This window comes from Equus przewalskii, chromosome 32 (genome assembly GCF_037783145.1).
Source record: "Equus przewalskii isolate Varuska chromosome 32, EquPr2, whole genome shotgun sequence".
NCBI lineage: Eukaryota > Metazoa > Chordata > Mammalia > Perissodactyla > Equidae > Equus > Equus przewalskii.
In genome coordinates, this window is record NC_091862.1 from 1,340,801 (window position 1) to 1,412,401 (window position 71,601).

The following is a 71,601-nucleotide window of genomic DNA, read 5'->3' on the forward strand; positions in this document are numbered from 1 at the left end:
CCCCACAGGATAAGGTCACACAGACAGAACAAGCCTGGAGGCAGGGAGCTGATCTCAGGTGTGCAAGTGCCATGGCGCAGCAGATGGAAGGAGTCCAGCATCTTCCAGGGGCCACCTGACCACAAGCAGTGGATTCTCCCCCATCCCTTGGGACACCCCACTGCTGGCTCAAGGCCTCCACAATCCCAATGGTCACCAACTAAATCAGAGAGCCAGCAACCCCTGATGAGCGAGGCTGTCTTTTTGCAGCATCTCAGAGGGTTTAAAAAGAAGCAAACACACAGAGGGTGCAGGAAGGGGTCTTGTGCCCCTGCGTTTCCTAACCCGGCACAGCCCATCTGGAGGAAGGACGTGACGCCAGGCGACCAGGGTTTTTGTAGGCCTCTGCGGGCTGTTCTGCTCTCGGGCCTGAAGCCATAAAGTCCTGTCACCCGCTTCCTGAGCACGCCCAAGATGTGCTGGGGATGCTTGAGAGGTTGGTAGTGTCGAGAACTTCAGCCCAGGGCTTCCAACCACAGTGTGTCTACACCACCCTGGGGCTGGATCCGAAGCAGCTGAGTAGACACAGGTTTTATCATTATGCCCATTTTACAAGGGAAAAAGCGAAGCCCCAGAGAGGGGCTTGTCCGCATCACACAGCCGGTTAGAGCTAGAATCTTGGTCCTCTGCTCATCCCACCACATTACACCTCCTCCCAGGAAAAGGGGTCTCCTCACTCCGCCCCCCTCACCCTGTCCGCATGGCCCTGGCCGTCCGCACTCCCCAGGGCCAGCTCCAGCATCGTTGTGTGAGCGCTCAGTTCACACCGAGGACAGAAATAACCCATGACCTCATCTCGCTGGGCCTCCGTCCTCATGAGCTTTCTTTCAGGAATTTTGTGCTGCTGCTACCAGGCCCCGGCACATTCACGCAGGAATCACACTGTTGTTCCTCCTCTGTTGTTGGTTATGGCTGAGCGGTTCCCGGAACCCTCCCGCCCAGAGGAGGGGTGAGAGGGCCCTGCTTACTCACGGCTGAGGGGAGACTAAGAGGAAACAGATGCGGGCAGCTGTGATCGCGCAGCCCAGCAGCAACCTCGCTGCTCCCTGCTCCTGGCTCTGGTCACAGAGACCTGGCTGGTGTGTCATGGAGATCGAGGCTGCCCGGTGCCCTTGGAGGCTCCTCCCCTGGCCCCACCGAGGCACAGCACAAGCTAGATGGTCCCTGAGCCTGGCCTTCCCCTCCAGAACCCCCAGTTCCCACAGGGACCCAGGATCCTTCCGGGGGGCTGCCTGGAAGTCCCCAGTGGGGCCAGCGCTGGACTGACCTTCTCTCTTCCTTCCATTCCATCCACACTTCACCCACTGAGTTTTCTCAGGGAGAGAAACAGAGTCAATTTTTTATCCATCTATGAATCTGCTCGTTTATTCTCTAACTCAACAGATGGTTCTGGAGTCTCTGCCACCCCTAAGACGTACTGGACATTGTTCTGAGACTGACAGCTGTGAGTGCTCCCTCCCTGCCTTTCAGATGCTCGCCTTTCGCCCCACCCTGCCTGCCGCGGGAATCTCCTGCCCGTCTCTGACGGGCAGTGGGTGGGCATCGGTTGATGTCCAAGTGTTTCTTGTGACTGGAAGCTTCTGCCCAGCAGGCAGCTGCCAGGAGTGAGCAGGAATCCTAACCTCATTTCCTCTGTGTGTACGTTCTGAATTTGCTCCAGAAGCCACAGACTCCTGTTCCTAACGGTTCTTCAAGCATTTGAAGTCAGCGGCCATGGCTAAGCACTTCCATGTCTACTCCAGTCCCCTCTTTATCCTGACATCCTTCCTCCTGCTGCACCAGGGTCCCATCCGTCCAGTCCTGGAAGCAGCACAGACCTAGGGTGGCCAGGGCACTTCTGCAGGAGTACAGCCCCATCCCATGTACCTGGGGCGGGATCCGTACCTGTCAGCCCTCCTTCTCCATAGGATGTCCTAAAAGAGTTGATGTTTGAGCCTGAGTAGAGAGTTTTCATTTTATCACATTGTAAAATGCTACCTGGATGCCCTGTCCATCCTTCCCATTGTGAGACCTTGTGGTTCCCAATCTTCAGACTCATGGGAGTCTCCAGGCTGACCCGGTCTCCAGTCATGGGTGTTAATCAGCCATCAGAAGTTCAGAAACCCTACTCCTTGGCAATCTTGAGGCTGGCTGACTCCGCCCTGGGTCCCTAACTGGGGGCCCAGCTCCCTAACTGGACTCCATGCTGTTCCAGGTCTGTCCCTAGCTCCCTTTCTTTCCACTTCTCCTCTCCTCTTCTCGTCATCACTCTCAGTGTGAATTCCTCCATCCTATGACCTGAGGACCATCAGCAATCGGGTGGTTCCTGAGTCAGAGACACTCACGGTTTGGTGGCAAATATTCTGACTCTCTGCAGATACAGCAGCTTCTGGTCACAAGAAATGATTAGGCATCGACCAGAGGACCACCAGTCAGAGGTCTGGCGGGGGAATCCCCACCACTCCTGGGCATGGCTACTGCCCGCCGCCTGCCTGGCCCCTTACTCCCTCCCTCAGCCCCCAGCCCTCGCATCCTTGGGTTTCTAGCTCCTTCATCTGGGCTCTGCCTACGTTTTCCTTCTACCCGGGATGTGGTGTCATCCTGGCTCCTGACTCACTTGCGGGGTGGATGTGGGCCTGTCCACTGCACCAAGTGGGGACCAGGCTCTGGGGTCCCCCCGCAAGGTGCCCCCTTGCTGGTCTGTGAGCCCCTGAGGTGGAACCAGCACTGTACCCCATCGTGCATGTCCTCAGGTCCTAGCAGGCCCTCCCGTGTGTGAGCTCAGTCCCCAGTTATGAACTGAAGCCAGCTACTTACCAGGTGATGCCACTTCCCTGGGGCCTCTCCCCTTGATGCCTTTCTGTGCCCTCAGCTCTGAGGACCTGCCTTGGACCCTTGTCCAGGTGCTCAGCCCTCCCCTGCTCCTCTCAGCTCCTTCCACACGACCTGCTTCTCCGGGCCATGCTCTGCCTGGCCCTGAACTATCCCCAGGCAGGTCCCTGTGGTCCCGGATACTGAGCCTGTCTCCTTTCATGTCCCCTGTGTCACTGCTTCATACATCTCAATTTCCCCACCACGTTCGGGTGTTGGAGTTCCAGGGTCTAGAAACTTGGGCCTGGCCCAGGCTGTATCTGTAGAGAGCAAGCCAAGCCAGCCTCTTATTCTGACAATGATCCTGATTCCAATGATTAGATCAGGCCCAGTTTTAGCCTGTTGAGATCTTTGGCTCCAGTCTCGGATGTGTTTACTGTCCCTCCCAGCTGCACCTCAGTTGGAGTCGGCTCGCTGTCCTCTCTGGGTGTGTGTTGGTCGCTGATGGAAACGCTCTTGGGCCCGGGCCAGGTGGAAAGCCCTGCACAGTCCCCATGTGCTATCCTCAGGTCATCTCCTTGCTGCGTCCTTGACAGCAAACACTAGCCTGCTCGCCGCCTCAGAGCTCGTCTGTGATCACACAGGTCAGAGGTGTCATCTCTTATGGGAATGTCCACTGCACCAGGACCCACAGGACGACACTGAGCACTTCAAAAATAACGACTGTGATAACAGAGGTTTCTGGAACCTGGCATTAGTTTCTGCACTAGTTTTTAGGGCCACTTTAACAAACCACAAAGGGAGGCACTGCTCAATCAAACAGAAATGCACCATCTCATAGTCTGGAGGCCAAAACACCAGACCTGAGACCCAGGTGTTCTGGGCTGTGCCCCCCCAACCCAGAGGCTCTAGGGGAGAACTTCCCGCCTCTTCCAGACCCCGATGTTCTGGCAAATCCTTTTCTTCCTTGGCCCGTGGCCACGTCACCCCCATCTCTACCTCCGTTGTCACATGGTGTCCTCCTGTGTCCCAATGTCCTCGTGTTGTAAGGACACCAGTCATTAGATTGGAGCCCACCTCCTCCAGGGCAACCCCATCCTAGCTTGACCGCATCTGCAAAGACCCTACTTCCAAATCAGGTCACACACACAGGTTCCAGGAGGATGCGAATTTATGGGGATGGGGTTCAGCCTGCAGCACCTCGGCCTCGTGTGGCTGTGCTCCATCCTTCTTCCCCCTCTTCCTTTAGACGCACACTTTCCCCATCCCCACAAACTGATGATTTGCTCAGGTCTCTATGGGTTCCTAAGAATTTCTGGACTGTCCGCCATTCCCCCGATTTTTCTTTCCGGTTTTATCATCACCTGTCCCCTTTGTCCCGTGGGAGCTGGCCAGGATCCTCCCCTCCATGCCGCCTCCCTCAGTCCCTCTGCACGATGGGGCCGTGGAGTTCTTCCCGCTGGAGCATCTCTCTGACTTCCATCACCTATGGAACACATTCCCCGCCTCCCCGCGCAGCCTCCGCTCCAGCTCCGCCCAGTCATTTGTCTCTTCACACCATCAGCCCTCATGCTGCTGTCCTTTCTGTGACATCTCCTCCACCGACGATGCTCTCCCCACATGTCGTGATCCAGTCAGCTCTGTACCATCTCCTCGAGAAGCCCTCCCTGATTCTCTCCTTTGGAAGAAATCTCTTCTCCTGAACCTCGTGGTCAAGGGCTCCTCAGAACACGTGTCGTGACTTGTGGTTCTTTTCTCCTAAGCAACCAGGAAGGTGGAATCACTGTCTTCTTCACTCGTGTATTCCTGAAATGCTAAGCAGAGCAGGACTCGTGTCATAAAGGTTTGACAGTAGATGGATGATAAACTGCTGAACAGATGAAGAAATGCATTCAAAGCAGCTTTACTGACACGTAGGATGAGAGGTCAAAACCTCCACTTTCTGGCCACAGGAACGAGCAAACTGTAAACAAAGAAAATGAACTGGGAAACTGATGACTGACTATTCCTTAAGAAGTCTTTAAGGGAAACTGGGTTATAAATTTTCCTTTGGAATTTGAGATAAGATCAATTTAGTTCCTAGAGCCCCGATTTTTTTGTGCAACTTTTTTTTATTCGAATGATGACTTTTACACCAATTAGCTGAGCAAAAGCAAGACATCTTACCTTAAACAAGACACGTGCATCCTTTGAGTCAAGTTTGTTTTCTCTCTGTACATCAGAAATTGATACTGTCTACGAGGTGATAAATGGACAGTTGTCATAAAACAGGCTTTCAGAAGTGTAAACAGCGATCAAAGATCATTGCCCATCCTGGTGACAGTTCCCTCCCCCGCCCTGTCCTTGCAGACCCCTGCAGAAGGCCCCGGAACCGGACAGCAGCATGGTTTGCTCTCTGTGGGGCCTGATGTTCGTCTGCCCCTCAATGGCCCCCAACCTGACGGGGACCAGGTATAGAATGCCAGTCCCTCAGCGATGCTCCCCCGCCAGACTCCAAGGTGGCTTAGCGCTAACTCCACGCAGCCTTCTTAACATTCTTTAGTGAACAAGGACCTTTCTACTGCTGCACACATCAATGTCCAGGTGCCCCAGTGCCATCTGCTCAGAACCAGCCTGTGCAGCTGACCCCACATCTCCTCTTCTGTCCACCATCCACCCTGGCCTCGGGCGATGTCTCACCTCCTCCTCCCTCTGTCCACTTTCTCCTCCACCCTCTGTCCACCTCCCCAGATGTGTGAGTTCTGGGGAGAGGCAGGGAGGCTGACTGTTGCCGCTATTTTTACTTCTCGAGTCTTTATTCTGCACAACCTATGCATCAGACTGCCCCACTAATTGAGCCTATGGAAGCTGATTATAGGTTGTTCATGCCATTGGGAAAATGAGTGCCAAATGGACTTGGCCTTGTGCTGGGTGTCCGCAGGGAGAGGCCATCCTAGGGAGCCCAGACCGAGCACATGAACTGGGATTTGGATGAAAATAATTCTCTCCATCCTATTTCTCCATCATCTAATGGCATAAATGAAATGTATTGACTTCCTTTACATTAAATATCATTTATTTTGTACATGGTAAATTAATTCATCCATATAATAACTCCATTACTATACAGACTCATTATTTCCACCCCGTTATTCTTTTGTGTCTCATTGATTGTTACTTATTTGGTTTAGAAAGACCACTCTCACTTTGGATAATGTGAAACATATTTAAAGCATAGAACTCACATTCTTTCTCTTAAGCAAAAAGGGGAGTTCCAGCCAATCTTGCTGGTTTTATTTATAGCATTTTCTTTTCTAAGAGAGGACAGGAAAAGTGAGTGCCTGCCTCCATCTCCTCTGGCTCCTCCTCTGTGGTCCCCCCGCTGGAGAGGCTGGAGCCAGCAGGGGCGGCGTCAGCGCGAGGGGCTGGATGTGGACCCCTGTGCCAGGTGCTCAGAGCAAATGCGCGATCAGAGGAGGAATTGTGTCATTGCTTCGAGGGAATGAATTAAACGTGCTTCCTCCTGTGTCTGATTGACAGCCCCACACAGTGAGGAGCGGTATAAAGGAGCGGCTGCTGCCTGGAGGCCAGTGCTCGCCTGCAGAGCCGGCAGAGTCTCCCCAGAGCCAGAGACCTCGTCCTCCCTGGTCGCGATTCCCAGCTTGAAATCAGCCATCGTGACAGCTTTTTCACCTACCAGGCAAGAACTTTCTTTTCTTTAATTTACTAAATCATTTCATTGTACTTTAAAGTTCAGAAAAGACTGTTTAGATTTCTAACAGGGGAGAAGGATAATGCAAAACAGATCTATAATTTAAGGTGGGGGGTATGTCTCTGACTGCCCAAAACAGCATCGTGTCTTCACATTGCACTCGTCCTACTTAATTGAAGAATGGCTGAGGCAGCAGCGAGGAAATCCGTTTCAGCATGTTAATTGCAGGGCTATGCTAGGACCTCCCTCGGTGTTTGCGCCAGTCAGGGTTCTTGTTATTTTTATGAATGTACCTGCCTGGGAACTGGGGCAAAGGCTTACGTTTTCAGCCACTGAATAACAAGTTTCCACATTAAAGTTTGGTTTTGAGCAGGGACCATGAGGAAGGAATTAGAAAAAAAATTTTCCCGAGAATGTGAAAAAATCATCTGAGAAATTATAGAGACTCCAATTCTAAACATGGTTTATAGCTAAAAAGTACTTTTGAACATTATTTATGAATAATATATAATAAACCTATGAAAAATGCTGTGACTGCCATAGAATATAACTGTTCTTAAAAGTTTGGGGATAATTTGCATATGAAAAGAAAGCTGATGATTAGCATGACTTCTCCTAAAAGGAAGTCAGGTTTGTTGCCAGGGGATGGGGAGGCTGAGGGCAGTCTGAGGAGGACAGAAACTAATCAAGTCACTCTTGATGGAGGTAAGGAGATAGCCCTCAGCAAAGTTATTTTCTGCTTTGATTGCAGAAATAAAAAGAGTTCTACAAGACCTTTATAAGTTCTAATGACATTCTGTTGCAGAAAGTCTTTGGAAAAGAATATAACCATAAACATACACTATAAATATGTGAAAGTAGACTACATGTTAATGGGAGGGCGTGTGTCCGTGTATCTGTAGAATGTATTATATGATATGATACGTAGTAAGTACTACAGTCTAATAACATTATATCCGTTGTATGTATTATATGAATCACACGCAACAAGTATTGCAGTCTAGCAACATTGTATCCCTAATGTGTATTGCACGATGTGATATGTAATAGGTATTGCAGCCTAATGATATCGATGATGTAAGGCTGTAGCAACCATGCCAGCGATTCCCGATCCTGCTGTTTTCTTTTTTGTTGTCCCGATCCTATGAGATAAGGTGGGACCCTCACGTTCAGGTGACAAGTGGCAGAGCACTGATACTCTGTGACATTCTACTGTTGCAGAAATCAGAGGATTTGATTTTGTTAGAGACAGAGTTCAATTTACTCTGTTTAAGCTCATACTCAGGAGGCTGAGCATCTAGAACTTTGATATTAATATTTTGGACAGAGGTCACCTTTGCCAGAGGCAGCCATCACCCGCTGTCTGTAGGGGACAGACGGGACACATCTGGTGGATGGTGAAAAGACACAGGGAAAGCACTCCAGATGTGCTCACCCACCGTTTATTTTAAGGCCACTTATGGAGTGCTTACTGAGTGCCAAGTGCTATTCTGTCACAAGCGTTTCCTCCTGGAATGTAATCTTCTTAGGAATCCTATTAACAGCATCCTTACTATCAGTCCTGCACTGGAAGGTCATGGAGCAACGATTCTCGATGCACGGCCATATGTAGTGTGTTAACAAATACCTGTGTGGTCGCAGTGCTAAGTGAGGCCTTAGGAATATTCACTTGCTTAATTTATTTCTCATAATAACACTATGAGGTGGATATTTTAAACAACTATTTTTCATTCTACAGATGAGGACACTGAGACATGGAGAGGTTAGCTAAGCTGCCCTAGGTTGCACAGCTGGTGCCTGAGGGAGCGCAGCTTTGAGTCTGGCTGGTCTGGGGCTTGTCTGCTGTGCCCAGCTGCCTCTGCAACGTACTACTTGACAACAACCAAGCTCCTGGGCATGTCTGTGGGTCGATCGTGTAGGGCAGGAGTCTGGACTCCAGAGGGAGCCTGAGGGTCCTGCGAGGCACTCCCTTCCTCTGGGGAATGTGTCTGCTGCCTCCTAGGAAGATTCAAGTCCCAGTGACCAAATATTTCTGCAGACGGAGACTTCACGGATTTCTTCAACTCTGAGAAGTCAGCCACCGTTGGCATCCTAAAGAGGGGGAGAATGAGGGTCTCAGTTTTGGCTTTGACTCACAGCAGCATGCGGCCTGTTGCTGGGTGGGGCCTCGGTGCCCCACATGCTCATTCAGGAGATGAGGAAGCTGAGACCAAGGGGACGCACCAAGGTGGAGCAGGGGTTAAAAGTGGAGCGGGCTTCTAGCCAGGTCTCCTGACTTCTGGTCCAGCGTCTGCTGAACCGTGCCAATTGAAAATCCCCAAGAATGGAAAAACAGGCCTGCAGGAAAATAGAAAAGCAGAGCAAAAATGATTACTAAGTAAAATGCTATGATTTTCTGGTTATAGACACCAAATCAAGTTTATTTCTAAGCCATTTATACAGTTATTACTTATTCTATTTAAGTTACAGCACAGCTTTTTTTTTCTTGGCTATTTACACAAAATGCCTCCATGGATTATTTTCACTATGCTAATATTTTTCTAAACTCAGACTTCCTGGGTTTAAGTCCTGGCTACCCCTCTCCTCAGCAGCATTGGTCTGAGTGAGCACTTAACTTTTCCCATCCTCTATTTGTCCATCTGTAAAATGGGGGTGATAATAATAGCATTTATCTCCTGGGTCATTATAAGGATTAAGTGATATGAATATGTAAACTGTGATTAGCACAGTGCTTGTCAACAAATACTACTCCAATAAATACTAACTATACTTAAAAGATTCCCATTTGAGAAGCAAATTTCATATCTAGATTTTACTTCCTATAAATCCATTTGTTTCTGATTTTTATACACAAACTGTTTGTAATGGGTCATGTGAGTAAAAATTTCAGTCTACACTAAGAGTTGCAGCTGTGTGTTCATAACTGACAAGAGTCTGATTTACCCACAGGGCATCAGCGGCAGAGGGGCGGGATGCTGTGGACGCTGCTCCTGCTGGCTCTGTGGGCCTCGTCCAGCACTCAAGGTGAGTATGGGCCACACCTCCCGTTATCTGCACTTCTAGGATGTGGCTAAAGGATGAGGGGCAGACAAAACAAAGTTTGTGGTTGGCATGTCTAACCTGTTAGAACTTTCTTAACCTCATTTTAAATAAATATTTATTTACTTTTGAGTCCATAGAATATGAAATGATTTATTTTTGGAAAATCCAGGTATTAGATAAAAACATCTTTCCACCTAGAGATCCGACATTTTGCTGAGCACATTTTAGGCTTTTTTCCATATGCTATATCTACAACACCAGGAGGATTTGGTGTTTTATAACTTATTTTCTTCCCATCTTTTTCCTACTTAAAAACATATCATAAATATTTTCCCATGTGCTTATTTTCTTACAACATGATTTTTAATGACTGTATAATATTTCATCAGGAGACAAACCTTAATTTTTTTAGACCAATTCTCATTTACATTATTACTTTATTTCCACTGGTACAAAGGATCTCACAAAGAATACTGCTGTGAATAAATCTTTATCAGCATTCGTGATCACATCTTTAGGATAAATTCCAAATGTAAAATTGTGAGTCAAAGGTTTTAGTTATTTGAAGGAATTTTGATATTTCAAAATAGTTCTACTGAAGGTGGAACGATTCAGACTTCAATCAGAACACAGTATTCTAATGTTTTAATTTGCCAATATTAGATGAAAAGTTACACTTTGCTTAAAACTTCTGTTCACCAAAGTTTCAAATTATTTAAAATGTTACAATTTTGGTGAGGTGCGATAACTGTTTTTAGCAGTAGTTTAAACGGTGACTCAAAACCTTTCAATTATAGGCTTGAGACCCATCGTTGAATCAGATCCTTGCCTGTAGCGTGAATTACAAGTGGAAGAATGAATTTCTACCAAAAAAAAAGACGGATATGATCATCGTTTATTTAAACCCGATGATCTCAATTAAAAAGAGCAAATAATTCAATTGCATCCTGAAAATGCATCAATAGCAAGGCTAAAGACCAGTTTCTTTTGTAGGATATTTTTCTGGGCAGTTGAATGGTAGAGAGAGGGTTGCACTTAAGCCTTGATATGGCGTGGGAGAACAGGATAGAGCAGGCAGCCTCAGAGTCCTGGTCTGGGACAAAATGTGGAGCAGGTGCTGGTGTGTAACTCTGGGCATGCTTCCTTCCTTGAGAAAGTCTTGCTGTGGAAAGTGTCAGCTGCTCTAAACAAAGTGCTCAGTGACGTGGTTGGTTTACCTTCTGCCGCACGCTCCCTGACCAGTCAAGGATGGACGCTAGCCCTGTGGACCAGCAGCTGCTTCAGGGACCACACTTTGAGTAACAGCACAGGGAGCGAGGAGAGCAGTTTCACATAAAATACAGCATTAGCGCCCCCCCCCCCCCGCCCCCACCGCCCCGTGAAAGAGAAAGGAAATAATGGAACATTGAGTGGCCCCATTAATTTGCTCGCACATAAAGTCACGGGTGGCCACTCTGAGTATGAGATCGCCTCTCCCAGCTGCTGTTTGCCCTGCTTGCTGGTAACGTCCCTGCTCTGTTCCCTTGGGCAGCTGGTGACCAGGACGAGGACTCTACCTTCGACCTTTTCAGCGTCAGCAACATAAACCGGAAGACCATCGGGGCCAAGCAGTTCCGGGGGCCTGACCCCAGCGTGCCAGCCTATCGTTTCGTCCGGTTTGACTATATTCCACCGGTGAGTGCAGATTATCTCAGCAAGATGGCCAAGATCATGCGGCAAAAAGAGGGCTTCTTCCTCATGGCCACCCTGAAGCAGGACCGCAAGTCCAGGGGTACGCTCCTGGCTCTGGAGGGCCCCGGCCCCTCCCAGAGGCAGTTTGAGATCGTCTCCAACGGCCCAGCGGACACCCTGGACCTCACCTACTGGATAGATGGCGCCCAGCACGTCATCTCCCTGGAGGACGTGGGCCTTGCTGACTCCCAGTGGAAGAACATCACCGTGCAGGTGACAGGCGAGACCTACAGCTTGTACGTGGGCTGTGACCTGATCGACAGCTTCACTCTGGACGAGCCCTTCTATGAGCAGCTGAAAACGGAAAAGAGCAGGATGTACGTGGCCAAAGGCTCTGTTCGAGAGAGTCACTTCAGGGTACGTACGGCAGCATCAGGGCTGAGTGCAAGAAGAAGCTTTGCTGAGAAGTGACCATGGGTATCTCTTAATGTAATGCTTGTGTTGGAGTAGGTCAGGTTTGGCCTTGGAGAAGAACACCACTCAGGCACACACATGTAGACTTGCACACATAAACCACACATGCACACTCACATGTGTACAGGCACACACAGACACACACACACGTGCACTCACGCATATGCACACAACACACACTCATGTACATAAATGCCATGCATACACACATGCGTGCTCATGCATCCGCACACAAACGCTACCCACGTGTGCACACATTTACACAATGCACACAGATGCATACTCATGCTCACACACTTGCACACAATAACGCTCACACACATGCATACACACAAACACTATACGCATTTGTGTGCTCACTCACATATATGACACCACACATGTGCACACACACAACACACACACCTTTTTAAGCTGGGAATGAGTGGGGTAAGTTGTGGCAGGTGTACTTTTGTACCTGCACAGATGGTCATTGATTTCCAGGTTGACAATTGATTTGATTATCAAAGAATCAACCTGATTCAAATGTTTCTGGTAACCCCAGATCACTTCAGTATGTGGAAACCACTCCCAAATTCCAGTTTTAGTCTGAAGTGTTAGGAGACCAAATTAGCAACTATGCTTTCTAAGGAAAGAGCTTTTGATTTATGAGAGAATGTTCCATGTTCATCTCAGTTGAAATACTTTGGAAGAGGGTTTTTCCAAAACTGCAAGCTTTTAGAACCTGCAATGGCGGTCAGTACCCGGCTATCTTCCAGGTGTGTGCGTATTCTTTGGAAATAAACATGTTTAAACTCAGTTATTTGAGTAAAGGGCCTAGAGATGCTTAACTAGTTATTGAATTAATCTTGAGAGGTGATCCCATGACTGTTTATGGTTGACTTGGCCCCTAATGTATCGTGCATTGATCATGCACAGTGTGGAAGGCAGACTTATCTTACAGACCTATTGTCTACACCTGAGATTGGACCAGTGGATGTTTCCAAGACCTTTAGGCAAATACAAGAACACTAGCAATCATCAGCCTCCCCTGCAAAGAAAGAACAGGCTAGAACAGTGATCTGAGCATGTTCAGACGAGAAAATTTACCATGTGTCTTCGGGCCAACTTCCTTCTTCTCTGTGCGACACTTTCTTCTCCTTATGTAAACTCCCATTGTCAATGTCATGCTTAAACACGAAATTTCAAAAGTAACCTATACAGGATAACCCAGTACGAAGAAATTTCAAACTTGCTGAGTATAAAAGCGTCAAAAAAAAACCAAACCCATTCTCACTGTTTTAAAATTACATCTTGTATGTTTAAAATGTCATTTAGCGTGACATTAGATTCAGTGTTTATTCATTGCTCTATTTCTCTCCTGTGTACATTACAGGGTTTGCTGCAGAACGTCTACTTGGGTTTTGAAAATTCTGTGGAAGATATTCTAAGCAAGAAAGGTTGTCAGCAAAACCAGGGAGGTAGGTGTGCTTTGAACAACTTATTTCATATTTTATTTCCTATCTCAGATGGATTTCTACTACGATGTGTGTGTGTGTGTGTGTGAATGTGGGCTGGAGGAAATTTAAGTGAAAATATTTGATTAAAGTGCCTTCACTGTCTTTGAGTGAGATGGCTGGCCAACTTAGACATGTTAACATCTGAAAATGCTAACTTGCTTAAAAGAATAATTTTGAATATTTTTTAATAATTCAAAATAATCCATTGGCATTTTAGCAAGATTTTAAATATATGAAAATTTTCCAGTCTATTAATGTGTGAAGGTCATCTTAATAAGCTAATACTACAGACACTTGTCAAACTTGGATTATGGAAGTTTTCTGACAGTATTCGTGGCTGTTGACACAGTCTTATTATGAAAATCTACCCTATTTGAATCATTGGCAGATAATCCCATATTGTCTGTTAATTGCATTTTTAATTTACATCCAACCATAATGTGCCAACATTTTCTTGAGTGTTTAATTTATGAAGGTCACTATATCGGGCTCTTTAAATGCAATATGTCATTGAATCTTCAAAACACCTTTGAGGTGGGCATGTTCATTTTCTTCATTTTACACATAGAGAATCTGAGGGGCAAGGAGGTGCCACTAACTGTCAGGTATAACCACCTGTGAGCAGTGAAGCTGGCTACCTAGCTGGTTTTACAGTCTCCAAAGAAAAGGCTCTTATCTGTTACATGAGTCCATTTTGTGACTTATTTTCATTAAGACCACTTCTTCATGTCATCTGTAAATTATGACAAATATTAATTGTTCTTTTGCGGGTAGACATGCCAACCGTACGTAGGATTTAATGTCTGTAATGCGCAATTGTGGCTGTGCCATCCCGCACCCGAGCCCAGAACAGGAGCTTTGGTCTGACCGCTCAGACGCCCTGGGTCCCTGAGGATGTGGCGTCCCAAGTGGTGAGCCAGCCGCTCTGTGCCTCAGCTTCTACCCTGGCAGGAGCTGCGGGCTGAGTTCTGTATCTTTCCATCTAAGGCTGTCCACCTTTCAATCTGTACATCTTTCGAATGTTCGACAAAGTACAAGGCAGGAAAAGGAATTCAGACAGTGATTTTGGGCAGGACTGTGGAGGGAGGACAGACTTTTCATGCTTCCTGCCACTGTCCTCAGTTCCAAACGGCTCCTTTGCTGCAGCCACTGCAGCTCAGGACCACATCTTGTTCTGTCTCTGCAGCTCCGGCTGGAATGACAAGTACCACTCCTTTTGAGTGAAGTCGTGGTCTTTTTGGGGGAGGAGTGATTTAAAAAGCAAAAAGTTCTATAAAGGCTAAGACAGTAAACTGACACTCGACTCTAATCCTGCCTGGAAGGTTCAGCAGGACACAGAGGGAGAAGGTGCCTGGGCTGCTGCCTGATGGGGGACAGCCTTGCTCGTCCTTGAATAAAAGCTGAGTGTTCTCTCAGCAGTGTCTCCGCTGGGCAGGCTCATCGCTGTGACAGAGAAAAGGAAAGGGAGACAGTTTACCCTACACAGAAGGAGGATGGAAATTGCCTTAACCCCAGTCCCAGTCGGGCTATAACCTGAACACCACGGTACCCTATTGTGCCTTTTATCAGAAGGGTGAGCGATATGGTAATTCAGGGGCACTTGTCCTGAGTAACTCCTCAGGGTCCGTCTTCACTCAGGCTGCTGTGGATTTCTGGCTACTTTTTGTCGCTGCAGATATTTTCAATCTGATATCTGTGAGTGATGAATGTGTGCATGATTATATGACCACGTCTGGCCGCAGGCCCAGAGAGGGTGAGGGAAGCTCCTAAGATCAATGTGAATTACAACACAGATTTATAACCAAGCAATAAAAACTCAATGATAAGATGCCGACAGAATTATAGCATTTACAAGTCATAACTCCATGATGGAATGACTAAGTGAAATAAGGCATTTTAACCCTGTGACAGTCCCCACAGAGGAAGCCGGGCTGGGCTATGGATGAACGAGACGCATCCTGCCTGGGGCCCTGGGCCACGCCAGTCTGAGCCGCCCAGCTCTGTCCGAGGATGGCGCCTGTTTCTGGCCTTCCCAGATCAGTTTTGTAATGTGTGTCATAACCATATATGTCCCATGGATGAGGACTTCAGAGGGCTTGTATGATTCCTGGGGCAGGAGAAGAGAATCCCTAGGATGGGACAATGTGGGAGTCCGTCCTCGCCTGCAGGGGATTCCATGAGGCTGGCGGAGGAAGGATGTCAATGTAGAAAAAAGGAAGGTGAAGTCTCTATGAAATTACATATTTAGCACGAGGACAGTTGAATCTGCCTTAATGCAGAACAAACAGCCTAAAGAAAAGATTTAGGATGGAAAAATGGGACAAACAGAGAGTTGAGAGGGGTCGTCAGGATTTACGGAGAACACGTGGCTGAAAAACAGATTTAGAGCCAGGAATCAAAACAAGGAACTGCCAGAAAGACAGGAAACTTACCTCTAATCGGTTTGGATAAGACGCATGATGCAAAATTCCATCACTAGTGCAGACAAACGTGTGGGTCTAATGTTTTTGAATTTTTCTGTTGCTAAGCTAAACTTCTGCTTTGGGCTTTAATTTTTTAAATTTATCTCTTTATTTATTTATTTATTTTTTGAGGAAGATTGGCCCTGAGATAACATCCGTGCCCATCTTCCTCTGTTTTGTGTGTGGGATGCCACCACAGCGTGGTTTGAAGAGCAATGTATATGTCCACACCCCGGATCCGAACCCAAGGGCAGAAGCAGAGCAAGCATATTACCCACTGTGCCACCAGGCAGGCCTCCTGGGCTGTTAAGAAGGCGTGTATAGGAAGCAGGACAGAGTCCTTTTTGAAAAGCATGGCAGTAGTTGGGAACCATGGCCATCAGCCCTTCCCGTGGTTTTCGGGTGCGATGGAGCATTTGGCCGCTGCAGGAACAAGTGACAGTCTCACCCAGGTGCTGGCTCACGATTCTGGCCACACTATGGCAGCACCAGCCCTGCTCACTGTTCTCGATGTCCCCCCCCCCGCTTAGCGGAAGCCAACGCCATCAACGAAAACACAGACACGCTGCACCTGAGCCCCCAGATCAACACGGAGTACGTGGGCCAGAGCTCGGAGAAGAGGCCCGAGGTGTGTGAGCGCTCCTGCGAGGAGCTGGGCAGCATGATCAACGAGCTGTCGGGGCTGCATGTCATCGTGAACCAGCTGCACGAGAACCTGCGCAAAGTGGTGAGTGCCCGGGCGGCAGGGCCGGGAGGTTGGGCCGACCCCCTACGGCCCCGTGTCCTCCGCCACTAACCCCTGTCTGGTCCACAAACACGCTGGACCCATGTAAAAACCCACTGTTGACAGGGGCTGGTCGTGGCAGGTTCTCCAGGGATGTTTGGTTAAGATGCAGTGTGGCTAGAGGACTGCTGGGTGGGGCAGGAGGGGGATTCTGAGTGAAAATATGGTCACAGGCGACATATTCTCCAAAAGGAATTCTTCACTTGGGGAAATTCATCTCCTCTGTGAGTAAAACATACATGGAGGGGGACACTCACTTAAAGGATGGAGTGTGGTGAAGAACGGTCACAGAGGTTTGAGAAGTGTGTCCCTGAGGATGTGAGGAAATCATAGCCTCATCTTCACACCACGTCAAAGGGGAGAAGGAAGTGTCTGAAAGGCTTTAGGATGTGTGGGTTAGGGCTTAGAAAGGGTTGCCCGCAGTGACCAGTTGTCTCAGCCGTGTTGTCCCGTGATATCCCCACGCTGAGCACACGCCTGGTCCAAAGTGACCGTAGCTTGTGCCCCAGGGATGTGAAGGAAGTGATGCCACAGAGGCAGGGGGACAGAGGTAGGGGGGTGGGCAGGACAGCAGAGGGAAGGAGGTCTCCAGCCTGGGGTCTCCTGTCCTCGAGGTGCTGCAGACAGATGCTCAGAGTGGGGTACTCCTGACTCCCCATCACTGCCGCCTCCACCCTTTGCTCCACAGCAACAGGCCCTGAACTGAGCTCTGATTCTGGTCCAGGACGCGGTGAGACCAGCACAATTTCCATGCCGTGGGGAGGTAGAAGGAACGGGTACAGCAAGGGCAACTCTTGTCAAAGGCCAGGCACTGGCTCAGGAAGCACCCAAGATGGAGGACCCCTTCTGGAATCTTCCTCTGCGTATTGGCGTTAGGGCAGGATGGGGAGCGGGGGTTACGACGGTCTCCCCCACCCAGCGCTCATTGAATCCCCACAGTGTGCAGGGGAGAAATGAAGAATTCTAAGACATGTTAGCAGCGTGCTCTGCTTTGTGGGCAATCTTCATAAATGGTGGGGGTTTCTTCCTGAGAGTTGCGTTAGGGGCATCATCTTTAGGTCCACAGTACATCAGGACACACTTCCTCCTCCTGGCTGAAGTGCTGATGGCGGGTCACAGGGTCGTCCTGGAGAGAACCAGAAAGGAGAGGATGGGGCAGGAGAAAATGAGCCTTCGCCCGGCAGCTTCTCACACTCAAACTGAGAGTTCAGGACAAATTTACTTAACTTGGAGTCAGGGATTAAGGAAATTTGTGAACTCTCTGAAATTGCACAAAAAAAATCAGGACAGGTGTGCTTCTGTGCATTTTGTGCAGGAGAGAGAGAATTCAGATCTTCCCTCTGATTCTCAAAAGGCCTATGGCTCCCAGATTAGACGTCTCCACTTAGGGGAAATGCACCCACGTAATTATGTCTGTTTGTGCCTGCCGTTGTGTTATCAGAGCACGTCTGTTGTATTTGGAAGTATGGACGAATTCAGGAATGGAAAGCTAGTTTTCAGTTGCAGTTGGCGGAGAGGGGCCTCCTTCTCCCGTCCAGCTCCAGCAGGTGGCTTCGTCTACAGAGGCATGGCGGCCTCAGTGATAGAACCGACTGAGCAGACAGGAGAGGCAGCGAGCTTTTAGAATAGATGTCAATTTGGTGCTTACAAGTGAGGGGGCAGCAGTGGAAAATCGATGTAAACCATGCAGTCTGTTTGGCTAAGATCTCGGTGATACAAATCTACTTAGGGTTGAATATGTCATCCTTTACGGGGCTGTACCATCCCGGGCGGGGTGGCCCCACACACCTGCTGGTTTCCACTCTTGACTCGAGAGCTCTGTAATTAGGGAGGACCGTTCTTTCGCATCCTAGAGCATGATGGACCTGATTGTGTTCCTATCTATACTTAAATCTTTCCCTCCATTTTCCAGTCGAATGATAACCAGTTTCTCTGGGAGCTCATTGGCGGCCCTCCGAAGACGAGGAACATGTCGGCTTGCTGGCAGGACGGCCGGTTCTTTTCGGAAAATGAAACCTGGGTGGTGGACAGCTGCACCAAGTGTACCTGCAAGGTGAGACCCAGGAGCGCTGTTCTCCTCTCGGGGGGTGGGGGCCGGAAGGCAACGTGCAGGGGGCCAGTCATCCCTCAGCCGCCACTTAACTCTCAGTGTGTCATGATGGCTCGGAGATGGGTGGTGTTCCCTGGTTCACTGTAAAGCGTGTGGAGATGGAGGGAATGAGGAGAAGAGCCGTGGAAGTGGAGGTGACTGTCCGTAAGGCTGGAACCAAACTCATCGCTTTGCACATAAAGAGACCAAAACCCAGAGAGGTGAAGTGACTTGGCCAGCGTCACCAGGTCGTCAGAGCTGGCCGGCTATCCCTCCAGACTGTGTTTAACTCCATTCTATTCTGCGAGGGCCTTGAGGCTCCACAGAAACGTCTGGGAATGCAGCCTCCACCAACAGTGGGAGGCACAGGCCATTTACTTCCTTCCTTTTACTCCACGTCACTCAGTTTCCACTGGCAATGGTCTCGGACGTCAGGCGGTACACGCCGACCTTGCTCATCCTTTCTCCCCTCCTGCCCACAGTACAGGAGGGTCCCTGTTGTGTTCTACTTGCTCAGCGGTTGGAGAAAGAAGGACAGGGACACGGAGAGCTCTCTGGGCACTAACGAGAGAGAGGGGACAACATTTTCGAAGCTCTGTGTGTAATGTGTAGCATTCACGGGGCAGAAATCATTGCAGCCACTCTGTCGACCCTTTTCAATCCAGCCCTTGTACCGGTGTTTATTTTTTCAAATGAGTGTTACATGAATACCTCTCTTTATTTGCAGAAATTTAAAACCGTTTGCCACCAAATCACCTGCCCCCCAGCGACCTGTGCCAACCCGTCCTTCATCGAAGGCGAATGCTGTCCGTCCTGCTTCCACTGTAAGTGTGGCCCCGGAAGGGGGCGACCTCTGCTCTCGGGGGGTCTGTGGATTTAACTGCTTGTTTGTTTCCACTTGCTGATTCGGCCGAGAAGGGTGAGGCTTAGACTAGATCCAAACAGAGAGAAGGAAGCCGAGGATGCTCCACTCCCGAGGTTGTCCACTCTTCTTACTCACGGTGACGAGGAAGAGTCTGAAGTCCTCAGAAGTCAGGGACCCGAGGGCTCTGTCCTGGCCTGTCACCTCTCCATGAGGAAGCCGAACCCCAGGGATCAAGGAGAGAACCCTGACTTTCAGTCCCGAATAAATACCCACCAGCGAGTCACATGCCACCAACTTGTCACTCCGGGGCACGAGGACACTGAATAATCCTCATAAACACACCGTGGAGAAAGGATGCCAAAGACCACATCCCAAGTGATAAATTCTAAATCATAACAATACATTCCAAGGAACAGACACCGAGGGGGAGGGGTGGGAGGGTGTAACCGTCCTCAGGTCCCTGTGGTGTGGAAACTGCATGGGCCCTAAAGCCTTCGCTTGGGGTCTCCCCACCGCATCCCACGCCTGCCGGTGGGACCATCTTCCAAGGTCAGCTTCTCTGAGGCGGTGTCGGTGCACCTGATCTCTCAGTGGCTCACTATTGCCAGGTGATTTAATAGACGCCCCAGGTCCGTGCTGAAGGCCCTTCTGCATTAACCCTGCGATGCTCGTCTCACGAAAACCCCTCTCCGTTCCTCAGACACGCACAGCATTCTCCTGTCTCTGAGACTTCGCTCAAGCTTTCTCAGTCTTTCTTTCTGCACTGTCCTAAACCACAGCCATCCATCCACACGCAATTGCATGGCCACCAGCTCTGTTCTGAGTCCCTGGTCCCCCCCTCCCTTCACTGGACCGTGTGGTGTTTGTACTTCTTTCACGGCACGAGTCTCGTTCACTTCCCTCCCCTCCTGTCGTCTGGCAGCGTTGATTGAACTGTTCTTTCCTAGGAATTTTCTTTAAAATGCCTGGTTCGTCTTTCGCTATTTTCCATCCTGTATTCCTGGTCTGGGGGCCCGGACGTTGAGGACACAAAGGTTTGGGACGCGCTGCCTCCCTGTGCCATCTGGAGCCTTGTCGTAGCATCTCCTCCCTCCAGGCCCCCTCTGCTTTCCACAGGCCCTCCATTTCGACGGTGAGCCTGGCGTCCAGACTCGCCTTGGCTGTGGGGCTGGCAGGGGGCTGGATAAAGAAACTTCCTTCTGTTGGTGGCCCCAGATCTTGTGTGTCATCCCTTGGATGTGGACGATGAACAGATTTGGAGACAGGCTCAGGCTCTGCCTGTCTACGATTTTGAGCAAATCGTAAATTTTATGGGTTTCAGATTCATTATCGCTAAAACACAGAAAGATTATGCCCCCTCCGTAAGGTTGGCTCATGATTAAGATAAACAGTACAATATATGTGAAAGTGCCTGATCCATATTATGTGTTAAATAGACATTCACCAAATGAGATAGTACTGCAGAGCATAAAAACGTCACTATGAAAACCTAAGATCCACGTTAGATTAAAGGAAGATATTTTACTCTATTGAGAGAATAATAGCACAGAAAAAGGCCTCCTGACAATTCTTCTCTTTTTTCCTGTTTTCTGGAACACTGAATCGTAGACATTCACAGGGTTCTTCACCACGTAAATATGACAGTAGGGTATATAGCATCTTTTACTGTTTACCAGATCAATCTCTGCATTAAGTTACTGACTTTTCTCTTATTTAGGGATTGTAATTTCCTGTGAAGAATGTCTTTGCAGGAAATTGCTTGCTTTTTTCTTTTGAGGAAGATTAGCCCTGAGCTAACAACTACCAATCTTCCACGTTTTGCTGAGGAAGACTGGCCCTGAGCTCACATCTGTGCCCATCTTCCTCTACTTTATATGTGGGACGCCTACCACAGCATGGCGTGCTGAGCGGTGCCATGTCCGCACCCGGGATCCGAACCAGTGAACCCCGGGCTGCCGAAGAGAAACGTGCGAACTTAACCCCTGCGCCACCGGGCTGGCCCCAGGAAATTGCTTTTTTAACTTATCCCATTTTAAATTATTTGGAACTAAATTTGTGACCTGTAGTTTCAACCAAAAATTGAAAAATTCCATTACCATATATAAATCAGCAAATGGAGGTTAGAACGGAAGTAAATTAAACCTTAGTAATGCCAAGATGTGCTTCAGGACCCGCTTTTGTAAGCCATTTGAGAAATCCGTAGACACCTTCCCGGACACGCATGGTTGAGGTTGCTCAGACGTGGACATGCTCCCCGTGCATCCACTGAACCACCCGTCCATCCTCTCCTGGGCAGGTGGCCCCTGAGCTCCGGCCCAGGGATGGACGTTGGGTAACTGGAGGACTTTGCCCACATGGCAGTGCTCACCCTCAGGGCGCCCCCCTCCGTGGGAAGTTGCACACCCCTTCTGCCCAGTACATGGTTCTGCCACATGGCCCAGTGCGTGTGCCTCTCCCTTCTGTGGCCAGTCACGGGGCAGAGGCTTGACCAGCCCTTGTGCTTCCCACCCAGCAGCAGATGGTGAGGAGGGCTGGTCCCCGTGGGCAGAGTGGACCGAGTGTTCCGCCACCTGTGGGTCTGGCACCCAGCAGAGGGGCCGGTCGTGCGACGTCACCAGCAACACCTGCTTGGGGCCGTCCATCCAGACGCGGGCATGCAGCCTGGGCAAATGCGACAACCGCAGTGAGTGTCAGAAGCGCTCCAGCCGTCCTGGAGGGCTGGGTCAGCATCCCCCCAGACCTTTGGGTTTTGGGGTTGGGCGAGGACGGGCTGCCGGCTGCCATTTCTGGGAGGTGCGCAGCCTTGTCCAAGGACTCCAGCTGGCTGAGGTCTTTCCCAGCTCTTCCCCTCCTCTCCAGCGGGCTTGGTAAACTCCAGGGACGGGCAGCCCCCCGGGGCCGTTTGCTAAGTGGCCCTAGCCGCTGATGTCTTTGTACTTCTCCGTGTGCTAGTTCGGCAGGACGGCGGCTGGAGCCACTGGTCGCCTTGGTCCTCCTGCTCCGTGACCTGTGGGGTCGGCAACATCACGCGAATCCGGCTCTGCAACTCGCCGGTCCCCCAGATGGGGGGCAAGAGCTGCAAAGGGAGTGGCCGAGAGACAAAGGCCTGCCAGGGTCCCCCCTGCCCGAGTAAGTGGGGCGCAAGCCGAGGTTGGGAGTGGGTGCGTGCAGACAGCTGGGACCAGGGCCCCGGGGCCAGGCCCATGCGGCCAGCTTCAGTCCCGCAGACTCTCAGAGCAGGGCTTGAGCAATAAAAGGGAGAAGCCGGCCCTCGGGATTAACGCCCATCGCCTGCGCTTGGCTCTGACTTGTCTGAGCTTGCTCAATTAAACTCTAATTCATCTACCATTGAGAGAAAAACAAGCCAGAACCGTGGGAACTGTTATGGTGTGCGCTGCGACTGGGGGAAGCATGGATGGTGCAGAATGATGTGTCTCGGGAGACGGCCTCCTCTGCAGTCTGGGGCGGGCTGGAGTCTGAATTTACAGGAAACACGCGGGTTCAAAAGGCCAGCCCGTCTTGGGAAAACTGACTTATGCAGTGTGTTGAAACTCAGTAAAAAGGAGAGGGTAGCCTGTTACCTTTCACTGTGAGGTCATCCACTGGGCTGATGCTGAACGATGACCGTTTCGAATGAACTTCAGCTTCACACAACGTTCTAGAAGCTCGCACCTCTGGGGCGTGACGGAGCTGCACCTGCAGCCAGCAGGCCCTGGTCAGCAGCTTCTAGACGCTAAGATTGTATGATTTCTCTGTCCAGAGGTAAAAACGAAACCAGCTGAAATTTCCCATCTCCATCACCCCCTGGTGTTAGGGTCGTGAAAGGACTTTCTTACCAATTTTTGCTGCGACCCATGGAGATGCCCCGTCACCGGGTTCTTCCCCCTCGAGCCCACAGCCCCGGTGGCCTTCCCTCTCCTTGACCCTCTTGGTGCTTTCTCCCTGCAGTTGATGGGCGGTGGAGCCCCTGGTCCCCGTGGTCAGCCTGTACGGTCACCTGTGCTGGGGGGATCCGGGAGCGGACGCGTGTCTGTAACAGCCCGGAGCCTCAGTACGGAGGGAAGGCCTGCGTGGGGGACATCAAGGAGCATCAGATGTGCAACAAGAGGAGCTGCCCCGTAGGTGGGTGTGCACGCCGCCTGCCCAGCCCTCCGGATCCCGCTGTCCCTGGGTCTGTACACTTCAGCCGGAGCAGTCTTTGAGGAAACCACTGAGTTTTTATGTTGATCAAAAGTCTAAACATTTTTGGCAAATATATAGAAAACATAAAAAAGAAAGATCAACTCTGTGCACGTAAAGATCACGGCTTTTGACATCTGTGATATGTCCCTCCAGCATTTTTAGGTAAAAGCAGAAAACACACACAATGCAGCACAGAACACTACACATGATGAATGTCTTAGTGTACACGTGCTCCTGGAAACTACTCCATTTTTACCATTTAAGGATATCTTCCTGGAGATGATAACTTTGGGTGGCTGTCTGGTGTTGCCCTGTATGGACATCACCAGCATGCTCCTACAAGCTCAGCTGCACTGCAGCTAAAATGCAGAGAGGCTGATAGGGCAGCCCCAAGCCTCTCGGGCTCAGACGGGGTTTCTGTCCTCTGTGAGTGACTGGTGCATAGTTAATCATGGTGCTGCCTGGACCCAGAGTTAACCCTGCTCTGCTTGCCCCACACAGATGGCTGCTTATCCAACCCCTGCTTTCCGGGAGCTGAGTGCAGCAGCTTCCCCGATGGGTCCTGGTCCTGCGGCTCCTGCCCAGTGGGCTTCCTGGGCAACGGCACACACTGCGAGGACCTGGACGAGGTGGGTGCCCCCGCCCCGGGCAGAAGGGTGCCCCGGGGAGAGCGGGGAGTGACGGGCTCCTGTCTGCTTGTCCCCGCAGTGTGCCGTGGTCACAGATGTCTGCTTCTCCACGAGCAAGGCGCACCGCTGCGTCAACACCAACCCGGGGTTCCACTGCCTGCCGTGCCCCCCTCGCTACAAAGGCAGCCAGCCCTTCGGTGTCGGGCTGGAGGCGGCCAGGACCGAAAAGCAAGTGAGCAATGCTGGCTTTGTTTTTGTTGCAGGCTCTAGAAAGTCGGGCAAGAGTCCCAAAAACGGAGGGTGGGAGAGAGAAGAAAAAGGGCGGCATTGTGGGAGAGACACAGAGGGTACTCAATCTCAGGGAAGCTGTTAGAGCCCCTGCCTGCCATTGACCCGACCAACATGGGGACGCAGAGCTGAGTTTTCATGCAAAGAATCCAGGACCAGGGTGACCGCTTTTTCGTGCATCAGTAACACCATGTGGTCATCTGTGGGCTCAGACGTGACCTTGGTGTGGCAGGGTGGGGTCACTGAAGAGTGCCTCAAGGCCCCTTCTAGAAAGAACAAAGTTCCGAGTTTCTGGATGCGTGCCCAGCAGCGTCCTCTGGGGAGGAAACCCGCACCCCTGCTCTTGGCCCTGATGGCAGCCTCAGACCCCTCCTGTCAGGGTTAGGGTCTCAGATGGTATCCTAAGCCCTTCATCCTGTAGGTGTGTGAGCCTGAAAACCCATGCAAGGACAAGACGCACAGCTGCCACAAGCACGCAGAGTGCATCTACCTGGGCCACTTCAGCGACCCCATGTACAAGTGCGAGTGCCAGACGGGCTACGCAGGCGACGGGCTCATCTGTGGAGAGGACTCCGACCTGGACGGCTGGCCCAACAAGAATCTGGTCTGCGCCACCAACGCCACCTACCACTGCATCAAGGTGAGACCGGACGCTTCAGCCTCCCCCGACTCCAGGAATTCCCGCTTGGGGTGGTCGTGTCCCATTGGGAGATAACTTATTGGTCTAAACCGTTGGAGACTCCAAATCGTTCCCAGCTGCCTCCTACACTCCACGTGGGTTTCCTTTCTTGAGACAATGACATAGCAGAAAGAGGGCGCGTTTTGCCCACATTTGTGGGGCGGAGGGGAGCCTGGGTGTGATGTCACCAGGGCCATCAGCCAGCATCTCAAGGCATCTGCCTAATGGATTTCTATCATCAGGTTGAGCCCTTTCTCCATGAATTTCATTCCAGTACATTCCAGGGATTACTATGAAAAGGAGCCATATGGCCACACTGCTCATTGGTGGGAGCTGGGGGGAGAAGATATTGCATCTAATATATGTTTGTTGACTGAATACAAAGATAGCCTTGAAGTCAGGGAGTTGAGCAAGGGATCCTCCTTATGTGGGGACATAAGCAGACCCCACACTGTTCCAGGGCTGTGGAGAACCTGAGGTGTCTGCAGACGGTCACTCAGTCAGATTTAGCAAACAGTTTTCTTGGCAAAGACCCCAGTGTGCTGCAGTGGAGGAAGCGATCAGGCCACCTGGGAGAATGAACTTCCTCCTGATCTGTAACAGGGCATTGCTTTCCCGAGGCCGCTGTAGCCAAGGACTACAAACCTGGTGGCTGAGAACAGCGGAAATTCATCCTCTCACAGTCTGGAGCCAGGAGTCTGGAATCACGGTGTCACCCCAGTCCCTCTGGAGCTTCCAGGGAGGCTCCTTCCTGCCTCCTCAGCTTCTCATGGCTCCAGGTGTCCCTTGGCTTACGGACACATCACTCCAATCTCTGCTTCTGTCTTCACCTCGCCACCTCCTCTGTGTCTGTCCCCAAGCTGCCTCTGTCTCTCTCTTATAAGGACACACCTGGTTGTCTGTGGGGCACACCTGCATACCCCGGGATAAACCCATCCTTTCAAGACCCTGAACTCAGTCACATCTTTTGCCATCTAAGGTCATGTTCACTTTTACCGTATAAGGTGATAGTCACTATTTCGTCAGATAAGGTAACACTCACAGGTTCCAGAGATTAAGGCATGTTGTATATTTTGGGAACCATCATCCAGTCCACTATATAAAATGTCCCAAAAAGTTTTAGAGTAGTTTTATGCCTTAATAGCTTCAGAAACATGAATGCTACAGATTGGCGAAGGACGTCATTTGAAAGTCTACATATATTCCTCTATTTCGTATTTATTTGTTCCCGTGGATTTTGAATAACAGAAGTTATAATTTAAATTTTGTTTCTGTCACCCTTGATTAAAGATGGCAGATGTCAACTGGAACAAAAAGCGACTCTGCTTTGAACAAACCAAGGCCACATTTCCACCTGCCTTGCATCTCCCTGACCACAGCCCACCGTACCCCGCCATCCCCAACATGAGGAGCTTGGGGGTCGAGCTTGATGTCTCCATGGGGAATGGGTGCTTGTTGAATTGATTATTGTAGATTTCCGTTAAGCATCAACAGTACCCAAGACGCCACGGCGGAAACCACGGAAGGTGTCCGTCAAGCTAAGACTGTGCTGCTCTGAGGTCGTCCTACTTTTTTTTTTTCATTTTTGTGGAAAGAGGTGTCCCCTGGGGCTTCTGTGACCTGTGCATTAATGTCACTGGAACACACGCTTTCTGCCCTTTTCTGTGTTTCCACTTCCCTCAGGTCGTTAGTGTCTGCACAGCTCAGCTTTCAGTTAAAACACAGTTGGACAGAAATGAAACGATCTTTTTCCCCAATTACACGTTATCCACTTACTGCAAAGAGCTGAAATGGGGAGGCAAATTGGAGTCCTCAGCCTCAGTTTCTGAACAGATCACTGCACCTTCAGAGACTCGGGCATCTGTTAGCTAATGAGGGTTAAAATCAGCTTTGATGGATGAGTCAGAGTTTGTGGGGAGCCCGGGGGACTCTGGAGGCTCTGCTCCCTTCCACATTCTCACGGGACCACAGTCCCTCACTCTTGTCTGTTTCTCTGGGTTTTTGGCAGTCACACAGGGATCCGGGCTCAGGATGCAGCTTCTTTTATCTCGACCCACTAGTGGTGGTGACATAATTTCTAGGGCAGCACTTGAAAAGAAATTCATGTGCCTCTGGCCTCGCTGCAAGGTCTCTTATCTTCTGCTCTTGATTGAACACAGATGTCTGACACGGACGTCGTCAGCTCTGCCCTCTCCATTTTATTTAGCCTGCCTTCCTGAGCGGAGGGGGCTCTGCAGAATGTGTTTGTAACTGCTATCCTTCCTCCCATTGCAGGACAACTGTCCCCTCCTGCCTAATTCTGGACAAGAAGATTTTGACAAGGACGGCATTGGCGATGCCTGCGACGATGACGATGACAACGATGGCGTCGATGATGAGAAGGTCGGACGGGGCTGTGCCGTTTCTCGATTTCATGAGTAAAAGGATCAGAGGAGAGGAGTGCTTTATGCCACATAGTCCTATAAATGCCATTGTCTTGGCGAGTAGTCCTGCATAAGTCATTCCCAAAAGTCACAAAGAGAGAATGTTGGTCTTTTCCAAAAGTGAATTAACCAACCAGAGCATGGAACCATCTGGGGTGCTCTGCTGGAAATGTTTTTAACAGTTTAATTTACTTTTAATTGCATACAGAGGGACTTATCTACCCCTCCGCTGGTGGGGTACCAATGATGGGCGAGGCTGTCACCTCAGTGAGTGATAAACTTGCCTTTGTGGCAATATTTAGATGTGACCATTTTCTGAGAAAATTGTTGCAAAACATAAATGATTTAACATATTAGTGCATAATGTGGCACTCGCAGGGGTAGATAACCTAAATTTTTATTCACAGCTTTCCTACATCTGACTTTCCTTGATCCATTGACTCTTCATTCATTCATTCAGTTGACATTTAAGTTTCTATCCTCACCATGAGCTATATGGTATATTATTTTTGCCATATAAAATCTCAACCTTTTTTTAGCAGGGGACAGATGCATAAATAATTGTGAGATGATTTGCTACCAAGAACATGTTGGCGCGGGCTTGCCAGCTCTGTTTTCTGCATCTCTACGTTGATTTTTGGAGCTACTCTGAGAACATGACTTAGAAAAGCAAAGCCATTTGATGAGCAATCCAGTAAACATTCCCGTGTTATTTCTTAAACTCTTGCCTTGTTCTTTTCTAGGACAACTGCCAGCTTCTCTTCAACCCCCGTCAATTTGACTACGACAAAGATGAGGTTGGGGATCGCTGCGACAACTGCCCTTACGTGCACAACCCCGCTCAGATCGACACGGACAACAACGGGGAGGGTGACGCCTGTTCCGTGGACATCGACGGAGACGGTCAGTTCTGCTTGTGGGCTTGAGGTTCAGAGCTAGAAGTGTTTGCAGACCTCATGGTTCATTCTGTGCTTGTTGGATCAGCTCAACTTCATCCATATGCTAATACAAGATTAAATGATTCATTAAGCTGTTCTCATAGGAGCCTTGTCTTTCCCCATGGGTCCGTGGAAGGGGCCGCCTGCCTCAGGACCACTCTTTGGCATCCTCCTTTGTCCTACCCCAGGCTCCTAGTGCAGTGTCCTTGTGCCCTTCCTGGTGTCTTCTGTAATGCACACCCCCTTTCAAAGCTCCAGGAGCCCAGTCCTCTCTCCTCACCAAACTGTGTTTCTGGGCAAGGTCTCATGACAGCATCTGCCTCTCCTGGGACATTTCTATCCTCACCTTGATTTCTTGCCATCATTGAATCTTTCATGGCAAAACTCCTCCAAGGTTTCCAGGTATCCACAGACGTTGGCGATCTCTGACACCACCAGGTCCCAGTGCCCTGGGAAGCAGCCCTGTACCTCATAGCACAGCCTCGCCCTTTGGGTTTCTGCACACCAGGCTCAGGAGACTTACACCCATGCTTCCTCTACCCCATTCCGCACCCTGGCACCAGCCTCTGCCCTGTGTCAGCTCTCACCCCAGGGGCTCGCCCTCCCCACTCTCCCCTGCATTTTGTCTGCTAGTGTACTTTCATGGGAGTAACCTTCTGTAATGCTGACTTGGGTTTCCACCCACCTTGCTGCTCTCTAGGGTTTACAGCAGCTGGGACCTTGGGGTGACTCCCTTCTCCTGCCAGGACAAGACAGACACTGGGCCTTGACTCTGTGTTTTTCCTTCTGACTCACAGATTTGAAGCTTTGCTGCCCTTGTGCCTCATTACTAGCAGTATCATTGCCGTCCCCTGCTAGTTTGTATATTTTCTCAACTCCAATGTTGATGGAATTCATTATCTATTTTCAGATTTCTTGAAATAAGGTATTACACCTAAAAATCCATCAAACTCTGCCATTGTTATTTTTCTGCTAGTGTAGGAAATGGATGAGAAGGCAACATAACTTAGGAATCTAACCAGTTCCTAGGAGCTCAATGCATATCTCCTGAATGCATGTTAAGGGAGGTAATCAAAGTAGGGAGCTCAGAGATTTACATTGTGACAACACATTTACTAAGTCCTCATTGGGTGGCATTATCTAGAAAGCTCCAAGAGTTGGTTCTATTTTAAACTAAGGGAATTTAAATTTTAGTGGGAAATCTGACATGCATTCTTCCACACATCTAATAATCTTTGCATTTTACCATATCCTTAGATCACTCTTTTGAAAAGCAATGTGCTCTTTCTAAACGCATCAGGCTTCTGTTCTTTTTTTATTCCCTTGACTCCTTGCAGATGTCTTCAACGAGAGAGACAATTGTCCGTACGTCTACAACACTGACCAGAGAGACACCGACGGCGATGGCGTGGGTGACCACTGTGACAACTGCCCCCTGGTGCACAACCCCGACCAGGTAATTGATTAGGCAATTGATCAGGTTGTATCTATGAGCAGAAGGAGGGTTGAGGACCTGATCAGTCAGAGATGTATATGCCTTTGTGGTTTTCCATTAGTTCTGGCAAGACATGACAGCACAGGCTTTCCCATAGTTTTAATTGAAAACATTTACTGAACTCGAATGTAGGCACAGCTCTTGTATCTCGTTGGCCACAGGCCAAAGGAGTCACCTCACCATCTGGAGGGAGAGTGTGCCTCTCTCTGTGTGTCTGTGCACTTCCCTGTTGCAAACATGGGAATTGACTTCTGTTCCAGATTTGTGTTTGGAAGACACGGTGAGAACATAATATATTGATCTAGTTCATAGGATGTGTTGTAGCAGACGATGTCAAAGAGGGACATGAGTCTGGAGCTGTTAATTCTTTCCAGTCTCCCTAGGTAAATTGAGCCCCTGTAGAGAGGTAGCATGCGGTGGAAAGAGTCCTCGATTCCCGCCCTGAGTCTGATGTAGATAGTGGTGTGACCTCTCCATGGACTCAGCCGCTCACATGGTGGATGCAGTGGTCCAGCCCCCAAATCCCAGGGGGCCTTTCAATCCGGCATCCCTTTCACTGGATGGATGTTCAACGCTGCTGTCCCCGTGCTCTGTTTTCCAGACTGATGTGGACAATGACCTTGTGGGAGACCAGTGTGACAACAATGAAGACATCGATGAGGACGGCCACCAGAACAACCAGGACAACTGCCCTTACATCTCCAACGCCAACCAGGCCGACCATGACCACGATGGCCAGGGTGACGCCTGTGACTCGGATGACGACAACGACGGGGTTCCTGACGACAGGGACAACTGCCGGCTCGTGTCAAACCCGGAGCAGGAGGACTCAGATGGTAGGCGCTGCCCCAGGTCATGCATCTGAAACTCCAGGTGGGAAAACCCACGTGCCGTGTGGTCTGAAGGCACCAGACCCGTGGAATAGCGGTTTCCTCTGCCCCACCTGCTCTGCACACTCTAGGCTTCTGTATTAGCTGACGGATGAAATGTGAAAACGTGTGTTTGTCTGTGTCAGGATGGGCAAAAATCTCAGTGTCCACGTAATTTTCAAACTTTTGAGCATCTCTGTGAAGAAATGCTGGTTACAAGCAGGACAAAGCTGTGCTTGATTGTGTTTTGACAGCTAGGGGAGAGTGAGGGTTTGCTTTTTAAGGGCAAAACAAACAAAAATGGCAAGCGTGTGAAATATCAGGAAAAAGACCTATTTTGCCTGGCAGTGAATACAACTAAGTGGTCTGTAGCAGGATGGGATCTTGAGGGCGTAAAATCACAGGGACGGGCTGGGGATTTCCTACCAGAGTCTTAAGGAATGCGTGAGGAGCACAGCTGTGCTCAGTGGCTTCTGACAGAGGCTGTGAGAAAGTGGCTCCTTGCGTGGAATCCTGGCTGACTCGAGCGCTGCGCGGGGAACACACATCCTTCACAAACTGAGATAAGGGATGGTTGGGTGTCGAGCCAACATGACTAAGAAGCACATGGAGAGGCTCGCTGGGCTGAAGGGCAGCTCCGAGGATCCTTCCCGCAGAGCAGCAGGAAGGCATTTCAGCAGAGGGCCCGAAGCTCATTCTTGACATGAGAACTGATGGCTTCAGTTCCCACAGCCTCTCGGCTTGGGGAGGGGGCTTGCTGACCCCTCCTAGTGGAGAAACTCTGGGCCTTGTACCCAGAGAGGAGTCTGGGATGGAGGAGAGGCTGACATGCACAGAGCATTTAGTGTTTTTTTTAAAGCTTCCTATGAGTGTGCACCTGCCACGCAGTAGGTGGAACACCTGTGATTGAACAGAACTGAAAATAGTTTGAAGAATAGGACAGGAAATTCAGTTGACCTCAATATCTTTTTCTCCTGCTAAAGCAACAGGCACTAAAATGCGCTAGTTTAGTAAACTGACATCTGCCTGGGGGATTGCCATCATTGCCACGGACTAGAGAGCTGGGAAAGCTGCCAAGTTCTTCCCCCTACACGCACCGGGGACAGGGGCCACCCAAGCCCGCCACCCCTCCAGCCACTCGCTGGGGAATTTGAAAAGATGCTTCCAAATGAGGGGAGTCCACGTCTCCCGAGGGAAAATCATTCTTCGTGTAAGAGTTCTGCTCCAAATGCCAAGTAGATTCCAGGAAGGGCTGATTAAGAGAGGTGATAACAGGAGTTCTGTAAACTGTCAGAAAAACAAAAAGCTGGATGTTCCGCTTGGTATTGCCTGACAGCCGTTCGGGTTTCCTACCCGCAGTTTCTAGTTCAGAACGAAGTGAGAAATGATTCTTATGGGAATATGATTGCAGCATGCTTTGCTGCAGTGTTTATCTCATATATGTTTTGAAAAGAGCGTCAAGACCTAAAAGGATTCAAGCTAAGTGTTTTAGAGATTATGGGCATTAATCCTCGAGACACTAATAAGACCCGAACCTTGAATTTTACTAGGTTTTCTCAGACACAGAAAGGCACATGGCAAACCATTGACTTTGTTTTCTGTTTTTTCTGCTTGTCCTTGGTGACAGGTGATGGGCGGGGCGATGCTTGCAAGGATGACTTTGACAATGACAACATCCCGGATATTGATGACGTGTGTCCTGAAAACAGTGCCATCAGTGAGACGGACTTCAGGAACTTCCAGATGGTCCACTTGGACCCCAAGGGCACCACTCAGATCGATCCCAACTGGGTCATTCGCCATCAAGGCAAGGAGCTGGTGCAGACGGCTAACTCCGACCCTGGCATCGCAGTCGGTGAGCCTTCAAAATACACGCCATCATTCATGGTTCTTGGTGCAAGGCATCCTCAGAGGCTTGTGGGCTGCTCTTTAGGAAAAAAATGGATGGGATTAGTGGTCTTTATGGTAACCCCCATCCCTCTATACTTTGTAAAACTGCCTAAATATTCTTGACAGAAGAACTTCGGGAAGCAGGAATTTGCCTCTCTGAAGTCTGAAGTTTCATATTCAATAAGCCAATCTTTTTCATGGACGTGATCTTTAAAATATTATGTACTACGGTAAATCTCCGCCATAACTCTATAAGTGGGATCTGAAAAAATAAAATCCCGTAGATTTCATTAATCTCACAGCAATGGAGCCTGAGTTGAATGGAAGCGGAGAGCTAAACCCAGCCTCCTTATGTCTGCATTCAGAGATCCCGGGCTAGTGCAGGCATCTCCTGAAAGGCTGAGTATGTCTTAATCTTATGACGGAATGCTCTCTCTGGCATCCAGGTTTTGACGAGTTTGGGTCTGTGGACTTCAGCGGCACGTTTTACGTCAACACTGACCGGGACGACGATTACGCTGGCTTCGTCTTTGGCTACCAGTCCAGCAGCCGCTTCTATGTGGTGATGTGGAAGCAGGTCACTCAGACCTACTGGGAAGACCAGCCCACCCGCGCGTACGGCTACTCGGGCGTGTCCCTCAAGGTGGTCAACTCCACCACGGGGACAGGCGAGCACCTGAGGAATGCCCTGTGGCATACTGGGAACACAGAGGGACAGGTGAGAAAGACGGTGTCGTCAACACCATCTCCTTTGACTCTGCTCTATGGCTGCTGTATTTTTTCAGGAGAGCAGTCTCAGCCCGTCCCAAAGATAACCCCACCTTCGTTCTTGTCCATTTTAACTCAAGTCATGATAATTTAAATAAGCTTTTATTGAGTACTCACGTTATTAAAGGCACCATGCCTGGTGTTTTTATAAACACGATTGGTAATCCTCTTGCAAACTAAATATATTTCTACCATCAGGTAGAGTTAGGAGAACTGAGTTTCAAAAGGTTAAGTTTTTTGCCCAATGTCCTGTGATGAGGAAGCAGAGGACACAGAATTTGAACCCATGGCTGTGGTTCGAGTGCTGGAGCTCCTAGCACTGAATTATATGGTTGCCTATTGAAGGATTATGATCCACACAAGAGCTTTATGCCAGGAAGTGTATCAGAGGTGGGTGGAGCAGCATGAGCCATAAGGATTAATTTACGGAGTAATGTTTTTGCTCCCCATTTGGTGTTGTAAGACTGTGGTTAAGACTCAGGGTGCCAATTGTACTCAAGAGTGATGTTTTTCCCTCAGGTTCGTACTTTATGGCATGACCCTAAAAATATTGGCTGGAAAGACTACACCGCCTACAGGTGGCACCTGACCCACAGACCTAAGACGGGTTATATAAGGTGAGGGTGGCTCAGTGCCAGCTACATTTCTACCAAGTGATTTCCCATTTCATTGAAAGGCAAGTTTGAACGTTAACAGGTCAATAACTCAAGTGATTTCTAACTTGTGCGTTGTCCCTGGATTTATCCACTTTAAATACCTTCTGTTTTCTACCCTGCGTCTTCCACCACACATCATTTATTTTTTAAAAAAATAAAAACAAAACTGTTGAAGAGGAGAAAAATCATATTTGTCTTGTTAAAATAACTTGCAGGATGAGGAAGCATCTCTGCTCCTAATATTCACTCTGGGCGTGGGAGAGAAAGTGCAATTAAAACAAACTGTATCTCTGCAAAGTAGGCTGTGGCTCATTTGGAGAACAGATTCATATTCATTTCTGGTATTGTGAATGGCCGAATTTAAAACACAGCTCCAGTAAAACTTTCAAAAATATCCATCCAACAGAATTTTATCATCTTGGCATGGCAGCATTTGTAATTGATTTTTCTTTTTGGTTTGATTTTTTGCTTGAGGAAGATTAGCCCTGAGCTAGCATCTGTGCCAGTCTTCCTCTACTTTGTATGTGGGATGCCTCCACAGCATGGCAGACGAGTGGTGTAGGTCGACACCCAGGAACCAAACCCGTGAACCAGGGCTGCTGAAGTGGAGCATGCCAAACTTAACCACTATGCAACAGGGCCAGGCCTCTGTAATCGATTTGATTAAAACAAATTATGGATGATTTACAGTTTTTTGCAAATTTAAACTTAGCTGGTAACAGCACAGTACGGTCGGAGTCTTCACAGATGCCAGGAGTGTACATGTCCCCAGTAATAATAAGCAGATCTGAGTAGGGGACATGCAGGCTGGCTGCACTGGCATGATTTCCATGGAGAGTCTCCCATGATTCACTTGTGTGCTCCCCATCCTATCGGAGAAGCATCAGTGCATCCAGCCCCACTCTGGGCACGTAGGACAGAACCCCATGCTTGTTCTCATGCATCTCACAGGTAGTAGGGAGGGAGTAAATGAACATGTGGTTTTGATGCAATAAGGAGGCCATGAGATCCATGATGCAAGTGGGGAGAACCTGGTGCTCAGGAGACGGAAATGTTGCCAGACGCCTGGAAACTAGGACACATCCTTCACCTTACATGACTACTCTTTGGCCCTCAAGGGCAAGTCTCCTGTCAACCTCTATGTTGTGAGGGGGAAGCTGACCCCTTGTCCTCTGGTTAATGTGTTTCACAGAGTTCACGTTCTCTTTCTTTCTCCCTTTTCCCCTGTTTTCAGAGTCTTAGTGCATGAAGGAAAACAGGTCATGGCGGATTCAGGACCCATCTACGACCAAACTTACGCGGGCGGGCGGCTGGGTCTGTTTGTCTTCTCCCAAGAAATGGTCTATTTCTCAGACCTGAAATACGAATGCAGAGGTGAGTGTGGGAGTGCTGTCCAGTCGGGCAGCTGTGGGCAGAAAGTGGGGAGGACACACATTGAAATTCATTTTCACAGGAGCTGCACGTTAGGGCAATGGGCTGATGGCCTGTTCTCTGCATATGTTTTGTTTGTCACTCGAGTTGTTCTTTTGTTTATTTTAAATTGAATGTGAATCCCTTTAGTAGGAGAAACACTTTCCTGTTATTCACAGGCTCCACTCATCTCCACTCTCCTTTCTCCTGTAGCTTCCTATATCTTCTACACCTTCTGGACCCCTCTAGGCTTTTGAGGTTGCTACCCTTGCTAAAAATGAAAGAAGGAAGTTAATGAAAGAGAGAGAAAAAGAGAGAAGAAAGAGAAAGAAAGAAAGAGAGGGAGGAAGGGAGGCAGGAAGGAAGGAAGGAAGGAAGGAAGGAAGGAAGGAAAGAAAGAAAGAAAGAAAGAAAGAAGGAAGGAAGGAAGGAAGGAAGGAAGGAAGGAAGGAAGGAAGGAAGGAAGGAAAGAAAGAAAGAAAGAGAAAGAAAGAAAAAGAAACAGGGAATGAAGCAGGGGGGAAGGGAAGGAGGAAGGAAGGAGGGAAGAAAGGTTGGTTCTCTTTAGTCATATCTCTAGGAGTATATTTAAATCAAAATATTATAGACCTGGAAGAGAACTTAGCTCCTATCTGGTCTAATCCCACACCTTCATGTAGACATGAAAATACCCCCCTTCTACAGATGAGGTAAGACACTACTCAAAAACCACATATTGAAAATGGCACATAAAGTAAAGAGATGAAGCAAACACAAGAATGTCTCTTTGTCTTCTTGCTTCTGGCCAAGTCTTCTTCTCCCTGTGTCAGGTTGCCTCTCGAGACAGTTCATGCTTTCTTCCTTCCTGCCATCCATCCTTCCATGCATGCGTGCATCCATCTATTCTTCTAACCATTCATACATCCATCCATTTTACGAATACCTTTTTTTAAATTAAGATAATGATATTTTAGGGTATAGGTAAAACAACATAAAGCAAAACCAAACCCACAGTCCAATCTTCCTAATTCTGTGTCCTGTTTTCTTGTAGATGTCTAAACCAGATTTGCTGCAATTCCAGCAACGTACTGTAGATGCTGTTACCTACACACCTCAGCCCATCCTGGTCCTTCCAGCTTCTCTCTCTTAAGCAGCACCTCCTGTCCTTGACCTTGACCTTGAGTGGTTCTTCACCTCTTGTCATCGACCCCAAGCCCAAGTGCCTTCAGAGGACAAATATCGATGGAACCCAAAGATGAACATCCAACCCACTACAGGAAAAACAGTTTGATGATATACGAGACTTTGTGTGGAGTGGAAATTGAGCATGACATGTCATTGTTTTATCTTGTTTGTTTAAAAAGAATGACGTTTACATATAAAATGTAATTACTTATTGTATTTATGTGTATATGGAGTTGAAGGGAATATTGTGTGTAAGCCATTATCATAAATTAAGCAGGAAAAATATTGCTACACTATTTTCAGTGCTGAAAGTTGTTCCTATTCTTGGGTTAGAGCTGTTCTATGGTATTGCACGAATTAGGTCAATTATAAAGAAGGGCCGACTCAAGTCTGAAGTCAGAACACAGTAAGGAGGAGGTCTGGAGATAGTCGCATGATGCAGGACATCAATTCACTAGTTGGAACATTAAAAATAATTATGAGAATAAACAAACACCCCTTCCCTCATTCTCTTGTCCTGCAATGAAAGCCCTCATACCCAGCAGAAATCCGGTTTCATCCACAAAGGAAAATTCCAGCAAAATGGCTCTAACATGAGTCCAGATGTGGGGCTGGCAAAGCCTCCTCTGTGTGAAAGGTTAACGGAGCAATGGGCTGGCCCTGGAGTTGGCCTCTTGTGCTGTTGTAGACTTGAGAAAACTCCTGGCCAGTTGTTGCTTGACTTTGCTTCTGATCGCCAGAATTTTTGCTTGAGCTTCTTTCCCAATCTGTGCTCCTGGATGGAGAATGGACAAGCAGACAAACGCATCAGCTGATGAACTTTGCCATCGAATTCCTATTCTAGGCTTTGAAGCTCTGGAAAATTTGCTTCTACCTAATTTGGTAACACATTGCATTAAGGTTCCAGTTATAAATGTTTTGCTAATATTTATTAAATGGATACAGAATGCAGTTCCATTCACCAATAACTTATTTTAAATATGCCAAGTAACACATATGTAGCATAATTTCTAGAAATAAACGTATAACAAATCTATAATATAAAGATACAGTTGCAGCAAAATATCTTCCCATTAAAATACCAGGATTTATAATATTATGTTGTCATGATAAAGCATGCTATAAAATGTAATAGAATAAATAAATAATAATGAAGAGTTTATAATGGAACCTTAATATATACTGTTGCCAGTGACTTTAATTCAATATTTTTTACTATTATCTATCTGCTGTACATAGAATTTTAAAAACTTTTAATGCTAAGGAAAAATCAGTTTTAAGTTTTGCCAGACACACCCATTAACCAGTCATAGTGATATACGTAAGTTTGATTTATTTTTGCTTAAATCGCATGATTTTTGTGCAGGAAATGTTAGTTATTCTCACTCCACATAAGGGGTTTAATAAGAGAAGTTTGTCTTTTCTGTCTGATTTGGGGCAAATCTTCCTCCTCTTTCTATTCATAACGATCTCATTTCTACATCAAATACAGGGGACCCATCACTTTTGTCTCTCTTTACACGTTTCATTTTGATAAAGTTACGTTTCTTGCTTCTTTTGAGGTTGACTTTCTTTTTGTTTTGCTGCACTATTTTTGCATTTTTTGTGGAACTGTATTCCCAAGACAGCAAAGGTTGGGAGCCTTCATTAAATGTAGCCATTGTGAAGAGGTGTAGGTCTTCTGTGTTGGTGGTATTTGGCCAAACCATACAGTGGTGTGGGATGCTGATGTGAATATTTAGAATGTACCATATTTTTTTTTTGTAAATTATTTATGTTTTTTTTTTTTAAACAAACTTCTCGTACAGGTGGATGAAAGTTCATTTGTTTTGCCAAAGACTGTAAATATTTATTTATTTGTTCACATGGTCAGAATTTCACCACTGAAACCCTACATTTAGACAGAGCCTCATTTTTATACTTTCAAGATTAATAAGAGGAAATAAATTGTAAAAAGGTTTTTATACATGAATCTCTCTCCCTTTTTTAAAAAGAATTAGCAGGGTTTCTCTTGGGGGGATGGGAGAAAAACCCCAACAGGGAAGACTTGAGGTTTTGCTTCCTGTAATGGGAACAAGGGTTACAGGTTTCCTCTTCACCAGCCACAGGGGAGGATGTAGGTTTTGGGTCCTTGCGGAGAAAGCATCTCTACCAAGGCAGGTCTCCGTCGATCCTAAGCCGCCCAGCGCTTTGCATGACACAATCTTTGAGCAATCTACTCTCCTGCTGTTTCTCATTGTCAAACAAGAGAGCAGAACGGTGCGGTGAATTTTGGCAAGCGTCAGTGAAATGATTCAGAAAAAACGTGACAACACCAGGGACCCTGTTCATTAATACAAGCTGTACTTCTCTTGACCCATATTCATCCCAAATCAGAGACAAAGGAACAGAGGACCCAAGGAGGGTCCGTTTCAAATCCTAGTGTCACAGGAGGAGAAGGAGGAGAGAGAGCACAACACAGTAGCTTCAGGCTTTCTCCGGCCCTTCCCAACTGCTTTGTGGGATTTCTGAGTATGGTGGTGGAGTCAAATATAGGGAAAAAATACGTGAGAGAGTAATGTAGCGGGAGAGAAGGAGAGAGGGAGAGCGAGGGGGAAAAAAGCAAACATATTTGGCAGAAAGCAGCTGGAGTGAGTCAGACAGTGAAGCAATAAGATATAGGAAAGGCCGTCTGAGGTGACAGCATGGGAGCTGGAGGTCCTGGTTCAGATTGGGGCTGTGGAATGGTGGACTGTGTGACATGAACATGGAGGAAAATATTAGACCTCCATGTGTAGATCAAGAAGCCTTTGAAAAGTTTAGAAACAATAAGGTAAATGATTTTGATTGAAAGACAGATAACTAGTGGAGAAAGCTTCATGTCCATTTCACTCACGAAACAAAAAATGTATAATAGGTTTCATAGCAATGCTAAGAAGTCGGGCCTTGAAACAAGACCATTTCTCCTACATTCAGAATTTTTGTAATTCACTGAAAAATGTAAGTTTTCTGACAAAATGCTATGCATCCTTTCCACAGCCCTCGGTGTCTCTGAATCCTTGTCTTCCAGGATTGATTGCTGGTATCTTTGTGACCTGACACAGGAATGAGATGTCCCTGGACTGCGATCTTAGGGAAACTGATCTGCAGCTCTGTTCCTTCCGCTAAAAGTTCTAACACAGTGTAAAACATACACCTGAATTGGTGGCTTGTTCTCGAAGAAGCTGGAGATTGTACTAACGCAGGGGGTGAATTCAGCCCAAGGGTGCATGAGAACTAGACTATGAAAGAATCGGGGAGCGATCAATAAGCCAACGCAGCCTCCTGGTGTGCATGCACCTGTGTCAGGTGGCATGACCTGGGTGGTGAAATAACAGAACATCCTCATTCACAAATGTCCCGATGCGAGGTCTGTAACTGCCAGGAGGGGAGAAGGGTTCCAGAATGGAGTGGTGTCGCCCATCATCACTGGCTGCCTGCATCTCCCATTGTAACTTAAACAGGGGTCCCTTTCAGGGTATCTGTCAGTTTCAACATCTCAGGCAGGTTTTGCTCAGTTAGTCTGAGTTTCTCAAAGTGATGTTTTTGGCTGTGCGAGCTCAGAGGGAAATCTAGATGCTGCCATCTAACACCTCCATGGTCCTGGTCCAGTGAGCTACAAGTAAAGTAGAAACAGGAATATCGGCTGTAGGGTTCTGCTAAGGACTGAAGGTTCCCTATACAGATGCGACTGAAGCACTGCCCTGGAATTCCAGTGGAGCAGGAGGGAAGAAGCCGGCAACTTCTCAGAGACAATCCCAAGTGTGGCCAAGCCTGGGCTTCTGTTCTCAGGGGAGCGACTTGGCAGAGTGCGTGAGGTCCAGAGAAGAGAGCAGCTCACTGCCAGCGCAGCATGGGGACGCCAGCCTGGGGAAGCCCGGGGGCATTGCTGCCAAGAAGTCTGGGCTGTGAGCTGCCAAGTGTCAGCCCCAGAGCCGTGTGCTGACCCTCGCTGTCTTTGCACAACTTGGGGCGGCCCCCGCCCTCCAAGGAGCTGTCTGCCTGGAGGCCCAAGAGAGGGATGGAGGTGGCCTGAGGTTTTGGCAGTCACACGGTCCTGGTAGCTGGAGCAGGGGACCCCGTTATTTATAGGCTTGCCTCGCAGAACTGAAAGCGTTCATGTCTCTTAACCATAACTACTGCTGAAAACTTTTACTTTTCAGACATCGCTTTTTCCATGGAATGACTTTTCTCCCCAAACACGCCAGATGCATCATGAGAAGTGCTATTTTGACATCAGAGCTCCCAGCAAAGACCCTCTCCACACGCCTGGACTCAACAGTGTCAGTCAGAGGGCACCACGTGGACCAACACAGTGAAATCGGGTGACCGCATGTGGATGGAGGCAAGGTGGTCGGCTGTGGGAGCAGCTGCTCCTCAGACCGCGGCCGCCTCCCTGCCCCCCACGACTCCCGGGCACACGGATGTCAGCCTTTATGTTGTGGGAGGGTCTTTTCTGTGCTGTAATTTTACAGTAAAAGGATGGTCTAACTGCTAGAGAGCTGTGAACGTCCAAAAAATAGTGTAGAAAAACAAAAAAGTGTTAGTGCCATAAAACTGGATTACACTCATTTTATGTGCCATTTCTTTACTTTCAGATTGTTGTTTATGATTTATATAAATGCATTTCGTTGTTCAGTGGATTTATTTTTCTGTCTATGAAAATGGTTTAGTTATCCTGGGTTGGGGCAGAGCGCATATAATTTTTCCCATTTAAAAAAAGTAGAATTGTATTTCTTTTTGATGTGGTTTCAGAAACAAGTTACATTGTTGAACAAAACATATATATGAGATCTATGCCTATGTATTTAATATGGGATATTTAATGACACATATTTAATATTGTATTTAATGTTACACACACACAAAATGTGTGCTTCATGAAGATACAACCTCTCTACAAGGAGTAATTTCTCTAGACATCACTATATGGCAATTCGGGCAAAGATTTTCTGCTACTCTGGGAGGCGGAGGAAGATTAGCACCAGGAAGATTCTATCAAATTTGTTTGGGGAGAATCAAGCTTCCCCATGTCTTGGTGAACCCTGACCCAGTTCCAGAATAAGATTGACAACCCCAGATCTAGACTCAGGTCCTGGATAAACGGACAAGGAGACACAGCCAAATGGTCCAGGCTGGCAGTTCCTTAAAACATGTTCAAATAGCTGGTTATCTTTTTGGGCTATTGCATGTTGTTTGATAAACAATATAATATCTGACTATTCTAAGATCTATGCCAGAATGCAAAAATATCTCATTCAAAGGGATTTATGGGTAATTTCTTTTTTTAATTCCCAAGGTTTTTCTTTTTTTTTTTAAAGATTTTTTTTTCTTTTTTCTCTGCAAAGCCCCCTGGTACATAGTTATATAAATATATATATATATATATTTAGTTACGGGTTCTTCTAGTTGTGGCATGTGGGATGCTGCCTCAACATGGCTTGATGAGCGGTGCAGTGTCTGCGCCCAGGATCCGAATGGATGAAAGCCTGGGCCACTGAAGCGGAGTACACGAACTTAACCACTCGGCTACAGGGCCGGCCCTCCCAAGCTTTTTCTTTTTTAATGCCATATCTTTCTAAGCAATTCCAAGAAAACAATTCCATTTATAATAGCATCCAAAACAATAAAATGCCTAGAAATAAATTCAACCAAAGAGGTGCAAGACTTACATAATAAAAAAATGCCAAACATTGCTGAAAGGAACAAAAACCTGAATAAATGGACATCTCATTTTTATAGATTGGAGGATTTAATATGGTTAAGATAGTGACACTACTCAGTGTGATTCTTATTGTAACAGACTTTGTTGCAGAAATGGAAAAGATGATCCTCAAATTCATATGGGATTACAGGGCTCTGAATAGCCAAAATAATGTTAAAAAATAAGTACAAAGTTGGAGGACTCACATTTTCTGATTTCAGAACTTGCTAAAAAGCTACAATATTCAAAACAGTGTGGTACTGGCATAAGGACAGACCTACAGAACAATGGACTAGGATAGAAAGTCCAGAAATAAATCCTCACATTTATGGCTGATTGATTTTCCACAAGGATCCCAAGACCATTCAATGAGGAAGGAGCAGTGTCTTCAACAAATGTTGTGGGGAAAATGGATTTCACACGCAAAGGAATAAAGTTGACCCCCATCTCACACTATATACAAAAGTCAACTTAAAACAAATCATCAAACTAAATGTAAGAGCTCAAACTATAAAACATTCTCAAAAAAAAACAAGGGGAAATCTTCATGACCTTGGATTCAGCAATGGATTCTTAAATATGACACAAAAGCATGAGCAACAAAAGAAAGATAGTAGGCAAATTGGACAAAATAAAAAACATTTGTGTATCAAGGGACATTATCAAGAAATTAAAATACAGATTACTGAATGGGAGAAAATGTTTACAAATCATAGATCTGATAAGAGTCTGGTGTCCTGAATATATGAAGAACTCTTACAACCCAACAACAGAAAGGCAGAAAACTCAGTTAATAAATGGGCAATGGCTTTGAAAAGACATTTTGCCAGAGAAGACATACAAATGGGCAACAAGTGCATGAAAAGACGCTCAACATCATTAGTCGTCAGGAAAATGCAAATCAAAACCACAGTGAGATACCACTTCATATCCACCAGGATGGTCACAATAAAAAAAATGACAAGTGTTAGCAAGAATGTGGAGAAATTGGAACCTATTGCTGGTGGGGATGTAAAATGAATCAACTCTTGTGGAAAACAGTTGGATGTTTCTTCAAAAAGTTAGACATAGAGATGCTTTATGACCCAGCAATTGCACACCTAGATATGTACCCAAAGGAATTGAAAACAAGAACTCACGCAAATACTAGTAAACGAGTGTTCTTGACAACACTATTTTCAATAGTGAAAAGGTGGAAATAACCGAAATGTCTATCAAAAGATGAATGGATAAACAAAATGCGGCACATACGTATAATGGGATACTATTCAGCCATAATAGGATGAAGCGTCGATACATGCTAAACATGGATGAAGCTAAGTAATATTACGCTAAGAAACCAGACAAAAGGCTTACACATCATATAATTCCATTTATTTGAAATATTTAGAATTAGTATATCTATAGGGACAAAAAGCAGATTGGTGATTCCCAGGGCCTGGGGGCAGGAGTGAACATGACTGTTTAAGGGGTACCGGATTTTCTTTCAAGGTGGAATTAGATAGATGTGATGGTTTCACAACATTGTGAATGCACAAATCACCTCTGGATTTTATACTTTCAAACAGGTAACTTTATGTTATATGAATTTCACCTTAATGAGAAAAATGGGAAACACATGATCACAACTATGGTGCACACCTTGGAAATGAGACGGTCAAACCACTAACTTGAGTGGACCTTAGGACGTGCTGTTTTGTAGCAAAGGCTGATGGTGAACGTGTAGGACACGAGGAGTAGGCTGTGAAGACATCTCTGGGTCTCCCTCCATTCTCACGTGTTTTTTCTCTGTCTTTGGCCCCTACTCCTTCTCGGCCTCCCTGTGCCTCATTCCTGCTAACCCCTGGTGGCGACCCTGGATGGGAAGAAAGAAAGACTTGGGAGTTGAAAATAGACTCGAGTCCTGGCATCCACATTCTGATTTTAGCACTGCTGCCACCAGCCATGGAATAATTTGTGTTCTCTGAGCCTTGCTTTCCTCGTCTAGAGGATGGGACAATAACATCTGCTTCCCTGAGTTTCCCTGAGACCAAGTGAGACAATGTGTGGGATGCACAGAGTAACTCAGTGTGTGTGGTCTCCCCTCCCGACTCTGCTATGCGTGGAAACAAGTCTGGGGTGTGAGTGATGGCGGGATGGAGCCCGGGCACTAGGATGGTCCCCCAGGCCCACCTCTGTCCTCAAAAGATTGCTGGAGACCGGGAAGAGGAAAGGCCTGGAGAATATTTGTGCCTTTGATGCTATTTCTGGACAAGTCCTCTGGGATCTGGCCCCTCAAGTCTCCTCAGCGTGCCCCCCACTTTGCATGCAGCCGGGTCCCATTCCTTGTGCTCATGCTGTGTGACTAGATGTGTCCTTGTCTTTCTCTGTCAGAGACTCTAGACCTGAGATCTCAGGCCACCCCGTCACTGTTCTATAGATGGCAGACAAGGGCACCTGTCTGGCATGGGGTCTACTGCTCTCCTTGTTTCACGAAGGGCTCCCTGATCTTGAAAGGTTGAAAAATCATCATCTTAGGATGTTTCTTGAGATGCCACAGGTTTTAACATGCATGTTCGTGCGTGTGCACCTGTGTGTGTGTAATGAGGGAAGGCTGGGATAGACTTGGATACACATTACATTTTCAATCATGCTCACGTTCAACATTTGTGTCCATCTTACGTATGAGGAAACTGAGGCTCCCCAGAGAGAACAGCTTATTTGAGGTCACACAACCAACACACAGTGGGCCAGCACAGGAATCCCAGATCCTGCTGTGGGTGCCGTGCTGTACGCTTCATCCCACAGAACGGACAAGGGCTGTTCTGGAAACAGCGTGCCGAGAGCAAGGTGCAGGGCCATTTGAAATGTCCTTACGAGGAATTCCATCTTTCAGCCAGCCTGGAATTTGGAAAGCTGCTGCTTTCTGCCAGAACAACCATGCTCTTCTTACTGCAGAATGAAGAAGTGTGAAAATTTTGGAGGAGCGTGTCGTGTTCACTTGGGCAGCACAGGGCTCTGAGCTCCTTGGATGGCTCAGCCACTTACTTGCTGTGTGCCTCTGGGAGAGTTACTTAGCTATTCTGAGCTTCAGTTTCCTCATCTATTATACGGCAGAAATAATATATTCCTCGTGGGGTCATCGCAAGAATGAAATGAAATGAATTGCAATAATAGTAATAAATGAAGCTACAAATTTGGGATGTTTTGGCGTAGGTAGAAGACAAGCAATAACACGGTGGCTTGAAGGAACAGAGAGGTCCATAGAAGACAGTTGAGATACACTCACCCTGTAGGCAGAGAAAAAGAGGCTGTTTGAAAGAAAGTGGTGGAAGGTTCTGGAGAAAGAATAATGGGAAGAGGAAAGTGTGGGAAGAGGGAGGAAGGGCTGGAATTGAAAGCTCCAGTTGGAGTTGACTGGAAATTTGGGAAAACACTCTTCCCCTACAGGAGTCTGGAGATGGGGACGGAGCAAGAAAGGAAACGGGGACAGAAGCTTGTCAGTGGAGAGAAAGGCAAGAGGGTGCCACAGCGAGTCTGTACTCTCCTTGTAAACTGGTAGGAAAGCCCTCAGTGAGGCGGAGAGTTGGGTATACGGATCTGAAGGAGCAAATACCGAGAGGATGAAAATGCTTGTCAGGGGACAGCCTGGGGAGGTTTGACGGCTGAGCTGCAGGGGCTGTCTGTGACAGCTCTGTCCTTGGTGCCCGCAGCCTGAGGTCTAGTCACCCTTCATCGGCATGGCCAGCTCCCTCAGTGAGGTCTCTACTTGGGGTGACATCAAGAGCAGTGAGATAAAGGGCCTTGGCCAAACCATCAAGGTGGTCCCTTTTGGGTTTTGGGCCCACATGCCTGGTCATCAGGCAAAGCCCTCTTACACTGTCGGAATGCTTCGGCAGCCCGGGGTTCGCAGGTTCAGATCCCGGGTGCAGACTTGCACACTGCTCATCCAGCTACACTGTGTCAGCATCTCACATACAAAATAGAGGAAGATGGGCACAGATGTTAGCTCAGGGTCAATCTTCCTCAAGCAAAAAGAGGAAGATGGCAACAGATGTTAGCTCAGGGCCAAAAAGAAAAGAGAAGCAAGAATCAGAACCTCAAAGACAGTTGAAGATTTCAAGATTCATGGCAGGAGGCGCCTACTCACAGGCTTCCAGCATCTGAATTTACTTGGGCAAACAAACTCCCTGCCAGAGGAAAAGCGCATTGGCCTGCCCCAAAGGAAAGCAATTCAGCAGCAGAGACCACACGGTCATTTTTGTCTTGGCTATCACATTGCCATCATTTAATTAGGAAAACTATAAACTCAGATTGAAAATATCTCTGGATGAAAATCCTGAAAGAACTGAAAACAAGCAAGCAGCGTGAAGACTCAAGGACCTCGGTGATCCTGTGAACCGTACCTTCACATTGCTGTGCGTAGGTTAGTTGTGCGTTGGTGCCACTTGTTAACAAGTGGACTTCACAAACAGCCTCCTATCACATAAACTGTTTATAAGACGAAACTCCATAAAAATTTCCGCAGGGATGAAACGAGGCCAAGGAAGCCCAGAGAGTCTCAGGACACAGCGGCTGTCAGAGCACTTTCCCACGCCATCAGACATGGTCCGCCCTGCTTTGCCAGACCCTGGGAGCGACAGACACAAGTAGCATAGCTGTGGGGGGCCTCTGAGCATGAGCGTAAGGAGGGACCCTGGGGAATTAAGTTAGGATCAGCCAGCCTGGGATGGGTGAGGTCAGCCATCACAAACGGTGACCTCCCCAATCAATAAGCTCTGAGACGCTGAAGAGTCTAGGAAACACTCAAATCTTTGAAAAAGATGTCCTGGGCGTAACCTTCTAAAGACATATGTTTTTAAAAGCTTAAATGTGTTCCACTGCAAGTTGATTTGCTAAAAGAAGATGGTGCTATTGGAAAAAGGGGAGTCAACCCTGGAGCCCAGACAAAGGGGCGGTAGAGAATGAGAATCCAGACTCCCTTGCAGGGCAGAGGACTTTGATGAAGCGTGTGAAAATCCAGATGGTTCCATTCTCAGGGGCTGGACAATCATGGTATGACTCTTATCGAGGTTTGATGATTGCAGCTTTTACAATAATAAGGCTGGCTTCCTTGTGTTGATTTCTAATAACCAAGGCAGCTGTGCAACCGGGCTTTGTCTTCTCTGCGTTCTGCCTGAAGCAGTGCCTGGCCACAGACTTGGGCTCAGGTCATTTATTCCAGAGGTGGTTCCAGGAGGCTGCAGCCGCCAGGGAGGTGTAGAGTGAGAGAGGGGACTGAAGTGCACACGGCTGAGGGGTTACGGTGGTGGCATACAAGCTCAAGTTTCCCAGGGCCCTTTTGGGGAATCAGAAGTTCAAAAGGAGTCTGGGGTCTTCATCCACCAACACCAAACCCCCAGAGCTTTTAAGTGCCCCTTAACTCCGGACTGCGCTCAGCTGTGGGCGGAGCACAGAGAGGGAAGCCATGAAGTAGAAAATGTGAGACAGTCTGCACTTGAGGTGGGAAGCCGTCAGAGAGGGATGGAAGTGTCCACGTGGCTGCGGCTCTCATTGAAGCTGGTCGGAGGGGTTGCAGCCCAGGAATGAGGAACATCCACTGCGGGCTCCCTGGGTAGGTTTTCCTGCAAAGGGAGACAGCACCGCCTCGGTGTCCCGTCCCTGGGCATGGCAAAGTAAATCTGTGATTTACACCCTCGTTTATAAGCAGTTCTCCTCCAACAGTGGTCAGTTCTCCACTAAAGAGCTCGGAGTGGACACAGAACTCAACGATGTGGTCAGGGACGAGAGTGTGCTCTGGTGTCTAAGTTGCATTTCTGCCACTTCCATCTAAAAGGGCTGGAGTCTAACACACTCAGCTTAGAAGAATCTTCTGAGAGACTCGCCATTTTGAGTTCAAAACAGCATTTCTTATTATGCCTTGGAATTCCCTGGAGCACATGGAATCTGGTTTGGAAAAGGATTTCCCCCATTTCTGAACAAGGCCTTGCATCATTTCTGGAGGAACGTTGACACCCACAATAAGGGAACAGGAGTTGATTTCAGGTGCGAGAAGAGATGTCACAAACGTGCGTGTGTTCCACATCAAAGGCTGTATTCTTCTTCTCTCTTCTTTCCTCATGCCAAACTCCAACCTCTATATGGGACATCACTGCCTTTGCAGTATAAGGATATGAGGGATTTTGTTTAAACAGATTTGACTGATTCTAAGAAAAAAAAGGGATTTCAAGGGCTTTTGCGAAACTGAGTGAAACTTGGCAAATATTTGGAGTTAGAGTCCCCGTGGTCCTCCCACTCTTCCATCTGTGTGTGTTCCTTCTGCAGACTTCTCTTCTCTCCTCTGCAGTAGCATCTTTCTCAGAAGCTCCTCTCTGGCACAGCCCTGCAGGTCAGTCCTTCCTGGGCTGAAGCAGGAGCAGAGATACGTCAGCCTCGCGCTTCTCTTTGTACAGAGGCCAACGAAAATGAGATTAGCAGAGGACCCCTTAGATCTGGAGATGGGAATGTCAGTGGCATCTTAGGAGAGAGCATTTCCAGTGGAGCGCCAAGAGTGGAAGCCCATGCCTGGGAGCTGAGGGAAGAGGATAGAACAGACATGGGGTGGTCAAGGTGGACCACCTGCTTTCAGTAAGTTTAGTTGTGGAAGGAAGAAGAAAAATAGGATGGTTTCTTGGGAAACGAAAGTATCAAGCCCATCATACATGAAGATGGGGCAATGAGAAGGGATTGGAGAGAGGATGGCCTGAAGAAGTAGCGAATGGGGGGAGGAGAAACACTCCTCTGACTCAGAACTGGTGAGCAAGAGTCAGTCATCGGCTTGTGTTCTGGGAAAAATGGAGGTTCTTCTTTTGAGCCTAGAGATGAAAAGACAGCCTGGGACCATAGGCAGAGAAAACTTGTTGAAACTAAGGAAGGCAATGCAATGACTTTCCCAGACATGGGAATCCCCAGGCAAGGCAGACACAATCCAGCCTGCAGCATCGTCCAGCTGGGACAGGGGTAATATCTTCGTGATCTCGTCTTGGCATTAGGTAAGAGGGCTGGAGGGCTGGGTAAATCTACTCTTAAAATAAAATCAGGTACAGAAGGAGGCTCCAGCTGGGTCTTCAAAACGAATAAGAAGTTGGGTACCAGAGACAGCCAGGGAGGTAGGTTTGAGATCTCGTAACTTCTCTGCCTCCTCTTCTTGCTGCCTCTCCACTTTCCTGTTATTCGCTGTGTTCAGCAGTAAAATGATGAAAAGGAAATTGCTACCAAAATACTTTCCAGATGGAGTAAAACTACACATAAAACACGATTCTATTACAAAAAGAAAAAACTAGAGATTTTGATACCTTATTTTCTCACTTAATTCTAATAACAAATGAACTGGTCCCAGCAGGCAGAGTTACCCTTTTCTGCAAATGAAGACTCTAAACGGAGGCGGTGAGTGAGCTGTGTAAGTTCATAGAGCAAATACATGACGGAACCAGGATCCTTAATTTTGATCTGTGATGTAGGCTATTATTTTATAATCATTTTTTTTAATCATCCATGCATGAACAAAAGTTAACTTTTGTAAAAGGCAGATACTGTTTTGTAATAAGAAACACAGATTTTGGGACACAAATTGCAGCTCTATCGTTTCCTAGCTGTGTGACTCTGGCAAATCGCTCAGCCGCCAGACATGCACTTTTGTCACCTGTAAAATGCAGAAGACCATCTGCAGGCCGGCAGAGACGCTCTGAGACACTCTGAGCATTTGGTGGGACGCGCACATTGCTTCTCTCTCCATCTCTCACCGGATCTCACTTCACATAGTCAAACTCCGTGTTCACCGATTGTTATTGGGGCCGTATTGTGGCTTCAGAGATCCCACTTGATTTTCTACAGCCAGGATGTGTAAGCTTTAAGCTTTGCTGTTTGTTTTCCCTCCTGAGACCCACTGCAGGGACTGTCATCACTTTTTTGAGCTTATTTTGTGTTTGGATTTCCCTGTAGTTTAATAAACTACAAGTTTTGTATATTTTAATAACACTAAGTTATGCAGAATTAATCTTTTCAAAGTAATTGTATATTTTCTTAGTTTTAAAATAGAAGCCATCTTCAACATTCTAAGTCCAGAATTCTTATTCAAGAAAAGCTCAAAAACCAGAAATAGCTATTACATTACTTGCCAATACATGACTTAAAAAAATATTTCTATGAAAAAAGAATCAGCACATCATTTGTGGTTCTCTTGATGGCCAGTGAGAATATATCTAGTTTTTACTTTATTATGAAATGGAAAGTTTCAACATTTACCTTAAACGAGTATCATGAACTTCGTCAGACACCAAGATTCCAAGTTGCCCAGAAAAGTTCAATTATGATGACCCAAGATAGGAAGAACCCAGATTCCTGGGACCGATTGCCTCTGGCTGCACACGAAGTTCCCCACAAGCATACCAGACACTTGCCTTTTCTAAGCCTAGTGATGTGGGAGCAAGAACTGACCCACTGGGGATGGGCTGCGAGACATTCATGACTGTGGTCAGGGACAATGCATACTCACGGGCCTGATGAGACTGGGCAGGATAAGGATTGCCAAACTCCCCAAAAATGTATGCATCTGCACTCCAGGGCTTGGGAAGCTGAAGAAGGGCTGACCCAAGATTTGACCTCAGCTTGTCCCAAGAAAGCCTTACTCTGTGTGTGTGAGTGTGGGGGGCATGGACTTATGAAGATAAACTAACAGAGGAGAAACAAGCACATGGGTCTTAGGGAATCTTCTGATCTCAAATAATAAACTGAAAGGCATTCGTTCATTTGCTGGACCATTCAGCAATGTTGTCCTGAATGTTGTCCCAGAGACTCTTTTGTATAAATGTATCCCAACATCAGACAAACATTTGGTAACATTTGGTAACTACAAGGACAAGCCAGGAGACGATGCCGTGGAAGGGCTTTGATACCCAAAAACTGTCCTGCAAATTTGTTGTTAACAATAGACATGTTCATGCATCTGTGTTTGCCCAGGACCACCAGAGTCTCATCTGCTGCGTATCAAGCATATTTTGATCCTCCAGAAAAATTCAGATGCTAATGCACAGAGTGTAGAAAGAGTCAGTTGATTCCACCTGAGAAATGACTACACTTAGCAGTTTACCTAGAATTTCACATCCAGATGCTTGATCCCCCAAAACAATCCCCACCCCCCGCTCTCTTCAGCCTGGATGAGTCGATGTTACCAGCATGGGCCGCTGCAGGTCCACCCTACCCAGATCTAGGGCCTGACTTCAGGGATGTGGCTCCTTGGCCTGTGCCTACTGGGCCCTCCAGAGGCTGAGGAGTCTCGATCTCCCTTGGGCCCCACCATGGTGCCCCGTTCTGTAACCAAAGGGGTTTCCTCAGAGGCCGACAGTCAGTTCCTACTTCCCTCCAGCTCCTTGCTGAGAGCTGAGCCCTGCCCTGAATGTCAGTCCATTGCCTGAAGACCCCATTCTGCCTGTGACTTGGGTGGTCTCTCACCTGGGGCCCTGGACTCCATGCCCCTAGACCTGTGGATCTTTCTATTCTGCAGACCATCCTGGAGCCGAGGGCCGCTCCAGCGGGACTCCCCGTGCACTCACTGCTCCTGGAGACCCCTGAAAAGACCCCAGCCTCCTCACAGCTTTGGTGTGGACAGGAGGCTGGGGAGGAATTCCCTTCATGTTACAGCTGAAGGAGACTGAACTGCATAAGCATGAGGGAATCCTTTCCAGAACCAGAATTCCCAGTCCCAGGGCTCTTCCCGCCACAGCCAAAATATCAGCTGGAAATCCTTCTGACGATGAACTGGACAAACATAAGTACCTGGCAGGAAACAAAGCAAGTGTTAAAACAAAACCCCGACATTCCTAAGTCCTTCTTTCTTCATGTTTTAATTATCAAGATGTCTTCTCAAACTCATTAATGTTTTCATACATTACCTTCATACACATTCATATATTACATTGTCTACATATGTGCCTGTTCTCTTTATGGTAGTCCATTAAACTAAATTCATTGCTATCTTCCTGAAAACAAACTGAATCTTAGGCAGAAAAAAGCAATTTGGTCCACTTTTGATTCCAAATGTGCTCTGAATTCTTTCAGATGATGATAGATTTAATGCCATATATGGAAATTTTTATGTTATTTGAAACAACTAGATTTTGTTTTTCTTTCAAATAGACCCTTTGGAATAAAGGACAGTGTCTTTATAAAATATTTGTGGGTTAACATGTTTTCCGGATATGGGAGCAATATTTACTGCTATAAATTATTTCCTCACCCACTCTAAACACACACAAGCAGACACCTTTGCACACACACATTTACACACACATTAGAGGAAAACCGCACAATCATCAATGCAAGTTTATAAACATGCCAGTTTTCAGACAGGAGGCTGTCTTGGAATAGACTAGGATGTCTTCTCATTTTAAAAACACAAACCACACAAGTAAATGGGAAAAGAAATGAGTCTTGCGTTTCTGAGAGGAGCAGGACTGCTAACTGATATGTAGAGAGAAATTTATACAGTCTAGCTGTTAAAAGCAAGAACCAATGAACTTAATAGCTTCTTTGGTCCCTGAATGTTTTTCCAAACTTGGGCAAGGGCCTATGGCGCACGCCAGAGAAGAGCTCCCTGGGGGAATAGATGTATTATGTATGGACTTGTTTGTGTAAAATAAGTGTGACTGCTAGTATTCAGATTTTGATAAATAGAAAAATCCCTTCCCTGTTTCCTCTGCATTTTTTTGTAGAGCTAAACACACTAAATGAAACAGTGAAACAACGTGAAAACAGTTGATGGATGGTAGCAAAGCAATATTCCTGTAAATGTAACACTTTGCTACATATTTGCACTCATGTGTCGTATTTTCTTATTGCTCTATTGATAAAGCACTAATGATTGCAGATGTCACCGGTAGGAAAAATTATGTATATAATTTGTCCACTCACATCACTTAACTATTATATCGACAGACTAGAATAAAAAGACTGCCACTAAAACGGATTATATCAATACTGAGTCCACTGAGATGGGTGTAAAGTTTTCAGATTAGTTTTCTATAAACAAAACTTGTGGTGTCATTTCAAGTCTATTTTACCTCAACAAATGAATGAAATATTCACTACATCGTGCTGAAACTGTTTGCTTGCGATCCTTTTCCTTCACTAGATGGAAATTCATCAGGAGCAAGGAGTATATTTCACATGTTTATGCATGCACAGATAGCAGGAGTGAAAGCCGCTCCAGGAACCTTAAGAAAACAGGTTTGGTTGAAAAGATACATGTGCCATCGGGTTCCAGGGCATGCTGCACAGCAGAGGTCTCAGGAGGGAGACCCAGGGGGAGTCAGGTCTTCTGGGGCCCCACCTGCCCTGAACAGAATGTGATGCGCCACTCGACTTCAAATTCTTAAAACAGAGACCATCCTTTCTAGAAGAGCTCTAACAGGCTGCAATCGTGTGGTGCGTGCCCGTGTTTTCCGTAAAGCAAGAGGAAAGACTAAACTTCTCTTGGTTTTTGACTCACATTATTAGATGCCTGAATGGAAATTGAGTTCAAATGCACACTCTGCATATAACGAATATATATATATATATATTTTTTTTAAATAAAGTCCAGCACTTCCCTGAGAGATGAGAAGGTGGAGGAGGAGCGACCAGGAGAGTGTGTGAACTCATCTGCTCGTATCTGCGGCCGCTTTCCTAGTCCACTGAGCCTTGGCTGAAGGGCAGGGCAGGAGGCTGCACAGACCTGTCCTTTCGGACTCGTGGTCAGGAAGCTTCTCTACGAAGCTGCAGTGTACTGGATGGACTCACAGGCGTCTCTGATGTAACTCTCAGCGGCTGCCAGGTGTGCGTAACACACTTACTGACTGCACCTCTTAGATAAGAAATCCAGATTTCCTCCAGCAACTGCATGGGAGAAATCTAGCTAAAAAGGGTCAAATATTTTGACAGTCAACCTCGCTCAGTGCTATGTCATCAATGACATTATGATGCAAACACATAGGAGAAAGAAAGGCATCAAGGGTTAGCAACAAATTTACCAAATTCCAAATATTTTATATCCAATGGCAAAGATGTCTGAGTTTAACACAGCAACTCGAGAGGGTGTGAAGAGGCTGTTACCATATCTGTGTCCCTCATTTGGAAGGCATCGAGGCCGGGTTGAGCACAGAGCAGTCCTTGTCATGGAAGACTAGGCACCATCTAGAGAGCACAGACACCCTGACGTTAGCTCCAGCTTCTGGAACACCAGCAAACCCAACCCCACTGCAGCGGGTCATGTAACATACACTCTGCTGAGTAAGAGCGCTGTAAAACCAGAGCAATAAAATAGAGGGAGCTCTGCAAAAGGAGGCAACAAGCCACAGAGCAATATTTCACCCTCAGCTACCGCCACGGGCCCTCTCGGCGAGAGCACAGGATAATCACTTGCAGGCGTCTCAAGTTCCAGCAGTGCTGGGGCCGGCGCGCTTCTGCTCCACACATCAGAGACTGGCTGTTAATCTTTCGTCGTTAATGTCTCTTTGTCCTCAACGATAAAAACAGAGCGTCTGCCTTTCTGTATAAACTACGCTAAAACACCAATATGAGACTTTCCTGGAGAGGTACACCTAACGAAAACCCATAAATATCTGTTTCTGAACATCTAGAATGGAAAAAGGAGGACTGTTCCAGGAGTATTGCAGAATCTTTATGTCGCCTTAATTGCGGCGATGTGTGCTCCGTGTAACGTTTCCAAGGGCCAGAAACCACTGGGAAACCCTGAACTTTCTCCCTTCTGGCTACATAATGTGCGTCCTGTTCTGAATCAGCATCTCCAAGAAAGACCTGTGAGTGGGTGCTCAGTAAAGATGGGTTTCTTGCCTTCTTTGCCTTTCGTTAGTTTAACATATAATTGCTAAGTGTGAGTAAACGACTCACACTGGCCATCCGAGCCTCTTGTTTAAAACCCCAGGATTATTGTGAAATGTGTCATTGCCCGACTCCATGTGACAGTGCTTTTTATGAGGAAAAGTCTCCAAGGGCATCTTCCTTGGCACCATGCTTTCTTGTAATCTAGGACACCTGTGGGTAACGTTGGTGGGGCCTCCGACAAACCTTCTCCTTGGCCACTGTCCGTAGCCTGAGGGACCCAGTGCCAACCAACCGCAGATGGAAAATCGGCCCCTTTTCCCTCATCTCCCCTCACACCCATCACCCGGCCAGTCAGTTCTGCCTCCTGGTAAACCCGGGTCCTTTCCGTCCTTTATCCTCATGGCCCATCCTTGATGTCCAGACTCCCAACTTTCAAGCTGGCTTCCCTCCATTCTCTGTCTAATAGCCGGAGATATTTTTTTGAAAATAGAACTCTGAGCTGATTTCTTACTGGCTTAAAACCCCTTCACGACTTTCTGTTGATCTCCAGCTGAAATTCCAAACCTTCATGTGACTTAGAGACGGCCGAGATCCTCCAACGTCCCTCCAGCTTTGCTCTCCCACGTGCCTCCCTCACCCCTGCTCCCTGCAGCCTGACCTCCCTGGCCTCTCTCATCTTGAACAGGTCCAGAGACTTCTGCCTCCGTCCCTCTTCCACTGAGCTTTCCTCTGCCTGGGCTGCTCTCGCCCTTTGGTCTTGTTACCATGTCAGGGAGCCATAGTGGAGGCTAGCGAGGTGCCCACCTGATGGTTGGATCCTCTTCCTGGGTGCTGTTAGGGGGTCAGGCTGCCCCATGGGCAGCCCACCTGACCTATGAAGAGGTTTTGTGCCCCCGAGGCAAGGTTAGCTCTAGTTACGTGCTCTCATGGTCATCTGTATTTTATTTTCCTTCACGGCATTTAGTTAATATATCAGTTCAACAGCGATTTAAGAAATTATCTTTTCTCCCGCTATGTGGCTAATGTCTAATGCAGCATCTGGAACAAAGCGAGTGGTTAATAAATATCTGTCAACATCATGGAACCATAGCCGTTTAGAGCCTGGTTGGTACCAGGCACTGTTCGGCTGTGACGAGAGTGAACTGAAGACCTGTCTGCAGAGGTGTAACTTCTACCTGGAGAGTTCTGAGCATCCTCTTTATGTCCGATGGCTCTGGAGCTCTGATGTTTTTGCTTCCAATGCTCTTATAGACTAAATGTTTGTATCCCCCAAATTCCTGTGTTGCGATCCTAACACCCAATGTGACGATCTCGGGAGGCAGGCCTTTGGCAAGTGACTAGTTCATGAGGGTGGATCCCCCATGAATGAGATTAGTGCCTTTATAACCCCAGAGATCTCCCTCACCCCTTCAAACGTATGAGGACACAGGGAGAAGACGGCCGTCTGCAACCCAGAGAAAGGCTCTCATGAGAACCTGACTGTTCTGGCACCCTGATCTCAGACTTCCAGCCTCCAACACCGTGAGAAACAAATGTCTGTTGCTTATTAGTTACTCAATCTGTGGTATTCTGTTATAGCAGCCCAAATGGATGAAGACCAATGGCTTTATTTATCTTCAGAAGGTGGTATATTATAGATAGATGAAAGGTAGAGAGATAGATGGAGAGATAGATAGATGATATATAGATAGACAGCTGATAGATTATAGATAGATAGTTATAGATATTGATAGATAGATGATGATAGACAATTATAGATAGATAAATGATAGTTATATATAGATGATAGATATTGATAGATAGTTATAGATAGATATAGATAGATGATAGATGACAGCTATAGATATTGATAGATTATTATAGATAAAGATAGATGATAGTTATAGATACAGATAGATTTTTGATATAGATATTGATAGTTATAGAGATACATGGATAGATAGACATAGATGATAGAGGATAAATGATAGATGATAGAGTTCATTCGTTTGTCTTGGCAGAGACCCTAAGTTCTCTCCCTGGCACAGTCGACATCTGCAACTTCTCACCATCCTTGTCTGACTTTGCTCAGGATTTGTGTCATCTGACACTCCCGCCTTCTCACATTCTATGCATGCTGACCCAGAGAAGGAATTCCACTTTTCCCATAATTCCTACACCCCACCCAACCCATCCCCTCCCCACTGGAGAACAATCAGTCATCAAACACACACGCAGAAGCAAACAAATAGGAAATCAGTAAGGAGACCCTCCTGAAAGCAGCAGGCTGCACTGGAGTTGTGGGGACACACATGGTGGCAAACAGCAGACTCAAGTTCAGCATCAGATGCTCTTGTTCCTGAGTCCTCTGACCAGCCCTCAGGCCCTCCTTTCCTCTCCTCTCTCGTTTGTTCTTCTTCCTGTTCCTTCTACTTCAATTCTGAACTGCTTGGCTGTCTCTTTGCTTCCTTGTCCCTGGCCAGTTCTTGCTGGTCACCTTCCTCCTTGAGCTGCTCATATAGGGGTCTTCCTAAACCTAGTTTTCTCCTAAGACTCCCAGGTAACAATTATTAAATACCTTTTCTGATGATATGCAATATACAAACAAATGCCAAAAGAACATGGCACAGGAAATTACTTACTTACTTACTTACTACACCCAAGATGAATGCAAGATGCTCATTTAATCCATCATTCTTTGTTGAGTACCAAACATCATTTTAGTTTTATGCCAGATGTTGCTGGCGTACAAGAAGAGAAAGCTGAATCTCTGCTCTAAGAAGCTGAACATCTAGCTGGGCAGCCCAAGATAAACACAGGAAGCAGCACATACCAATCGTGATACGATGTCATTGTGTGCTCCAGACTCTATGTGGTGTCAGAGCTCAGAGTGGGGGAAGGCGAGGGCTGGGTCTCTGTGTGGACACAGCACAAATGGCAGATCACAGCATTTGGGACACTTCCCGGAGCTTGTCAAAGGGCACCAGAATCAAGTTGATTTCTATGACGCTAGGGACGTAGTGGGTCTTGTCATTGGAAAGAGGAGGATTAACAGTTCACTGGTGTCATTATTTGTCCCTCTGTCTTGCCGTGGTGTTGCCATCACTTTGGGCTGACTTCCTGGATTATTGCAAAGTGGCCCCAGCACAGACGGGCCTCACGTTTACGCGGTCATATCCAGAAACAGAGTGAGGTATCTGAAACCCAGAGAAAATCTAATCGGTATTGGCTAGGCCAATGACAGAGACATAATCATCACCAGTTATTGGAACAGAGACATGATAACATCAAGAATGACCAGCTAGGTATCAAGTTTCAAGTAGTCACTGAAAGGAGAGAACCATAAGGTATCATCATGGTCACAAGAGTGGGAGGAAACGCTGAAGAAGGAGGAGATTGGAGCGGCTGCAACCTGGAAACCTGGAGGAGGCCACGCCTTGAAAAGGAAGGACAGATCCATCGGCATCGGCATCTCTGGGCTGGAGCAGGAGCAGGGACGGGGCCTCTGTTTGACTGGTGTCCCAGAGGAAGGTGTGATGAAACCAACTCTGGAAAGAAGCTGCCGCTTTTGGGGTGTTGGGGTGGGACCCGCTCTTGGGAAGTGCAGCCCACTGGAGCAACCGTGGAAAAACGTGGCCCTCTCCTTCCAGCCTGGGTCTCCCTCCATAGCCCCTCAGGTCGGCCCCAAACAGGCTCCAGCTGGAGAGGCAGATTGCAGCTCCTATAGTTCCAACGCCAACATCACGGCATCTACACCAACTAAGCGTTGGCCTAGTTGAAATGGAAATCAAGTCATTGGGGTTGCTTGGTAGTTACCAAGCTCTGCCATGGAAGCCAGTCCGAAATTGCCACTCCACACAGTGACAGACTCTCTCATTCTGTTTGGGAGCGGCCAAGTCTCTATCCTGCTGAAGTGACAACCCTCCATATCCCCTTCATCTCACATTGTGCCCCCCTACTTTCCGATAAGATGAAGCAGTCTTTGGCATCCGCAATAGAGAGAACAGAAGCCACAGTGGAACCACCTGGCCCTCCCGGGCCCGCAGGATCAGTGGTAGAGTCCTGTCTGTCCTGTCTGCCTTGGGTCTCCACGTGGCCACCTTCCATGCCCTGAGCACATCCTGTGACTGCAATTTGAGCAGCTCTCACTCCCTATAGGAGCCTCTCACCACCGTCCACAGGACAGGCAATCAGATGCGGGCCAATTAGTAAGAGTTTGAGAAAAGAGAAAACAACAGTAAGGAGAGTGGTGAGTTTCTCTGACTTACCTGGTAGGACAAGACGACTGAGATGTTGGGCCGAGCAGTGCTGGAGGGGTGTCATAAATAACAGACGGGAGAATCACCACGGAGGGCATCAGGAGATGATTTGTTCTGGTGACAGAGAGGAGAATTAGTGAGAATGAGGTCCAGCAGAAGAAAATTCGAAAGGGGCTGGCACTCACAAAGACTTGTGGACCGTTGAGTATTTATCTTGATATTTAACAAAAGAAGCAAAGGAAAAATAAAAGTGGTCAGGCAATTGACTGAATGATCTGTTAGGGTTGGATTTTCCATCTCTCGTGTCCCTGAAGAAGCTGGAAAGAGTCTACTCTCAGGGCTCCAGTTCTTGGCAGGAGCTTAGTATCCTGATCCATCGCTAGAAGTTGTTTCTGTTGAATGATATCCCAGAACTATTAATTCTGAGAGCTTGAAAATCACTTAAAGTATGTCTTCAGAAGAATATTAAAGGCTTATATCCACAGGAAGAATCTGGGCTGCATTTACACGTGATTCCACCCTGTTACGGAGGAGTATTTGCATTTTAGTTGGTATTTGCTGAGTAGAAATGACATTTTATAGCTTGCAAGAGGGAAGGATGGAGAATGGAATCAATGAGATATTTCAACTTTTCTGTGATTCCCTGTGAAACTTTCCCTCAAAATTTTGCTGTGAGTCTCTGTAAGCTTTCCTGGGAAAATAAAATTAGTACTTAAGGTATATGCATAAATTAATCTATAAGTAGATACTCGCAAAGCCTAGAGGGAAACATTGCTCCAGGCACATGCTCCAGGAACATGGTGTGAAACAAAAGGAAAGGCATCAAGGTAGAAGGAAAGACAGACTCCATTTTCAAGAAATAGCCTTTACTTGGTTAAGGGAGACCTTCCAGAGCCTAAACTGATTTGCCCAGTGTTAGTAGGGTGGCTAAGATAAAAGATAATGGATACAGGAGGTCATAAATCCTAGGCTTTTCTCATTGCAAGGTGACTAAGCACAATTTAAAAGGTTTAGCATTAGGAGGAGTTAAAAGATTGATTTGAATGAAAGAAAATGTCCTCAACAGCATTTCCCAAGATGGGTTCTTTCACATCAATTATGTGATTCTTTTGCAGGAAGTTCTTGATTATTGATCTATGTTACATTTAGTATTCGTGAGTTTTATTCTTATGGGATAACGTTATATCCCATTAGATCGACGCTGACCTTTCTAGACGTCTTCACTGACCAGGAACTGTGGAAGGGGTTCTCTCGCTCCTCATCCATGCACAACGGCGGCAGCTGTAGCATCATGCTGCAGGACCTTGTGGAAAGGTGAGAAAGCTTAGCTCTCTGAAACATACACCTCCTGAGCAGCATGCGGTCTTGTCTTGGTTCGGGCTGGGTTTCTGGAATGAAGCAGCTCTCACGTGTAAGTGCCACACACAGGAGCATTGGGTCCTGAATGTCATGTCAGGAATCCCTGTTAAGAATGCTGATGACAAGAATCCTAGAAATTGGGAATAATTTTGAGAGATCTCGTCAAGATGGCAGTGTAAGCAGACTCTGAACTCATCTCCTCACATGACCAGTTTACAACTATCTTTGAAAAAATTATCCTGGAGAGAAAACTGAAAACTGGATAAAAAGAACCCCCATAACAAGGGACAGTCCTGATGAAGGCAGAAGAGGCAGAAATTCCTGCTGGAGAGGAAAAAAGCCATCTTTGGGAGCAGCAGAGCTTCTCAGCTGGCCAGGCAGGAGCCACCCTGAGGTACGCAGCCCTCCCTGAAGGAGTGAGGTCCGGAGCAGGGGCAATACTGCTGTAAGCATCCTTCAGACTCAGCCCAACTGAGACGGGGGTCTTACTGTCTGGCTTTGCTGGCTATTAGCTGCAGCGAGGACACCCCAGAAAAGCTATCGGCCGAAAAGACACGGGTCTTAAAAGGGCCCATGCACAAACTCACTCATTGCAGCAAACTAAAATCACCAGAGAGAAGGCTGACAGTCCTTTGGTGAAATGAGACTCACCTGGGTGGGCTCTGGTGAGAGGAGGGACCTCTCTGGAGACTAAGACATTGGTGGGGGCCATTGTTCTGAGCTGGTCCAGGCATGCTGACACAGACCCCGGTGGGCGCCATTGAGGTTTTTCCCTTGGCCTGTTAGCCCAGGGGTGTGCCATGCCCACTAGAGCGCAGATTTAATCCAGTTCAGCCAGGGCAGGCAACCCACCCTAGGGACTGGCCCTACCTAACAGCAAGCCCTCAGGCTACTTTTCAGCCTGCATTGACTGGGTACCTTGGTCCTCTACAGGCAGCCAAGCGTGTCTGCCTCTGTGGGGCAGGACCTGTGTGAGGACCAGGAGAACTGTGGGGGCCATTGGTGAAGAGGTTGGGGCCTCTGCAGTGTGGCATCGGGGTATGCTCCAGGGGGTTGGGAAGTGTGCACAGACCAGGACTCTGTTGATGTGTATGTGGTCCTGTCAGGGGTGAGGCTTATCAGTGGCAGAAGACCAGTGCTTCACAAATAGCCATAGAAAGGATCAGCCCCACCTTCCAAAGCCTGAAACAATTGAGTGCTCCCTGAGCCTAGGACCAGCCCCATTCAGCTGCACTCCTAAGAGAACTGACAACAGCCTTGCAGGCCTGAGGCCTATAGCAACTGTAAGCCCCTGACCCGGGCAACCAGCTACACTGGGTGCCAACCCAATTAACAGGAAAACTGCAATAGGAGTGTGCTGATAGACTTTGTAGCCAATGGTGCTGAGGCTCCCTAAACAGGATTTACAAACAGCTGCCCAGGGAAGGAAAAACTAGACTCCCTGGGTACCTGCAGTGGGATCAACCCTGCCACAGCAGAAGGATGCAAGTAGCCCACAAAGGGGTCACTCCTGATTCTTATGGACTGCTGACAAGAGGGAAGCACACTGCTGGGCCTCATAAGGCATCTCATACATATGGCCACTTCTCCAAGATCAGGAGACATAGTCAACTCACCTAATACATAGAAATGAGCACAGAGAAAGAGGCATAATGAGAAGACAAAGGAATACTTGCCAAGCAAGGGAACAGGATAAAACCCCAGAAAAAGGACTAAATGAAACAGAAACAAGTGACCTACTCAACAAAGAGTTCAAACAAAATATCATGAGGATGCTCACAGATTTTGGGAGAAGACTGGATGAACACAGTGAGCTCATCAGCAAAGAACTGGAAAATATAAGAAAAAAAGCAATCAGAAATGAAGAATACAATACTGGAAATGAAAAATTCACTAGCGAGACTCAGTAGCTAAGTAGAGGATGCAGAAGAATGGATCAGCGGGCTAGACGAAAGACTAGAGGAAATCACCCAAGCAGAACAGAAAAAAGAAAAAAGAATTAGACAGAATGAGAACAGTATAAGGGAACTCTGGGACAATAACAAGCATGCTAATATTTGGATGATAGGCGTCCCAGAAGGAGAAGAGAGAGACAAAGGGGCAGAATATTTATTTGAAGAAATAATAGATGAAAATTTTCCTAACCTGAGGAAGGAAACAGACATCCAAGTTCAGGAAGCACAGAGAGCTCCAAACAAGATAACCCCAAAGAGGCCCACACCAAGACATATTACAATTAAAATGCCCAAAATTAAAGATAAAGAGAGAATCCTAAAAGCAGCAAGAAAAAGGCCACAAGTGACATACAAAGGGAAGCCCATCAGGCTATCAGCGGACTCCTCAGCTGAAACCCTACAGGCGAGAAGAGAATGGCATGACGTATTTAAAGTGCTAAAAGGAAAAGACTTACAGCCAAGAATATTCTATCCATCAAGGTTCATTCAGAATGGAAGGAGAGATAAAGAGCTTCCCAGACAAGCAGAAATTAAGAGTTTATCACCAAGAAACCAGTTCTACAAGAAATGCTAAAGGGACTTATTTAAGTGGAAAAGCAATAACCACAAACAGAGCTTAAAAAAATTATCAAAAAAAGCAAAACGACAACAAAAGACAGTCAATAAAATCACTTGTAAAGGTAAAAATATAGTAAAGGTAGCAGATCAACTACCTGTGAAGATAATATGAAGGTTAAAAGACAAATGTACTAAAATCACCTATTTCAATGATAAGAGGGTAATGGATAGACACACACTAAACAAGAGACTATATACGATTTGAAAAACATATAATGTGGGAGGAGGGGAGTGAAAAAGTAGAGCTTTTAGAAAGAGGTCAAGCTAAAGAGTCCATCAACTCTATGTAGACTGTTATATACATAGAATATTAAATAGGATCCTCATGGTAATCACAAATCAGAAACCTATAATAAGCAAGAAAAAAAAGTAAGACAAAACAAATGAAACACATTACCAAAGATAGCCATCAAACCACAAGGGAAAGTCAAATATCATAGGATCTCACTCATAAGTAGAAGATAAAAATGACGACAAACAAACAATAGCAACGGAGGCTGGATTGGTGGTTACCATAGGGGAAGCCGGGAGGGCAAAAGGGGTGATGAGGCTCACATGTGACAGGATGGACTATAATTAGTTTTGGGGAGGTGAACATGATGTAATCTACACAGAATTCGAAATATATTATAATGTACATCCGAAAGCCATATAATGTTATAATCCAATGTTATTGCAATTAAAAAAATAAATAAATAAAAATAAAAAAAGAAAAGAAATATTTTTTTTAAAAAAGGAATAATTTAACTACTTTCACATATAGTCTTTAACCTCATCAAAAGTTTGTGACGTAATTTCGTTAATTTTGTCCAGTAAGAAAGTCTATTTTATGATCCCACAGTAGATGCTCAGAGATGGTTAAGGATCCACCCAGGTCCACCCCCGCATGATAAGCAGATGGAGGAATGCTGGGTCTTCAGCCTTCAGATCTGAGTTCTTTATGGTCTTTTCCACTCAGTATCTCACTGGAGCCACTCAGCATGAGATGTCAGCCTACAGACTTGCAAACTCTGAGATCAATCTAATGAATATGCCATTAGCTGTCATTTTCATCGACCAAACGCAAAAAAGAAAAAGGCTTCTATTGGTAATTACCTATGGAATTATCCAGAATGCCCCGGATCCTGCTCATTTTCTAGATGAGAGATCAGTCAGCATCAGGTTATTTACATCTGGTGGAAAAACCCCAAATGAAAACTCCCAAATCCCCAAAGGCCAGGTGGAGAGGCCTCGAAACGCAGGCCATTCTCCTCTCATTTCTCCCGACTTCCTACCATTATTGACCACCTTTCCTGGTTTGCAAGAGCAAGTTAAAAACCACTACCGATCCCTTTCAAATAAAATTCAAAATACTGTTACATTGTTTCCACAGAGGAAAAAAAGCCACTTGGTAAGATTGACAAGAAACAATGGTTTTTAAGATATTTTTGTCCCTAACAGAAAGAAGGCCCTAGTTTTGTCTACTAGCAAAGGCCTCCAGGAGCATTTCAAGGGCCTGGAGAGATAGGACCCCGGTTTTGTTCGTTTGTTTGTTAACACCTTGGGCTGATGGACACTGGGGTAAGAACCACACTCTCTCATCACAGGGCCCACCCAGCTCCCCTTGTTGTCGCCAACCCTTGGGCTCACCAGAGCCTGCCGGGGGCACCGTCTCTGCTCCATGGCTTTGAGTGGAAAAAGTGATGTGTCCTCTCTCCCTAGCCCAAATGGGTTTCAGTGTGGTCAAATGAAAACGTGCACATGCATAACGGAGAATGTCATTGGGACAGGGGACAGAACAAGCAGGAACTACTTCCTGGTTTACTTAGCACCAGCCGCACCGTCTCAGTTGTCCAACACGGCAAGTTGGGGGCATCTAGGCTTTTGGACACAACCGTGTTAGGTTGTGCACTCTCATCTCATTATTGCTAGAGGTGATAAAGCAATCGACTATTTCCTCCAAAAGTACAGACTTTATATCTTGTCTTCCCGTTTGTGAGGTAGAAACCCAATGTCTATTTTCTGTCAGTTACAGAAAGATCACTATTTCAAGATCCCAACTGAACTTTTACCGCCAATGTAGAGAAGGGTTGTATGGATTTATTCTTTTTTGGGAGCCAAAAATCGACCATAATCATCAATTCCCAAATTATGTAGGTGTTTTTCATTTTGTGGTGGCTTGAGCTAAGAGCATTTTACACACTTACATGCTCATGGAGAGGGTGCTGTGTGCACCTGTGCTCTGTCATACCTAGCAAAGAGCCTGACATGCAGTAGGTGATTAATAAATGTTTGGTGAATGAGTCAGAGACAATATGGTGTTATAGCAATGGTACCAATGATTCCAGACAAGGCATTCTACAGTCACACTTGCAAGAACATTGGAATTACCATAAATTACCATCACACTATCCAGAAAGGCCCCTCCCTCTCTGTGGAGATAACTATTTTGTGCTCCTTATCAAGAGCAATCTATGAATGGCCAGGGAAGAAGAAACATCAGCAAAAGAGAATCTCCATCTGTAATGGAAATGCTTTGAAATTTCCTAGAACTACCCTTTCTCATTAGGCATAGCATTTCTCTTGCAGGGTTGTAAATTCTACTTTTTGACTTCCCACCCACTAGGCTGCATGTCACACTGAACTTACATGCTGTAACTTCAGGGCCAGAGGTTCTGTGCGATGAATGTGCACCAAAAAATAGGCTGAATATCATATCTCCCCATAACACATTCTTTCTAGAATAAGCAAGCATTTGCTGCTTTTGGCTCAGTTGGAAATTATATTGTGTGCGATAAGTCTTTTGGCTAAAATATGAGTTTTAAAGATTCTCAAATGTTCATTTCTGCATTAGTTGAATTAAAATGGAGTCAGAGTCTCTGAAAACTCACATGATCTTAACTCGTGAGGCTGCTCTTAATTATGTCACCCTGTTTATGCTCTCTTCCTCGTTAGCAAGGAAGAGAAAGAGCCAAATATGAGCAAACAGTCATTCAGTTTCAGGCCCGGAATGAAGTCTCCAGCTCCGTAGGAAATGAGCCAGCTGTGAAATGGGGCCATAGTCTCTGGATGTTCATCGGCACCTACAGATAACAGTTCTGTTTCTTCCCACTGGCCAACAAGGACTCCAAAGGCTTTGGATGGAAATTTTAGGAGGTGCACTCTTTATCAAACACATATCGATTTATTGTAGTGTTTTCCTTTTCTCCCTATGAAGACTATACCCAGTGACTATTTGTTGTATGTAATACAATGCAATAGTTATTAAAACGTGCAAAAATAATTAGAACCAGAGAAGATGAAATTAAATAATGCACATCATGGTATCTGCTCGTAAGGAGATCTGCTCATCTTTTCCATTCATTTATTCATCCACTTGTCGTTCATTCATTCACACATTTGTATAATAGCTGTCGCACATCTACACATGCTTTCAAAGTTGTTTGACATTTAATTCCAATTCTCTTCCTCTCTTATTTGATTTATTCTCACCACCCACTCAATTTTCCTGTCCATGAAATCTCAGGGAATGTACAGGACAAGAGAAGGGGACAATTGGGGCTTTCTCAAGGAGGGGAGAGGGTTTGAGGTCATTGCAGAGTGGAGGGGGTGGTGGCAGAGCAGAAGGACCCAACCTCTGAAGGTGGAACTGGCTCAGGCGTGCGGGCTGGCAGGATCACCGCTGCGGTGGCTAGAGGGAACTTATGTCTGGTTGGCCTGTGCTCCAGATTAGATAGCGGACACCGTCATCTGCTGAGAATGAGAGGCAGGAAACTGAATACACCTGGTTGCTGTGGTCTTTGTGAATGAGGAAAAGCACAGTTGGTATGAAATTGTAGGTTCATGCATTTTTTCCTTAAAACTTTGCTGCATTTCTCTTATGGTGTTGAGAGCTGCTACAGGAAAACCTGAGGCCCACCTGGTTACTGTCTCTTTGGAACTATGTGGATACCTGAAATGTTCTTTCTTTTCCTTGGAATTCAATAATTTGACCAGAATCTGTCTTGATATTGATCGGATCATAGAGTTTTGTTTTCTGGAACACAGAGCGATCTTTTTCTCTGTAGGTACAATTCTTTATTTCAGAAAAATCTTCTCATTTCATCTCATCAAATATTTATTTTCTTTCCACTTTTGCATCTGTTCTTTGTTCTCTGGAATCTCAGTTGGGATGAGGTGTAGGGAGAATTTGGGCATCCGAGACCTCAAGGGAATTCCAGTGCAGCTGAGCAAGGATTGAAGGTGGTGGGGAAGCCACAGGATATGGAGTTTGGGGTTGGGGTGGTGGGTGGAAGAAACTGGACCCTGTGGCATTTTTATCGTTGGAAAGAGTGGTAGAGACTAGCACAATAGAAGCCTGAATAATATATATAGTAGGTTTTAACTGATGGAGAAGGAAAGAGAACTGTTAGATGAGCATCATTAAATACTATTCAAAACAATGTGTCACAGAACGTCTGAAACAATAAAACATGCACCATGAATCTGAATGTGACCACTTAGAAAGGTCAGGATTTGAAACCAAAGGTACACAGCTAAACTTGGCGGACAACTTACTGCCATCTGCTCTGTGCTAAGTGCTCCGAAGCAACTGTATTATTCAAACTTGCCCAGTACTACTGTTACCTCAATTTTACAAATGGGTAAACTAAGTCACAAAGTTGGTGATTAGCTTCCTGAAAGTCCCATTGCTAGAAACTGGCAGAGCCAGGCTTTGAAGTCAGGTCTTGGGAATCTGGGACTGGTGGTCCTAATCATGCTATTCCAATTCCAAAGACTGAAAAAAAAAATATATGATATTCCCATAAAAAGAAAGTAAATGAGCTATTTTTATTATTTACCATTAATAAAACCCGAAGTTTTGAGGCAAATAAGACAGAAATTAAAGACAGAAATACAGACATTCTATGTTGCTTTCTGCTCTGGGCTCACATGTGAGACAGAGCCAGGCAGGAGCTCTGGCTCTGCCACTTAGCAGCTCTGTGGCCTCAGGGAGTATCCTAAATGATCAAAGTAATAAAAGTAATACCATTGCCAAGGTCTCCTGGCCCTCACTTCATGCCGGGCACTGTTGAAGGGCTTACACGCATCGGCTGCTTTCAACGTCTCAGTGATTCCGTGAGGTTCACAGTATTGTTCTGTTGTTTTTTTCCCTCTAGATCCTGAAAATTGTCAACTTTGTGGGTTAGTTGAGAAGACTAAGTGGGATAATCCATATTAAACATTGAGTGTAGAGCCAAGCCGTGTGAGCATTCTTCATTCCATTTACTGTAATGCCATTGGCCAGATCCAAAAATTAGGACCCATTTTTTAAGGTTATTTACAGAACTTACATATAATTCATGTTCATTCTGTCTCCATCAGTGGTGATGAGGAAGCATATCTGGAAACACACGTACACGTGGGAGGACAGAATGTGACTCTAACATAGAGGTGAGGGAACTTCCAAGGCTTTAGGTGAAGATGCTTGTGGCAGGGAGAAGGGGCCTGGGATGGACCGGCAGCTGCGGTCCTGCAGGTGTCTGCCATCCTCTGGGGAGAGAGGGCAGGGAGCCGAGGAGCACCGGGAGCATCATTCCTCAGTCAGAGCCCACAGCACTCAGAATGAATGAGGCTGAGATCACCGGTGGTGAAATCCAGATCCTCCCACAACCAGCCACGCGTGCTGTGGGGAGATGCTCTTGGTAATTCTCCAGCACGCTTTGGGAAATTAGTACCATATACCATTTTCAATTTCTCAGCATCAAGTGATACTGAAGTATTCAGAAGAGAGGAACACATGGGTTCTGAATTATCCTTCCTATGAGACATCATGCACTTCTACCAAAAACAGACTCTTCACTGCCCCTCTGAAATGAGAGAGGGTTGTAGTCTGCAGCTTGGAGCTGGCCTCTGAATACACTGTGGTCCATACACCTGCTATTTGCAGTAACTCTTGAAATAAAAAGGGATCCCTAAACAATCTCTCTCCCTTTTGAGGGAGCATCAGGGCCCTTTGGAGTTAGGAGACGGGGGTTTGGATACTGACTCAGTCATTTGCTGTTCACACGATCCTCAGCGCTTTGCTTTGTTCTCAGAGCCCCAGTTTCCACATCGACAATACAGGGGTCACGTTATCTGCCTCGGCGGCAAGTGGCGCCTATGATGTAACACCAACGGCAGCCTTAGAGGCGCCGAAGTGCCCGGCAACCATTAAATCCTCTTCCTAGTAAAAAACTGTTTTTCAAGGAGATGTATAAAAATAATTCAGTAGTTGGGCTTAACTGGATAATATTTATTTCTTTATTTATCCAAAGAGGGAAAAGTTCTTTAAATATTATGAGAGGTTACAGATGCAGTATTGAAAACAAACGGCAAGATGATGAATTTTCGGGACATTATAAAATAATTTGATCTTTTAAATATAAAGTATAAGCATGAGTCTAAACGTATAATTTGGCCAGACACAGTTGCTGAGGATTTGCCGATTCTTAACTCATTTTGCAACAAAAAACCGACTTCTCTTTCCATTTTGGCATGGCTGGGCTGATGGTCTTGTCTACCACGTTTTCTTGCCCTGTGTTGACTTCAGGACAGAAGAGCGGCCCCTCAGTGCTCTCTGGAGAGGGGCTCCCGGAGCGCAGTCTTCAGGAACCTCAACAGACAACTTGAAATGCTCACAACCTGGTATTCAGTAACGTGACCACCACTCACTGTTTATCTGTTTATAGGAACCAACGACTGCGCCTTTTTCTGTTGAAACTCGTCTCTGCAGCCTTGCTCCACAAAGCATGGAACAGTGTCCTGGAGCATCGCTACCATCTGGTAGCTTAGGAAGCTCATCAGATGGAAGAATCTCCAGTATATTCTAGACCCACTGAGTCAGTCTGCATTCGGGATGTATGGGTGCCTTGTACACGTTAGAATTTGCAAAGTGTCATCCAAAACATGGATTACCTCTCAGAATCCAAACTCAAACATCTTCCAAGCCTCCTTCTCCATGAGTTCTTTGCAGGTGTGGCACCTGAGTGACCTCCGCCTTCCTTAAGTCATCATTGTTCTCTTTTCTCCCATGATGCTTCCATGACGCCAAGATGCTCGTGTCTTTCCTTGATCCATTTTTCTCTGTGTGCAGTTGCATTGCAGATATTACTCAAGTTCTGGTGACACACACCTACTTTTTACTTCCTGATAATATCTTTCAGTTAATCCTATGCCCATAGACAGTTTCAGTTGTCATCGACACTTAATTCCCAAGTGTCCTCTTATTCTGCCTCCATCCCAGATTGCCAATGAGACATCGCCACCTGGGCACTCAGTGGCAACTGAGCTCAACATTCCCAAGTGGAACATCATATGCCTCTACCACCACCCCCACCAATGTCCTGGTTTCACAAACCATCACCCTTCATGCCACTCTAATCTGAAGATGGGACCCCTGCTTTTCTTGCTCTGTTCTTTGTGGATTTTCTCTTGGTCCTCCAATGGCTGCTTCCATGGGCACTGGGTATAAGGAAGGGTTAAGCCATTTCACAGGTGTGTCCTGATCAGACTTGCTAATTTTCTGTGTTTCAATTTCGTCATCTGTAAAGTGAACATTTTACCCTTATTTTGATACTCAAAAGCAAGAACTTGTACCTGGAAACCCTTGCTAGAGGCACAGCATCAGACTGATCACAGTCGAGTGTTTCTATCCTTGCTGCCCCCGCCTCATCCCGGGCCCCGTCCATCTGCTCCTGGGTGACCCCACAGCCTCTTGCAGCTCTGCCCTTTGCCGTGTGGTCATTAGGTTTGTTGCACCGGGTCTTCAGAGCTGGGATCATGTTCCGCTCAATGTCCCCTCTCTCGTAGGTCTCACCACAGTCTTGCAGTCTTTGCAGAATGTCTTGGGCAGTCGTGTATTCAGTGGGTCCTTCTTTAGCACCTTCCAATTCTGCTGCTGTTTTAGGATCTGCAGGCACAGCTGTCAGCAACCCAGCGGAGGTCCCCATTCTCATGGAGCTTAAGAGCTGGTTGGGGGAACTAGGTGTTAGCAGGTAAGCACATGGATGCGCCAGGGACTCAGAGAGGGATCTATTGTAGGAAGAACATGAGGCTTGGTGACGAGGGGGGAGGGT

General features: G+C 46.8%; 1 protein-coding gene and 1 long non-coding RNA gene across 3 annotated transcripts; both read left to right on the plus strand.

The window, feature by feature from the left end:
- Nucleotides 1–6,118: 6,118 nt before the first annotated feature.
- On the plus strand, nt 6,119–38,763 carry THBS2 (thrombospondin 2). Of its 2 annotated transcripts, none has more exons than XM_070603248.1 (22): nt 6,119–6,508; nt 9,470–9,544; nt 11,094–11,650; nt 13,083–13,167; nt 16,199–16,395; nt 18,365–18,505; nt 19,269–19,365; nt 21,919–22,089; nt 22,359–22,535; nt 23,355–23,528; nt 24,090–24,217; nt 24,297–24,449; nt 24,927–25,145; nt 27,459–27,566; nt 28,351–28,510; nt 29,883–30,001; nt 30,642–30,876; nt 32,537–32,764; nt 33,246–33,517; nt 34,087–34,184; nt 35,458–35,597; nt 36,664–38,763. In XM_070603248.1, exons 2-22 carry the CDS (start codon nt 9,493–9,495, stop codon nt 36,669–36,671), a joined length of 3,519 nt encoding a protein of 1,172 aa, XP_070459349.1. In that variant the 5' UTR covers nt 6,119–6,508; nt 9,470–9,492; the 3' UTR covers nt 36,672–38,763. The 2 variants fall into 2 exon arrangements, with proteins under 2 accessions (XP_070459349.1, XP_070459350.1); XM_070603249.1 differs by having other exon boundaries at nt 6,152–6,508; nt 21,922–22,089.
- A 10,542-nt stretch (nt 38,764–49,305) lies between these two features.
- On the plus strand, nt 49,306–62,814 carry LOC139080721 (uncharacterized). Its single transcript, XR_011535443.1, has 2 exons — nt 49,306–49,529; nt 60,789–62,814. It is a non-coding gene; the product is annotated as an uncharacterized lncRNA (long non-coding RNA).
- The last annotated feature ends 8,787 nt before the right edge of the window (nt 62,815–71,601 follow it).

What these genes read in the sequence shown, in the direction of transcription:
- THBS2 (XM_070603248.1), top strand. Translation starts at nt 9,493, where the DNA reads ATGCTGTGGACGCTGCTCCTGCTGGCTCTGTGGGCCTCGTCCAGCACT. An exon ending in GGCCTCGTCCAGCACTCAAG is followed by an intron (nt 9,545 to 11,093) that starts GTGAGTATGGGC and finishes TCCCTTGGGCAG; the next exon opens with CTGGTGACCAGGACGAGGAC. An exon ending in CGTGGACATCGACGGAGACG is followed by an intron (nt 28,511 to 29,882) that starts GTCAGTTCTGCT and finishes GACTCCTTGCAG; the next exon opens with ATGTCTTCAACGAGAGAGAC.